General features: G+C 41.5%; 2 protein-coding genes across 8 annotated transcripts; both read left to right on the plus strand.

The window, feature by feature from the left end:
- Positions 1-2,778: 2,778 nt before the first annotated feature.
- On the plus strand, positions 2,779-36,264 carry ube2j2 (ubiquitin-conjugating enzyme E2, J2 (UBC6 homolog, yeast)). Of its 6 annotated transcripts, XM_052039495.1 has the most exons (9): positions 2,859-3,050; positions 4,436-4,503; positions 14,785-14,891; positions 17,709-17,839; positions 22,288-22,328; positions 23,218-23,320; positions 26,306-26,444; positions 33,196-33,276; positions 34,268-36,257. In XM_052039495.1, exons 4-9 carry the CDS (start codon positions 17,709-17,711, stop codon positions 34,544-34,546), a joined length of 774 nt encoding a protein of 257 aa, XP_051895455.1. In that variant the 5' UTR covers positions 2,859-3,050; positions 4,436-4,503; positions 14,785-14,891; the 3' UTR covers positions 34,547-36,257. The 6 variants fall into 6 exon arrangements, with proteins under 6 accessions (XP_051895458.1, XP_051895455.1, XP_051895453.1 ...); XM_052039493.1 differs by lacking the exon at positions 14,785-14,891; XM_052039496.1 differs by lacking the exon at positions 4,436-4,503.
- An 8,609-nt stretch (positions 36,265-44,873) lies between these two features.
- Positions 44,874-60,415, plus strand: LOC127583441 (putative beta-lactamase-like 1). Of its 2 annotated transcripts, XM_052039458.1 has the most exons (7): positions 44,874-44,883; positions 48,890-49,031; positions 49,349-49,458; positions 51,181-51,338; positions 54,542-54,789; positions 55,615-55,720; positions 56,584-60,415. In XM_052039458.1, exons 2-7 carry the CDS (start codon positions 48,953-48,955, stop codon positions 57,554-57,556), a joined length of 1,674 nt encoding a protein of 557 aa, XP_051895418.1. In that variant the 5' UTR covers positions 44,874-44,883; positions 48,890-48,952; the 3' UTR covers positions 57,557-60,415. The 2 variants fall into 2 exon arrangements, with proteins under 2 accessions (XP_051895418.1, XP_051895416.1); XM_052039456.1 differs by lacking the exon at positions 44,874-44,883 and having other exon boundaries at positions 48,707-49,031.
- Positions 60,416-66,044: the final 5,629 nt, after the last annotated feature.

The following is a 66,044-nucleotide window of genomic DNA, read 5'->3' on the forward strand; positions in this document are numbered from 1 at the left end:
GAGAATGAGCATTCAGGACAGCACTGAGAGTCTCAAGGGACCAGACAGAAAACCCAACCTAAGTGGTGAAAGGAGCACACCACCTCCCAAACCACCCACCCACTTGTTCAGTCAGCACCTCCTGCCTCTTCTGCGGAAGAATCTGTAGTTCCCATTTTGGACGTCAGACTCCTGGGAACCTATGGATTTGGAGTGTGAGCTAGTCATTCTCCTCATGAGGTGCTTGGTGGAGAAACAGAAGCAACTCAAAGTTTGGTGGTTTTAAACTGAATTAAGGTGTGTCCTTGAAATGTGTGGTAAAGTCTCTGATCCCACATTGTGGTGTTGTGGAGCATGAGAAATACACAAGTTCATACCCAGGTCAAATAAACATTTATTTGGTAATCCTTCACTTTAACATTCACCTTAGTGAGTTCTACACACACTGATTGTACAAAGCTCAAGATAAGGTACAGCACCTTCACCAATGTACATACATTCAATTATCCTTCTTCACCATCCTGACAAGAAGCCATGCGGTCAGTTGCTTCTGACATCACCTTCACTGTATGATCATCATGTGTCTTGCAGATTCCTGCCTTTGATCAGGGTCTGCAAGGTGCCTTGTGCCTAAAGCATCCCTTTGCTCAATTAAGACCTAGGATACTATGGTGCTGGTACAGGCCCAGTTTCTCCACTTACCACAGTCCTCCAGAGGTCTGTTGTATCTTGTATCTATGTTAATTGACTGTCCTCACCACCTGCATTTACTTGCCACATCATTGCCTGAAAATATATTGTTACAATACACTTTGTCTATCGGCCTCATGCCAATTTCTTGTTCTAATTGAGGCTCTTGGTCATCAGGAAGACAACCTTGGGGATCTCTCTGGAGTTATCACTGCTGTCATTAACACAGATTTGTAGCTTCCTGTGATGATGGGGGTTACCTCCAAGGAGATATTTTGGTGAGGTGATTGTTTTATTATCCCGCACTGCTGTACAAATCAGGTCTGACTTTTTGAAAGGGTAGAAATGCACTTTTGTCTTAGATTTTTATAGTGTAATATGCAAGTTAACCTTGCAGGTTGGGTCCCTAGCTCTCTGTTTATCACTTCAGTGGATTGAAGTTTGTATCATCCAGAGGCACAGACGAGATACAGAAAACAAGTGCACAGTTCACTGAGGGCCACGAAAGGGCAGGATAATCTCCAGGGACTATATGAGATACCAGGTTTAGTTGAAAACTGTTTCTTTGTCCTTGTGATCTTATGTTTTCAGCATTTAAAAGGCTTTTAGATAGACACATGAATATTCAGAGAATGGAGGGATACCGATCATGTGCAGGAGAAAGAGATTTAGCTTAATTTGGCACGATGTTCCGTGGAGACATCGTGGGCCAAGTGGCCTTTTCCTGTGCTGTACTTTTGTATGTTCTATGTTTTCCATCTGGTTCCAGGTCCTGCAGGCAGTGTGTGCAGTGTCAAGGCTGGTGCTGCTAGGAATGCTGTCCTGGTGTCCCATTGGAACCCTCCAAGCCTGAGCCACATGTTTACGCAGTAATTGTTGCCTTGCACAGTCATTTGTCTGCAAAATCATTCTGTACTTGCATCTGGTTTTCATTTACTTTATTCTCTTTGTCATTTCCTTTTCCCACCGCACTTGCCTCACTCAAAGCTTGAAAATAGGTGACAAGGGTTTGAAGCGTGATTATGCCAAAATAAATATCCATTAGGTGCATATGTTCTATGAGTTTGATGGGTAGAAATTCTTTTACCCCACTGGATTAGTTTACAGTGTATGGGCAAAGCTACATTGGTGGTTATGCCTAATTAGAGTCATACAGCACGGAAACAGGCCCTTCCTCCCACCAAGTCCATGCCAACCATCAACCGCCTATTTACACTAATGCCATTATTATTCTCCCCACAACAATCTGCTGGAGAAACTCAGCAAGTCAAGCAGAATCTCTGGAGGGGAAAGAAATTGTCGACAGTTCTAGTCAAAGCCCTGCATCAGGACAGAGAGTGAAGGGGAAGATTGCCAGATTATACGTTGCTCCAGTTCCCAGCATCTGCAGCCTCTTGTGTTTCTATTATTCACCCCATGTTCTCATCAACTGCTCCCAGATGCTACCACTCAACTACACACTGGGGACAATTTACATTGGCCTTTTAATCACCAACCAGCATGCCTTTTGGGGTGTGGGAGGAACCCCATGCAGTCACAGGGAGAACATTGCAAACTCCACACAGACAGCACTTGAGTTCAGGATTGAACCCGGGTCTCTTGAACTGTGAGGGAGGAACCCCACTAGCTGCGCCACTGTGCCCCCACTAATACCATTGAGTTAGGGCACAGATGTCAGGGCAGAAACAGGAGTGCTCAAACTTGAGTGCCAAAACAGGTGCTTCCAAGCAGTTGGGCATGAACAGGAATGAAAAAAAAGAATCCTGGAACGGGACTACCCAAAACAGAGTGCTGAAACGTGAGAGTCAAAGTGGAGTACTCAAATAGAAGGGCCTGCTTCTGTGCTTTCCGACCCAAAATTGCGAGCAAGGAATTTCATTGCAACCTAGTGTATACGACAATAAACTAATCTGAATCCGAATTGAGTTCCTATTGAGGTGAGGCTTGTATGTTGCATTCCTGTTTCTCATCTATGTGCTCTGCTTTTATGATGAGCTGAAAGGGTCAGGGTGTGCTCGCAGGAACTGGTTATACCCCCACATGATGTGTTCATGCATCAACATTTTCTGGACCTGTCATTTATTGATCAAAGATCACAGGGTGAGATTCAGCAAGGACACGGGGGGAGCTGCTGCTGACAATCTGGGAGCCACCGGCAGAGGGGGCCGGAGGGCGCGGAGCCGGAAGTATTTAAGCGGTGCACCAGCTCGCCCCGCGGCCGCCATATTAGCCGCTTGGTTTGGCTGCCGCTCTGCTCCTGTTCGGTTTATTCACCCGGGGGGGGACGGAGTGCCCGGCGAATCCCAGCGGGAGCGTCGTTCGCCTGCTCCACCAGGATCCGGAGTCCCGTTCGGAAGGCGCTGGACGGGTTTCATGTCGAGGTAAATGCCGCGGCCTGTGGGGAGGGCCCAGCCGGAGCGGGGCGCGGGGATCAGGCCTTTGGGCTGCAGCCGGCGCCGGCGCTGCTTCCCGCGGCTCTCGGGAGGGGAGCCGGGTCGGGCCTGGGCTGTGGGCCAGCGGGTTCTGGGGATGTGGACAGGCGGTGAAACCCCTTCGCCAGTGGACCGCGAGTCCGGCGGTGGCAACATGGGGCGACCCAAGTAACCGCCCACTGCCCTTAGATCGGTCCACTGGTGTCAAACTTGCACTGGTTGTACCACGGTGATCCTGTCAGTGGCTCCGGGTCCAGCATCCCAATCCACCTGTGTAAGTGAGGGGCTATCTGGGCTTTGGGAAACTCCTTGGTATACTCTACGTACACTTACATAAAGCTCCCCCCCCCCCCTTTCAGGATTACTACACAAATTTAAGGCACTGTGTTGTGATGTGATTAAGGTTTTGACCTGGCTGGGGGGGAAATAAGGAAGGAATAGGGTCGTTCTGAAATTCCTGCTGCTCTTTTTACCTTCCAAGGTGTTGTTTGCTCTCAGCGTCACAACACCAATGTTTAACAAGGATTTCCCTAAAACAAAAACCCAGCTCTCTTGCCCGCAGCATGTTCACATTATTTGACTAATGGGCCCCTGCTCGGAGTTCCATCACCTGTCATGAGTACCCTAGATATTTATAAGCTAGCCCAAAGTACCTTGGGTTTTTGAATCCATGTTACAAATGCTAAATGGATTGAAAAAGTTGTTCAAAGATCAAGCCTGTAATCCCAGCACAAAGCCCGTGGTCGACTGGGCAGCAGTGATTCTTGTTCTCCTGTCATCTTCTGAGATGAGGCCTGCCTGCATTAGGCATCTCAAAACATGGGAGAGATATCTCTAATGCTATCTTGTCAAATCCACTGGCAAGATAAACCAATACCAATGTCCTCTCTTGTGTCAACGTCCCCAGCATTCAGGCCCTAATTCCATTCATTTGACTCCATTGGATTGTTCAACATGTCCAACAGCATACTTCTGAAATGAACACTCCAACTGCTGTCACACAAGAGATCAGCGTGATACAGTGATGCAGCTAGTAGATCTGCTATATCACAGCTCCAGTGAGGTGGATTCAGTCCTGATCTCCAGTGCTGCCTTTATGGAGTTTGCACATTTTCCCTGTGACTGCAGGAGTTTCTTCTGGGTGCTCCAGTTTCCTCCCTCATCCCAAAGACTGGTAGGTTCCTAGGTAAAGTTGTCACTGTGAATTCCCTATAGAGTGTAGGATGTAGTGGAATGTGGGGAGAATAAAATAGGATTAGTAAAAATGGGTGCTTGATGTGACTTGGTGGGCTGAAGGGCCTGTTTCTGTGCTGTATGACTGATTTTATTTCCAGGTGGACAGAGGAAAAGTCTCCTTGAAAACGTCACATCAACTCCTGGGAACCCCTTGCCCATGACTTCTGTAAGTGGAGAAGGATCATTTTGGTTGGTGCTGAACTACCTGTGTGTGTGCATTGGGAGCACGCAATCTCAGTGTAAATAGCAAAGAATGCAGTACTTTTTATGCTGCCCACTTCCATATTCCCTCTATTGCCATCTGTGGGTCTTGCATTGGCTTCATCAGCCACCTCAGAATCCAAAGAACTGGAGTAACAATTGCCCTCAATACTGAGGGACCTATGATGGTGAAGAAGAGGAGACTCCGCAATTGGTGCTGAGGATCCTACTGTTTCAGGTGTGCTTGGTGTTGTGAATTCAGAAACGTGATGTACATCTGGCCGGGTTGTTGGTGCCAAGCTCTAGGGTATTTGGGACAAGTGACAGAATTCACAGCAGAGGTTAATTGCCAAACTGATTTGGGTAAGTGAGCTGGGATTTTCTGGGGAAATTCTTGTTGGACACTGGTGTAGTTCAGGGGAAACCATACTTTTGGGTTGTAAAGAAAACAGCATGTACACATAACTAATCTTCCTCAAGCATTGGATAAAATTTATGCTGTGGAGGGGGAAGTACAAAGAAAAATAACTAAGTCGTTTAATAGCAACTAAGGTATGAGCAAAGAAAGTGGTGTATTTATTGAAGAAGAGGCTTTGGATTGATCTTGAGCTATTTAATTTTTTTAAAGGAAATTTTGAAGATGTTACACAGAATAGTACAGCACTGGAACATGTCCTTTGGCCCACAATGTCCGTGCTGAACATGATGCCGAATTAAACTAAATCTCTTCTGCCTGCACGTGATCAGTATCCCTCCATTCCCTGCACATTCATGTATCAATCTAAAAGCCTCTTAAATGCCACTATTGTCTCTTCTTCCACCACTACCCCGGCATAGTTTAAGAATTAATTGCAAGAAGTGCCGGTTTCTTAAGCTTGGTAATTGTTCTGACACCACACCTCATCTGATTAAACAACTTTTTAGTGTGTCCAGATGAATGTCTCCAGCAATTTGTGTAAATCCCAGAATGAGATTTCTTCCTGATGGTATAACTAGTCCCATGGTTCCTCTACATTGGTGAGACTAAACGCAGACTAGGTGACTGTTTTGCAGAACACCTGCACAGTCCGTAACCACGACCTGCATCTCCCCGTTACCAGTCACTTCAACTCCCCCTCCCATACTATGACTGATCTGTCAGTCCTCGGCCTCCTCCACTGTCAGGAGAATTCCAAGCGCAAGCTGGAGGAACAGCACCTCATTTTCTGTCTTGGAACCTTGCAGTCTAATGGCAGGAATATTGAATTCTCCCACTTTAAGTAATTTCCACCCCCACCCCCCCCCCCGACCATGCTTCTTCTCTTCCCTTCCCTAGCCTTTTTCTTCCTCTCTCTCCTTACCTTTGACCCACCCCCCACCCCCAGTGGATCTGCTCTCCCCTCCTCCTGTGCACCTGCCTAACACTATCTCTTGCCTGCATCTACCTATCACCACCCTGTGCCCACCCCACCTCCTCTCTTTTGTCCACCTATCACTGCTCTGCTTTTCCCTCCTATATATTGGGCTTCCTCTTTTCCTATCTTCAATCCTGAAGGAGGGTCCTGACCTGAACTGTTGACCATCTGCTTTTCTCCACGGATGCTGCCTGGCCTGCTGAGTTCCTCCAGCATCATGTTTTTCATCTAGATTCCAGCATCTGCAGTCCTTTGTTTCTCTGGTCCATGGTTTTCTTGAATTTGTGGATGTGCATTTAATTCTATCAAGACAATTGTGCGCTATGAGTAAGATGAAAAATAACTAACCCTACTACATAAAATCACACAAAACCATTTTGTCCGATTGGATGTAACAAACATTTTACATTAGAACATAGAACAGTACAGCACAATACAGGCCCTTCAGCCCACAATGTTGTGCCGACCTTTAAACCTCGCCTAAGACTATCTAACCCCTTCCTCCCACATATCCCCCTATTTTAAATTCCTCCATATGCTTATCTAGTAATCCCTTGAATTTGACCAATGTATCTGCCTCCACCACCGCCCCAGGCAGCGCATTCCATGCCCCAACCACTCTCTGGGTAAAAAAAAACCTTCCTCTGATATCTCCCTTGAACTTCCCACCCATTACTTTAAAGCCATGCCCTCTTCTATTGAGCATTGGTGCCCTGGGAAAGAGGTGCTGGCTGTCCACTCTATCTATTCCTCTTAATATTTTGTACACCTCTATCATGTCTCCTCTTGTCCTCCTCCTCTCCAAAGAGTAAAGCCCTAGCTCCCTTAGTCCCTCCTCATAATGCATACTCTCTAAACCAGGCAGCATCCTGGTAAATCTCCTCTGCACCCTTTCCAACGCTTCCACATCTTTCCTATAATGAGGCGACCAGAACTGGACACTGTACTCTAAGTGTGGTCTAACCAGAGTTTTATAGAGCTGCATCATTATCTCGCGGCTCTGAAAAGCTATCACCCTATAAGCTTTCTTAATTACCCTATCCACCTGTGAGGCAACTTTCAGGGATCTGTGGATATGGACCCCCAGATCCTCCTCCTCCTCCTCCTCCACACTACCAAGAATCGTGCCATTAACTTTGTACTCTGCCTTGGAGGTTGTCCTTCCAAAGTGTACCATCTCACACTTCGGATTGAACTCCATCTGCCACTTCTCAGCCCAGCTCTGCATCCTATCAATGTCCCTCTGCAATCTTCGACAATACTCTACACTTTCCATCACACCACCAACCTTTGTGTTGTCTGCAAACTTGCCAACCTACCCTTCTACCCCCTCATCCAAGTCATTAATAAAAATCATGAAAAGCAGAGGTCCCGGAACTGATCCTTGTGGGGCACTGCTGGTCACAGCCCTCCAATCTGAATGCACTCCCTCCACCACAACCCTCTGCTTTCTACAGGCAAGCCAATTCTGAATCCACGTGGCCAAGCTTCCCTGGATCCCATGACCTCTGACCTTCTGAAGAAGCCTACCATGTGGAACCTTGTCAAATACCTTACTAAAATCCATGTAGACCACATCTACTGAACTACCCTCATCAATCTGTCTGGTCACCTCCTCAAAGAAAACTATCTGGCTTGTGAGACATGATCTGCCCTTCACAAAGCCATGCTGGCTGTCCCCAATCAGACCATGATTCTCTAAATGCCCATAGATCCTATCTCTAAGAATCCTTTCCAACAGCTTGCCCACCACAGATGTAAGGCTCACTGGTCATGTTATTCAAGGTATATTTCTCTTTTCTTGCATGGTAAAGACAGTTGTTGCTTTCCTGTTTAGGTAGACTGCCCAGAAAACCAGTAAAACTTCAGCATACCAATAAAGATATGGAAACTTTTCTGGTGAAACGTACTGAGCACTTCCTCTTGCCTATCCTACACACAGTGACAAGTTGTGTGGGGAAAATCTGCAGAACAGTGCAAAATCTGGAGGGAATAAAAGAATGGATGTAAAAGTGCAGTGTGAGGGAATAAGAGGGAAACAACAGTGTAAACTAACTCCATTCTTCACTTATTATCCCCAGGAGTTAATACCAAATGCCAGCCTTTGCAGGCACAGTAAAGGTTACTGCTAATGTTCAGCATTTTTTTTAAAAAAAAGATTTGTAACCAGCATCTTCCCTCTGATCACGATCCTGCTTACTCCTCACCTTAAATCTCTGCTCTCTGGTTTAAGTCATCTCTGTTATGGGGAAAAGTCATCCACCTTCTCTGCCCCTCGTATTTTGTATATCTCCATCATGTCGTTGTGTTTTCCACCCCCACCCCCCAGCCTCCTCTGCTCCAAGGCAAAGCAACCCAGTCTGTCCAATCTCTCCTTGTAACTGAAACGTTCCATACCAGTAACATCCTGGTAAGTCTCCTCTGCACCCTTTCCAGTGCAATCGTATCCTTCCTGTACTGTGTTGACTAGACACAATGCTCCAGCTGTGGCCTAACCAAAGTTTTGTAAAGTTGTACCATGACCTTCGTGCCCTTGCATTGTATGTTCAGGGTAACAAAAGCCAGCATCTTGTCTGCTGTCTTCACAATGTTATCTACCTGTGCTGCCACCTTTGGGGATCTATGGACTTGTACACCAAGATCCCTCTGTTCCGCAATGCTCACTAGGCCACTGTCATTCATGTGGCATATCCTACCCTTATTAGATCTCCCAAAAGCATCATCTTGCACTTATTGGGATTAAATTCCACCTGCCATTGCTCCTCCCAACTTGCGCACACAGCATAATCATTCTATAACCTAAGATTATCCTCTTCACTATCAACAAAACCACCAATTTTCATCTTGCCTGCAAACTTACTAATCATACCTCCTACATTCATATCCAAGTTGATGTATATGACAAATAATAAGGGTCCCAGCAATGATCCTTGTACAGCACTGGTCACAGGTTTCCAATCACAAAAGCAACCTTTCATCATTACCCTCTGTATCCTATAATCAAGCCAACTTTGGATCCAATTTACCAACTTGCCTTTGATTCCATATGCTTTGACTTTTTGGATCAGCCTTCCATGTAGGACCTTATCAAAGATTTCAGTAAAATCTATATTGACTGCACTGTCTCCGTCAATGTATTTTGTTACTTCAAAATAAACTCGATCAAATTTATCACAGGATCTCTTGCCAACAAAGCTGTGCTATCTAAGCCTTTCTGAATATAGATTAATCCTCTCCCTCGGAACTTTTTCCAATAATTTCCCTACCACTGATGTTAGACATGCTGGTGTGTAATTACCTGGCTTATCCCTGCTGCCCTTGAATAAAGATACCACAGTTGCTGTCCACTAGTCATCAGCAAAGATTTAAAAATCTCCTCCCTTGCCTCCTATGACAATCTAGGATTCATTTTATCAGGTCCTGAGGATCTACCTTTATGCCCGCTGAAACATCTAACACATCTTCCTTTTGTGTTGTGATGTGCTCTAGAATATTCCTGTTCTCCCCTCCCTGATGTCATTCTCCTTGATAATGCAGATGAGAGTATTCATTTAAGACCTCCCTACATTCTCTAGCTCCACACACACATTGCTCCCTAACAGGCTCTATTCTTTCCCTGGTCATTCCCTAGCTCTTAATAGTACAAAATGCCTTGGAATTCTCCTTAATCTTTTCTGCTAGTGATATTTTGTGGTTCCTCTTTGTACTCAATTTTTTTTTGTGTACTTCCCTACACATTCTACACTGAAATGCCTCACCTGCTTTCAGTACTCCATATCTGGAATATGTTTTTAATCAAGCGTATGATATCCCTTGACATTCAGGGTTCCCTGGATGTGCCTGGTTTATCTTTCACCTTGCAGGAACACTTTGGCTTTGAACTCTCACTATTTCACTTTTAAAAGACTTTAACTAGTCAGATGTAGATTTACCTACAGTTAGGTGCTCCCAGTCTACTTTTGCCAGGTCCTGTCTTGTGACCTTGAAGTTTGTCCCATCTCTTGCCCCCTGCCCCCCGCCCCACCCCACCCCACCCCACTTTGGGACCTTAATTTATAGACAATAGTTATCCTTTTCCATAACTAACTTGAAACCAAGAGTTAATGTCAATATCCCCAAATTTCTCACCCACAGACACTTCATTGATTTGCATTGCTTCATTCCCTAAGGTTAGTTACAATACTGCTGTCTCCAGTACAACTATCTACGTATCAACTCAAAGTTATGGACACATTTTAAAATTCCTGCCCCCTCTAAGCTTTTCACACGTTAATTTTGGGGAAGTTGAAATCCCCTGTTACTGTAAACCTATTGCCCTTGTTACTTCTGTGATGTGTCTACACTATTTCCTCTATTTCCAACTTACTGTGGTTAGGCCTATCATATAACCCCAGCAAAGTGCTAATCTTTTATTTCCAAGTTCTACCCGTATGACTTTGTACGACAAGCCTTCATGGATATCTTCCCTCTTATAGCAGTAGTGCTCTCCTTAATGTTACAATGCTCCCTCCTCCCTTTACCCCATTCTTCCCCCCCCCCCACCATCTTGTGAAGCTCCTATATGTCTCTTTTATAATATTATGTTATTATGTTCCCATGTGGTGATGAACATTCCACCTGAATCTTTTCATGTCTGCCTTACTGGACTAACTTTTTCTCCTATATTTGACTGTACCTACTCTTCTTCCACCACCCACCCCCACCCCCCCCCCCCCCCCCACAAAAAAATACATCTACTTTGTGCCTCATTTCCCTGCCACCAAATTCGTTTAAATCTTCCCCAAAGGAATGAGCAAACCTCCCTGCAAAGAGGTTGCACCAGTTCTGGTTCAGGTGCAACCTGTCCTTCTTGTAATGGTCCCACCTTCACAGAAACAGTCCAATGATCTAAAAATCCCTTCAGCCAAATATTCAGCTGACCTAACCTCAATCTCCTATTCCTACTCTCACTTGCATGTGGCACCAGAAGTAATCCAGAGATTACAACCTTAGAGGTCCTGTTCTTTAATCTATATCCCAATGCCCTAGATCTCTAAATTCATGGTGCAGGATCTTGTCCCTCTTTGCCCAAGTTGTTAGTGTGGACTATGACTTCTAGCTGTTTTGCCCTCCCCTTTTAGATTTTCTGCAGCCTCTCTCCCTGGGAGAATCAGGGAGACGACAACATTTGAGAATCTAATTTGAGGCTGCAGAAATGCCTGTCTGCTTCCTTTACAATTGAAACCAATTGAATCCCACATCACTTAGCGCTCCTTGTCTTTTCTCTCCCTACCCACCTTCCTTCCCACCCAGCAGGCAGCAGAGCCAGATATGGTGCCACAAACCTGGCTGTTGCTGCTTTCCACGGAGGCCATTTTCCCCTCCACTCCCTCCCCAAACAGAACTCTGTGAGGTTTATCTGTTTGAGAGGAAGATGGCTGCAGGAGTCGCCTGCACTTCTGAAGTGATCCTAATTTCCTATATAGCGCAGGAAGAGTATATCGTGGGGCCAAATTGTCCTGCCTTGGATTTCCCTTGAATTACCTTGCTGCTCTACCTTGGGTATACTATAGGCCTTCCGATAGCGAGCGGGAGATAGAACAAACGTAGGCAGATCATGGAAAGATGGGAAAACACAAGGTCGTTGTGGGGGATTTTAATTTCCCCAATATTGATTGAGACTTCTTAGTGCCAGAGGCTTAGATGGGGCAGAATTTGGTAGGTATTGAAACAATATGTAGATAATACAACCAGGGAAGGAACTGTACAAGGCCGCCTACTGAGGAATGAACCTGGCCTGGTGATTGAAGTTTCAGTGGGGGAGCATTTTGGGAACAGTGATCATAATTCTGTAAGTTTTAAGATTGGTCCTTTGAAGGTGCTAAATCAGGGGAAGGCTAATTTCAACAATATTAGGCAGGAACTGGGGATGTAGATTGGGAGTCGCTGTTGGGGTAAATCCACATCTGACATCAGAGGTCTTTTGAAGGCCAGCTGATTAGAGTTGAGCACCAGCATGTTCCGGGTGAGGATGAAAGATAAGGATGGCAAGGTATGTGAACCTTAGATGACGAGGGATTGTAAATTTATTCAAACAGGAAGTATATCTAAGGTTTAGGAAGCTGGAATCAGACAGGTCCTCGGAATATAAAGAAATAGGGAAAGAACTTGAACAGGAAATGGCAGCTCCTTGGGAGCATTGATGTACAAACGGATCTTGGGGCGCAAGTCCATAGCTCCCTGAAAGTAGCAACACAAGTGTTTTTAAAACAAAAGGCATTAGGCATGCTTGCTGTTATCGGTTAGGGCGTTGAGTGTAAAAGTTAGGAGATCATGTTGCAGCTATATAAAACTTTGATTAGGCCACGTATAGAATATTGTGTTCAGTTCTGGTTGCACCATTACAAGAAGGATGTGGTGGCTTCAGAAAGGATGCAGAAGAGGTATACCAGGGGCTGCTGCCTGGATTAGAGGGTATGAGCTATGAGAGATTGGACAAGCTTGGGTTGTTTTCTCCGGAGTGTGGAGGCTGAGGGGAGATCTCATAGGTGCCTGGAACGAGCTGCTGGGGGGAGTGATGGAAGCAGATACAATAGTGGTGTTTAAGAAGCAGTTAAGATGCATGAATATGTAGGGAATGGTGGGATATGGATCATATGCTGGCAGAAGAGAATTACTTTAATTCCAGCATCCTGTTTGGTGAAGACATTGTGGGCCAAAGAGCCTGTTCCTGTGCTGTACTATGTTTATGTTCTATGCTTAAAATCCATAAGGAAATTAAAACGGGGCTGAAGAAGGAATGTAGAAAAGGGTAGCAGTTAAGAGCAAGGCAATGAGAGCATTATAAGCATACTTGAAAGGTAGAAGAATAATGTGGCAAAACTTAAATTTGCAGAATGAAAATATACTTGGTGGCAGGTTTTTAAAAAGTGTGTATGTAGATATACCAGAAGATAACATGGGATGTGCCTTGAGATAACTGCAGAGAAGTTGTTAGCAGACCTTGAGATGGGAAAGTTATCTAAAAGCATATTCTCAAGGCTGCTGAAGGAAGTTAGAGAGGCAGTAGCCAAGGTTCTGACCACAATTTTTCAATCTTCCTTAAATAGTCAAATTATACCAGTAGGCTGAAGGGTAGCCATTGTAATGCCTCTGTACAAGAAGGGAGAGAAGGATAAACCAGGTAATTATCATCATTAGTCTGATGTCAGCTGTGGAAATTAGTGAGTCTTTAGAAATGTGAGTCAGTTGAGAACAAATAGATTTGTTGAAGCGCGCTATGTGAGACACATTTAATAGCATTAGGAAGATGTTGTAGTAGATGTGTCCATGGATTTTTAATGGGCATGTTTCTGTAAGTGTCACAGGATTCAGCAGGATGCCATAAGTACAGATGGCTGGTAAGGGGAAAAAAAAAGGATGGTATTAGTAGAGTTTGCTGAGATTGAAGAAGGATTGAAGCTGGTGTACCTGGGTGCTGGTTATTGGCACCATTTTTTTATTGTATGTAGGGAAAGTACTGAAATTTAGTGACCCAGGAATGACAGGTTTATAAACTGGAAGGAAAATTCAAATAAGTTTTGGGGAAACTCGATATTGGAATGTACAGGACTGAGAGTAAAACAAGGTTGAATAAATAATAAATTTGTACATCAGTGAATGGGGAACAGCAGTTCTGTGTGCAGACGTATGTACTTTTACATTAAAGCCTTGGGGCATGGGCTGTAATTCAGCAGGATAATGACAGGGATGCTAAACTATAATTAGGGAAGTGGGGTTCATCTGTTAGGAATTTCTGCATTTGCGTAGAGAAGGCTTGATCGATTTTGTGAAATTCTAGAATGATGTATTGCAGAGCAAGCCCATCTGCCTATCTCACTTGGGTCAAGTAAGTGACAGAACTGTCCAATTAGTGTCTCGTTTTAATTCATCCTTGTATTGAATGGTTTTGTTTCTTGTTCTATTTTGCACCACTTGAAGTTTACAGAATCAGGTTTATTGTCACTGACATATGTGCTTTCTGTCCTCTTTGTTTCCTTTATATTGCAACAACAGTTGAATCCTTCCCTGTAGTTTGTTTATTGAGAGAGGAGGTGGCCCGTCAAGTCCATTAAGTCCATGCTGGTTCCCAGTAGACCAATTGCTTCGGTCCCATTTCCCACCCACCACCTCCATAATTCTTAGTCCTGCAGTTTGTCCTCTTTCATTCTCATAATCTGCCTCTGATGCTTTTGTCACTTGCATATACCAAGGCCTAATTTACAGGAGCCAATTAACCCACCAACACTTCGGGATGTGGGATTACTGGTGACACTTACTCCCTTCACATTGGAAGCAATAAGGAACAAAAATGGAGTCCTGCAAAAGTGAATTTTGAGCATAAAGAACAGCAGCTTAAAAACAGGATTTAAGGATGGTAATTTTCAAATCACTTGCTGTATGCATCAGAAGGAAAGAACATGCATTACTGATCTACATTTATGTCCTGAAGATGTCTTCAGTGCTTCAAGTCTACTGAATTTGTGAACTGTAACCAATTGGCATAAGGAACTCGTTCTCCCCATTTCTGTTCTAATTTTGAACATGAGAAATAAGGCCAGGAGGAGGTCACATGGTCCCTTGAGCCTACTCCATCTTTCTGCAGGATCATAGTGTATCTAATTTTGGCACTAACTCCACTTCCCTGCCTGTTTCCCAATGCCTTTGACTCCCTTGTATTCCAAAAGTCTGTCCATCATGGCCTTGAATATATTCCACAACTGAGCCTTTGGGATAGAAAATTCCAAAGATTCATTGCTGTCTAAGAGAGATTCCTCCTTCTCTCCACATTAAATGGCTGAACCCTTTTCTGTAACTGTGCTCCCTTGTTCCAGATTTCTCCACAATGGGAAACATTCAACATCTGCCCTGAGACGCTTCACCCTCGGAATCTTCCACGTTTCCAATAAAGCCGCCTCTCGTTCTCCTAAATGCCAGTGATGTTTGTATAGACTATTTTAGATATTTATCACTGTTCTTTTTGTTGCACTGATATGAGCTGGTGAGAAACAGTATTTCGTTTTCTTTGTGTATGTAAATACTCAGAGAAATGACAATAAAGCAAATCTTGAATCTTGAAATATGTCAGGTTACTCAACTGCTCCTTTTAAAGCAGCCCCTTCATTCCAGCAGTGAACCTAGTGAAGCCATCTAAACTACCAACATGGCAAGTATATCGTTAAATAAACAAACCAAACCTATTTGTTGTATTCCTGGTGTATTGCTCTTTCAATAAAGCCAACATTCCATTTGCGTTCCTAATTACTTGCAGAATCTGCATGCTAACTTTACGTTTCATATACATGGACACCCAGATGTCTCTGTGTCAGCTTTCTGTGTCCTTTCTCCATTTTAATAAGATAATAATATAAACATAACTCTGCATTTCTATTCTTCCTCACAAAGTGGATAACCTCTCATTTCATTATATACCAATCTGCCAAGTCTTTGTCTGCTTTCTGAATCTGTCTTGGCCCTTTCCAAACTCCTCACACTTGCTTTCTGACCTGTCTTTACATCATTGGCAAATTTGGCTATGGTGCACTGTTCTGTACCTAATTGTTAATACGAGGAAACCTCTGCCCCAATCCCCAATTCACCCTATTTTTCCTGATTTTTGTTTTAGTTTTTGTTAGTTAGCCCATCCTTTATCCATGCTGATGTATTACTTTCAATAATATTTTGTGTGGTTATCTTTTGTGAAGCTCCTTTTGGAAATCCAAATGCACCACATCCATCTTACTAGTTAAGTTTGAAGAACTCTTAATAAATTTGCTAAAAATAACATTCATTTCATAAAACCAAATTGAGCCTGCTTAAGTCCACTACATGATGCATGTTGATTCCATGTTTCATTTTTCCATTTGACAGAGGGAGGCCATTTTAGCCCATCAAGCCTTATACCAGCTCACAGAGCAATCCCATTCCCCCACTAAATTTACCTTTAACCTATTCTGCCCACATTCTTGATATGGACTTGGGTGCACAGGATACAATTTCCAAATTTCTAGGCCACACCAAACTCGGAAGCATGGTAAACTGAGGTGCGTAGAAGGTGACTTCAAGAATGATGGTGGAATGGAGGGACACATTGTAGCTGAAATTAACTCAGAAAAAATATCAAGAGTTGCATCTCAGTAGGCATGACAAGGAGAGGCAATATAAATTATGGGGCACAACTCTAACAGGGGACAGGAACAGAGTGGTAGGTGTGTGTGTATTAAATCATTGAAAATTATTTTTTTAATTGAATAAGATCCTAGACTGTATAAATAGAAACATGAACATGATGAACTTTTCATAAAAGCACTGGTTTGTCCTCAATTCTGATCTGGGCACCACATTTTAGGGAATATATGAAGGCCTTTGAAAAGGTGCAGAAGAGATTTATCAGAATGATTCCAGAAAAGAGTGACTTTAGTTATGTAGTAAGAGAAGCTGGGTTTGCTGTCATTGAATTATAGGAAGCTGAGGGGGGATCTGAGGGTGGGTTATTAAAATTGAGAAGGACCTAGACTGTGGATAGAGGGAAACTTCCCACTGGTGATAGGGTCAAGAACCAGAGGGTAGAGAATGAAGGAGATTGGCAAAGGATTTGGATGTCGTGAGGAAATCCTTTCTTTACACAGCAGGCAGTTAGGATCTGGAATACACTACCAGGATGAACAGTGTAGGTAGATTTAATTATGACATTCTTATTTCCTTACAACATAAAGGGAGGTCATTTTGGGGATTGATCCATGGTTTTCACTACCAAGCCCATTTACATGTATTGATAACCTGCCAAAAGGGAACTTGCAGGACTGTAAAGAGGGCATAGGGCAAGGACCAGCTGGATTGCACTTGTATAGAGCCATCACAGACTTGATGAGCTGGGTGGTCTCCTTTTGTGCTTTAAGCTTTGTGATTATGTGCACAACATGTGCAGAATTTAAAGTGAAATTGCAGAGTATAATCAGCATTGAGATGATTCAGAAGGAGACATATTGGAATCATTACAGGGCAGAGTAATAGAAACATGCAGAATAGGGATATTCACAATGTTTGAATTTTATAAATGTAGATAATTTGATATCTTGTAAGTTTAAACATTGTATTAGTTCTATTGTTTATTTGCTGTCATTTATTCCTTAATTGATTGAGTGGCTTGCTGGGCTGTCTCAAAGGACAATTCAAAGTCAACCACACTGGTAGCTCCAGAGTCATGTATAGACCAGTCTGAGTAAGATGGCAGAACTCTATCCCTGAGATTTAGATGGGTTATTATGACAGTCTGGTAGTTTCGGATGTTATCATTTTATCCAAATTTATTTAATTATTATTTGCCCAATTGTCGTGGTGGAATTTGATCTTGCACTCCTGGGCCAATAATCTGGTTGCAGGTCCTCCCCAGCTTACAAGTGCCCAACTTGTGTACAGCCCATACATATGAGTGTTTGGGAGACTGGCAGGATGGATTTGCCAGCTGCTGCAGAGCTGTGGGCATCTTCTGCTGCCTGGGAACTCTGTTTGTGGTTGCATTTCCGTCTTGTGAACTGTTCAGGTTACGAAGAGTTGACAGGAATGGAACCCTGCCATAACCTGGGGATGACCTGTATTCAGTAAATTGATCACTATGCCACTATGGGTTAGTATTCAAACAGTTCTTTGTGAGAAATAGCCAGGTAGTTTTATCAGCTTTAACTTTGTTCTTGTAGTTCTCGCTAGTTCTCAAATGATTTGACTTTAAATTTTAGTTATTCTTCTTGTCATAAAATAGATGAGCAGCAACAGTAACAAGCGAGCTCCAACGACAGCAACACAGAGACTGAAACAGGACTATCTTCGAATAAAGAAAGACCCAGTGCCTTATATCTGTGCTGAACCTCTCCCATCTAATATTCTTGAGTGGTAAGTAAGTTTACAGCATTACAAAAAGAAAATTAACCAGTTGTATTTTGCATATCTCAAAATTGTATTGTAGTTACAGGTGGTTAACTATTCATGCAGAATGATCTTGAAATTGTGCTCAATTGCAGCATTCAGTGGTTCAATTGATTCATGGGTTTTCATTGCCGAGTCCATTACATATATTGATGACCTGCGAAGAACTGGCAACTTTGTCTTTTATTTACTTGAAAGTGTGGTTTATGTTTGCTTAATTTAAAATATTTTTCTTGAATTGCCTTTGTGTACATTTAACGTCTTGTGTATGTGCTAGGGTAAATTCCTTGCAAAACTGGAAAGCAAGTTTGTCAAATTTCTCTTAACTTAAACTTCTGGCATCAGGGAACATCCTAGGGGGTTGTTTGTGTGTTTTAGTAGTGGAACTAGCACTAGGTGCAAGCTATCTAAAGCTCTTTAGAGGTTTACTGTTAGGTTCCATTGTTCAGCAACCTATTAATTTTAGTGCTTGCAAATGTGTATTGGTCACACCGACTAAGCGCACAATCCATAAGTGCTCATCCATAGCTAATTTCAGTCCTCCTGCGGTTCTTTCAAATTTGCACACTTAATGTTTCAATTACTCCCATTTGATTTTGTGTTAATGATACAGCAGGCGTGCATTTTCTGTAGTGCTGATACCAATGTGCTGCATGTGAATGGATTACTGTGACACACTTCTACTTGCTCCAATGTGGCTAAGTAAAACAGAAGGAAAATGTACAGTGGCATGCAAAAGTTTGGGCACCCCTGGTCAAAATTTCTGTGACTGTGAATAGTTAAGTGAGTAGAAGATGCACTGATCTCCAAAAGTCATAAAGTTAAAGATGAAACATTCTTTTCAACATTTTAAGCAAGATTAGTGTATTATTTTTGTTTTGTACAATTTTAGAGTGAAAAAGGAAGAGCACCATGCAAAAGTTTGGGTGCCCCAAGAGATTTGAGCTCTCAGATAACCTTTACCAAGGTCTCAGACCTTCATTAGCTTGTTACGGCTATGGCTTGTTCACAGTCATCATTAGGAAAGGCCAGGTGATGCAAATTTCAAAGCTTTATAAATACCCTGACTCCTCAAACCTTGTCCCAGCAATCAGCAGCCATGGGCTCCTCTAAGCAGCTGCCTAGCACTCTGGGGAAAATTAAAATAAATGATGCCCACAAAGCTGGAGAAGGCTATAAGAAGATAGCAAAGCATTTTCAAGTAGCCGTTTCCTCAGTTCGTAATGTAATTAAGAAATGGCAGTTAACAGGAATGGTGGAGGTCAAGTTGAGGTCTGGAAGACCAAGAAAACTTGCCGACAGAACTACTCATAGGATTGCTAGAAAGGCAAATCAAAACCCCCGTTTGACTGCAAAAGACATTCAGGAAGATTTCGCAGACTCTGGAGTGGTGGTGCACTGTTCTACTGTGCAGCGACACCTGCACAAATATGACCTTCATGGAAGAGTCATCAGAAGAAAAGCTTTCCTGCATCCTCAGCACAAAATTCAGCATCAGAACTTTGCGAAGGAACGTCTAAACAAGCCTGATGCATTTTGGAAACAAGTCCTGTGGACTGATGAAGTTAAAATAGAACTTTTTCAGCATCAGAACTTTGCGAAGGAACGTCTAAACAAGCCTGATGCATTTTGGAAACAAGTCCTGTGGACTGATGAAGTTAAAATAGAACTTTTTGGCTGCAATGAGCAAAGGTATGTTTGGAGGAAAAAAAGGGTGCAGAATTTCATGAAAAGAACACCTCTCCAACTGTTAAGCATGGGGGTGGATCGATCATGCTTTGGGCTTGTGTTGCAGCCAGTGGCACAGGGAATATTTCACTGGTAGAGGGAAGAATGAATTCAATTAAATACCAGCAAATTCTGGAAGCAAACATCACACCATCTGTAACAAAAAAAAAGCTGAAGATGAAAAGAGGGTGGCTTCTACAACAGGATAACAATCCTAAACACACCTCAAAATCCACAATGGACTACCTCAAGAGGCACAAGCTGAAGGTTTTGCCATGGCCCTCACAGTCCCCTGACCTAAACATCATCGAAAATCTGTGGATAGATCTCAAAAGAGCAGTGCATGCAAGATGGCCCAAGAATCTCACAGAACTAGAAGCCTTTTGCAAGGAAGAATGAGCGAAAATCCCTCAAACAAGAATTGAAAGACCATTAGCTGGCTACAGAAAGCGTTTACAAGTTGTGATACTTGCCAAAGGATGTGTTACTAAGTACTGACCATGCAGGGTGCCCAAACTTTTGCTTCGGGCCCTTTTCCTCTTTTGTTATTTTGAAACTAAAAGATGGAAATAGTAATCTTAAAAATATTAAAGAAATGTGTCATCTTTAACTATATGCCTTTTGGAAATCAGGTCGTCTTTTACTTGCTTAGCTATTCACAGTAACACAAATTTTGACCAGGGTGCCCAAACTTTTGCATGCCACTGTACGGATATAATATAATTGCTTAAATTCTAAGTTCTTCTGGCAGTAATGGATCAAAACTCTGTTTAGAAATATTGAACTTTCATGAGCAAAACAGGAATGGAACCTGAACAAAATGCACATAATGCTTTTTCAAGAACTTTTAGATGTCATTTTCCTTTTATTTAAAGCTGTTGCTCTATTTTTCTCATGTAATGACTGACGCTATTGTTAGATGTTGGCAGCCATTTCTTGTTCATTAAAATGCATTTTAAAATATTCTCATCATATTTACATACTGTCCATCTAAACTGACCAAGTTACATTCAGGTCTGAGCTTAACAGGGCATTGAGGCATAGTGTGCCATAAGCAACAGTAGAATTATATTCCACTCCAATATATAATCCCATGTGCAATCAGTTTCAGTCAGAAGGGCCAAATGGGTAGTCTATCTCTGCTTCATATTGAAGTCCTTATTATTGCAGAAACTAACCTTTAACCAAGTTGATTGGTTCTGCATAAAGAACTGGCTAGGAGCATTGGATGCAGTAAAATTTTGGAAACAGACCAAGTCTGAGCTGTGGTACTGAAATCATGTACTTCACAATTAGCTGCACCTCTAGCCAAACCATTCCAGTTCAGTTACCACACTGGCATCTCCTAGACAATGTGGGAAAATTGCTCAAACATGTCCTATCAACGAAGGACAGGATGCATCCAATTTTGTTAATTGCTCCGAATCATCAGCAAATTAATGCAAGTTATTCTTTGCAGCATCACTTACCAGTTATCATCTTGCAATGCTCAGTTTGGGTTTTATTAGGAACGCTCTTCTCAAGTTTTTATTACAGCTGTAATTCAAAAATGGGCAAAGTGCTGAATTGCAAAGATGAGGTGAGCTCAACTGCCTTTGATGTCAAGACATCATTTAAGTGTGTGGCATCAAGGAACCCTAGTAAAACAGTTCATGGGCATCGAGGGGAGAATAATACTCCACACATTGGAGTTGTACCTTAAAAAGGAAGCTGGATGCTATTTTGAAAATCTTATCACCTCCACCTTGGGACGGCATTGCTGGAGTTACTCAGGGCAGCATTTCTGTGTATGTTCTGGCCGCCTCATGACAGGAAGGATGTGATGGTTGCAGAGCAGAATTAAGAATCTTGCAGGGCAGGAGAATCATGGAGGTGAGGGAAGGCTGACTATGATGTGGTTGCTGTCTTTGGATTAAAAGAGACTTGAATGGGGATTTAATTAAGGATCCAAAATTGAGACATCTAGAAAGGATTTTTTTTAGACTAGCATGGATGTGGCTATGTGCAATACTTTAGCTACATGCAATAATTCTAGTAAAATGCAGTAACATTTGAAGTACAGGTAAATATAGTTCATGTATACTTAACCAACAAGATTAAAGTGGATGTGTACATGCTGTGCAAATAAGACTTTGGATCACGTGACCCAATGTGTGTATTACTCACCTTTTGTTTTCTGATCAAAATTAGCCAGATGTGCCATGTGACTAATCGTGAACTATTGGAGACCCTGACCAATACTGCATCGTCTTGTTCTAATTTTATGTAAATCTTGCACTTTAGTTTGTGAAAGCCATTCTGTTTTGGGAAACTTATTAGAGTTTGCATGAAAGTTTGAAAAAAGTCTCAACCATGTAATTTGAAACCCTTGATTTTTGCAAATTAATTAACAATGTCCTCCTTTAACATCTCAAAATCCCACATTTGTTGTCAAATTTTTCAATATTACACAAGTGTAGGATATTATTTTGATGCAACTCCATGGTTTGTTTTCTGGATTTTTGTGTTTGAATATAAAAACACTGGTTAAAGTTTTAAAACATTTCCAATAACAAAGCTTCCGAAACGCAGTTGGATTATAGCATGAACAGCTTGTGTTGAGTTGGATGTGACGATGGCTGTACTAAATTGGAGATTTATTTAGAGTGAGAAAGTATGCTTTATTAACAGTTATCTTGTCTTGATAGGCATTATGTGGTACGAGGTCCTGAGAAGACACCATATGAGGGTATGTATTAGCACTGTATATACTGATCAGTAGTTAATAGCTAGCACATTAAGATAATTACACCTCTATCTAATCTCTTCTCGCCCTCCCTTTACCTCATGGAGGAAAATCCCAGCTTCTCCAGTTTAGTTTTATAACTCAAATCCTCCCTCTCTGGAGCTGTTCTGGTAAATAATTAGACGCTATGGTTATATAACCAGGGTGTTGACAAAACTGAGTTGGGCTTGATTGTGATGTAAACTCTGGGGTTTAAGCTCTCAATGGAAAAAATGAATTTTATTTTGAGGCTTTGAGTTGTTTTCTTTTAATAGCAAAGTGTTTATTTGTTGAAATGTTTCAAGTGAATATGGATGCTTGGTTGCAGATGGAGACCAATGAAACAAAATGTACATACATTTAAAGATCTATCAAGTGTTAGTTAATCCACTACGTAGATTGAGGATATTAATTTTAATGAGTGTTTGATGTTGAAGAATATTTAGAATGTAGGGTACTATCTCGGTGGAATGGAGTTCTTGAGAGAGGGAAGATGTCAAGTGTATTACTACATGAGGGAAAAAGTGTGACATTCACTTGTAATAAATGAGTTGTTTTGAAATATAGTTCAGACAATGTCTGATTTTTTTTATATATTATTGTAACCATCAAGTTTCCAAACCAATTAATTCTACAACAAGTAATAAATAACTTCCAAATGTGGCAGAAAAATTGCACTTCTCACTCGACCAGCCACTGTTTTAGCCAAGCGCATTTTTCTTATGAAATTGTTCATTTCTGCTCTTTTTCCTCATCAAAAGTGGTGCTTTAAAGTTTTCATTGCATAAATTTCACTTTTAGAATGCATGGATTCAACAATCTAGTGATGCTCTTGTTTCCTTTTCAAATCTAGGTGGTCTTTATCATGGGAAGTTAGTTTTCCCTAGAGAATTTCCATTCAAACCACCTAGTATTTATATGATTACGCCTAATGGAAGATTCAAATGTAATACCCGGTAAGGAACTTTGTATAAGACTTAAGGTTTTCATGAGTTGTATATAACTTTAAAGAAACGCAAGTTCTTTTTACCATAAAATAAAGTAGTTCATTAGTTTCTGTTGGTTCTATCTTTCCTCTCCCATCTTTTACTCTTTTAAAAATATTTAAACCTGTTTTTTTTTAAAATGAAAGTATTTCTAGTTTCTGGCACTATGAATTTCTTTGCCAATCTCAAGGAGGTACTAAAAGAAACATTTCATTAATGTTTTCCAAATTGGTCCAAGTTGAAGTCTGAACTTTAACAATATTTTATCCAGTAATGCTGGATGTGCTTGTATTTTTAAAAAAAAATTTATTACATGTCCGGAAGGCTACATAGTTTAAAGGCTTGAAAGAGCCTTGTTAAACATTTTTTTTCATGCATCATTGGCTATTGAGGATGTCTTTGTTAATTTGGGTTTTCTCCAAGAATTCTTTCTCAATACTCAATGCATAAAACCATTTGGCAAGCCCTGACTTTCAGTGAACCAAAATTATGCCATGTAAAAAGAACCTTGTAACATATCTGTGGGTGATAAACTTGTATTCCAGCTGGTATACTAACTGGAAATGCAACCAAGCCTTGTGTTCTCCTGATCTATCTGACCCATTATATTTTCCAAGCTATAAATTATATTTGTAAGTAAATCAAGGGAAAGGGGAAATGTTTTTACCAGTTTACACTAAAATTTCTTTCATGTGTCACAAATCTGCTTTTGGATGATAAGCATTATTAATGTATTGAAATATTTATAATTTAGAAAACTTATCGAGGAAATGTTCTTATCAGCATAAATATTTGGTGTTCGACTAGCACCAGCTTGGCAATGCAGAAATTAATTTTAAAACATTGTTTTGGGAACTGAAATCTGCCATCTCTTCACTTGGACCTAAATGAATAATTGGGAAATCAAATATTTTTCATACTTGGGGTGTCAAATTTCAAGTAGATCAATAGTCTGCCCGATAGATTTTCTAAATTAAAATATTTACCTCATGGAACAAAACAAGTCTCCAATATGGAATAATGTACCCTAAAACAGCCCTGATCTAAAATTATTAGCTGCTTCCTGCTTACAGTCTGTAAAATTTAATATCCTTGTCTGCCTAGCTGAAATAACTCTACTGAATTTTTACTTATGGCTGGTTTACCATTACGCTTGCAGTTACCAATTTGAAGTCGTCATCAGCTGCCCAGCTATCAAGACACCAATGAATATTAAAAAGATTCCTTCATTATTTAATCAGAAATTTTTTTGTCATTCATTTGAATTTCAATTTATTCATAACATGAGCCATTCCAAACATTAGTTAAGCCTTTGAGAGATGCAGAATGTAGGTAAATCTCTTTCCCAATGGAAAGAAAGGACACCGGAGATGAAGGCGTTCCTAGTCTAGTAATGACCGAGCCGTGGGCGTGGGTTCATTGTTTCATCCTTGGTTAGTGATTGATGGAAAAGTAGCTGAAGGTGAGGAGAGAAAATAAGTTGGAATCTGGAAGAAATAGTAAAATGAAATGAGGTTTAAAATTTTGGGGGTTGCTTTTTGCATAAATGGTGAACTGAGGCCTGTGGAACCCACTGTGTATTAAAGTTTTCATGAGGCTGCTTTTGCAGATGTGTGTGTCAGCTTGAGCGTAATAAATTTTATAGAACATTTTACAAGTTGAAATTGAAGATATTTTTGCAAATAGTAGTGTGGATCAGTTTAACATTTTCAACTTGGTTTACTCAGTATGAGATTTTGCCAAAAGCAGAAATCTTTGCACATTTTGTAATTGCTTTGATCAACAATATGACTTTTTCATTTCTAATATAAACAGAAATTACTATTCTTATCCAGATTTTTTTTTAAAAGTCTTTTGGGTTTTACACTTTTTTAACTTATGGAGCAAATAATAGTTGCAGGTTTCCATCTATAAGTTTGCAAGTAAATACTCGTATTACAAAGTTAAAATCCTAGGTATAATGCCATTTTTCCAAATAATGGGTCATTAGGGATATCCTGTAGATCTATTGTTCTACATTTGGATGTCTAGTAATGCTTTTTATTTCCCATGTTTGTTTGCCAGTTACTTGGATTTTAATCTGTTGAGATACCACTGTTTCCTATTATTCTATATTACGCATATTCATTCAGGCACACTTCTTGCTAGTTCTTGTAAATCTATTGAAATGGGTTGTTACGGAAGTGATAATTCTCTGATGTCATAATGTCTTCAATCAACAATTTGTTAATTTGAGTCATTTGATTTTTTTTCTAAAAATATTGTGAAACAGTAGCTAATGAGACCATAAGAAACCTTTCTTCCAGTGGTCACCCCTAAATTATATTTCAGTAAGTTGTATTTTACAAACATAAAATTATTATCTTGAAATCCAAGTACTGTGCAAAGGATGAATGGACTTTTCACCCGAGCTCTCGAGCGACACATATAAAGTTTATAAAAACTGTTGCTTTGACTGTTAAAATTCTTTTGAGCTGCCTTTTGCAATGTGTGAATGTCTAAGAGTAAGAATTTCTATACAAGAACAAAAAATATTTTTATATCCGTTAAAGTCCCACATTGTTTATTTTCCTACATCTTGCATCCTATTCCTTTCTCCAAAACCAGTGCACTCTTTTTATTTGAGAAAGACAGCTTTTGTATCTAATCTTCCAGAACTTTGCAAAATGCTCTGGTCCTGGGAAGTTGCTGATGTGCCACTCTTTTCACCCTGTCCATTGTTACTTCAAGTGCAAATTTTCATAGAAGTATCATTGACTGATATCTAGTTTGCATTTTTTTAAAAAGCTTTAAATTATCCAGATTAAGAATACCAGAGGAATTTTTATTGGATAAGTTGAGGTACAAAGAGTGAGTTTGCTGTTTACCAGTTCATTATGGGATAAGTGAATTGAGAAGTTGCACTAGTCCAAGTTGGAAAAAGAATAAACTTTAGCAAACAACTTTTCCTTGCAGGTTATGTCTTTCAATCACTGATTTCCATCCAGATACCTGGAACCCAGCCTGGTCTGTTTCCACAATCCTGACCGGTCTCCTTAGCTTCATGGTGGAGAAAGGCCCTACACTGGGCAGTATTGAAACTTCAGAATATACAGTGAGTTCTTATTATTCTCATTTATCATTTAGTTGATTTTATAAAGTTTGAACTGAGTGTAGTGGACCTTCTACATTGCATTTTTATCCTCTTCCACATGACATTCCAAATCAGGAAGCTAAGGTATCTTGCCTGTTTATTTTTCTTGTTAATATAGATAAAATTTCTCCCCAGCTAGAAGGTGCAGTTAAATTTGATTCTTTCTTCTCATGACTGACAACTCACTGACTAAAAGCAATCTGGAACCATAGTCTATTTAATGTTATGAATTCAAGCATTCAACTACTAAAGTAAAATGTGAAGTAAAGCTTTTGAACAGACTGTAGATGGGTAAATGAGTCTTTTGTTTCTTTCGTGGGTCTCCCTAATGTCCATTTTTATTAATGGTTAAGGTTTTTTATTAATAAGTGATGGTTTTAAATCACAACTTTTGATTTTTGATCAACAAACAATCTGCCAGAAGAACTGTGGGTCAAGCAGCATCTATGGGAGGAAAGGAATCGTCGACATTTCAGGTCGAAACCCTGCATCAGGACTGAGAGTGGAGAGGCGAGATGGCTGGTATAAAGAGAAGGGTTGTGGCAAGAAAGGGGGGGGGGGGGGTGGTGGGTGGTGGAGAAACCTGTGTGTGAAGTGGATGGATGGAACCAGGAAGGGGAGGAGGACAAAGATGGGTGAAAGGGGAGCTGGAGGGTGTGTAGGAAAAAGGACAAAAATAGAAAGACTGGAGGAGGATCAGGAGAGATGGGGTGGGGAAAGCGGGTGGTTACCTAAAATTGGAAAACTCTATATCCAATCCATTGGGTTGTAGATTACCTAGGTGGAATATAATATGTTGTTCCTCCAGTTTGCAGTAGAAAAGGCCAAGGATGGACAGGTCAGTGTGGGAATGGGATTTTCTTGTCTCTCCACTCTGTCCCGATGCAGGCTTTCAACCCAAAACATCAACAATTCCTTTACTCCCACAGATGCTGCTTGATCTGCTGAGTTATTCCAGCGGATTGTTTGTTACTCCAGATTCCATCATCTGCAGTCTCTTGTGTCTCATTTTTGATTCTTCCTTTTGATCACTTACTGTTTGGAAATGTTGATATTGGCTGATATTGTACTACTTGAGATTGGTATCAAACTGATGGTATGTTGACCACATTGCTATTTTTCACTTCTATACTTAAGACTGCCACCTTAAAATATTAGTGCTTTGACACAAAGCAATTTATTCAGCTGTTAAGACATGGGGAAAATCAAGCTAATGGCTACCTAAATCATCTAGATATCTTTGTAGCCAGTACCTTGTACTAATTTCTAGATTTTAAATTTAAAGTTTTCTGGTGTAGCGGTTGCTACCGCGGAATAAAACAAGACTCTACTCGGAGGATTGCCAAACAGAACTGGTTTATTTTCCTGCCTTGCGCGGGCCCTTTAAGGGAGAAAGTTCCCGCCCAAAACAACCGGCAATGACTTAAGTCCTACGTCATCAGGACTTTCCCGCGCGTGGGTTCTCCCCGTCGCTCGGAAAGACGAGGCCCGCCGCCATCTTGGGCCTCGTCGCTCCGACGCTGCGCGACCCGACTGCCGAGCCGGTTCGCCCGACTAGACGGTGAGTCGCCACACAACCCCCCCCCAGAACCGGTGAGACAGTCCCCAAGGTCCGTGGGCTGTGCCAGCTGCCGCTTAGGGGGGCAGCCTCTGCGTCGCAGCGTGGCAACCTCGACAGGCTGTTGCAGATCCAAATGGGTCGGTTTGAGGCGGTCCGCCGTGAAAACCTGTTCCCTGCCTCCAATGTCCAAAATAAAAGTGGATCCGTTATTCCGTATGACTCAGAACGGTCCCTCATATGGTCGTTGCAATGGCGCCCGAGGTGTGCCCCTGCGAACGAAAACAAACTTACAGTCCCATAGTTCCTTGGGCTGGCAGGATGGGGCTTGACCGTGCCATGAGGTGGGAATCGGGGCCAAGGCGCCAAGCTTCTCGTGCAGTCTTTGTAGGACTGCTGGGGGTTGTTCCCCTTGGTCCCGAAGGGCAGGTATGAAATCCCCGGGGACAACTAGTGGCACCCTGTATACAAGCTCAGCTGACGAAGTGCGGAGGTCTTCTTTGGGGGCAGTGCGTATGCTGAGCAGGACCCAAGGCAGCTCGTCAACCCAGTTAGGACCCTTCAGGCGGGCCATCAAGGCCGATTTCAGATGGCAGTGAAAACGTTCCACCAACCCGTTTGATTGAGGATGGTAGGCCGTGGTGGTGTGCAGCTGCGTCCCTAGCAGGTTCGCTAATGCAGCCCAGAGACTGGAAGTGAATTGGGTGCCTCTGTCTGAAGTGATGTGGGCCGGAACGCCAAAACGTGACACCCAAGTTGTGAGCAGCGCCCGGGCGCAGGAATCAGTTGTGATGTCAGTCAGGGGGGTTGCCTCAGGCCACCTCGTGAACCGGTCCACGATGGTAAGGAGGTACCGGGCTCCTCTTGAAACCGGCAGAGGGCCCACGAGGTCGACGTGTATGTGGTCGAACCTCCTACGGGTAGGCTCAAACTGCTGTGGTGGGACCTTGGTGTGTCACTGGATTTTTGACGTCTGGCAGTGCGGACAAGTCCTGGCCCACTCACTGACCTGTTTGCGCAGGCCATGCCAGACAAACTTGCTGGCGACCAGTCGGACAGTAGATCTGATGGACGGGTGTGCCAACCCATGTACCGAGTCAAAAACGCGTCTCCGCCAGGCTGCAGGGACTATAGGGCGGGGCTGATCAGTCGCAACGTCGCAAAGTAGGGTCCGCTGACCTGGACCAACCAAGAAATCTCGGAGCTGCAGACCTGAAACTGCGGTTCTGTAGCTGGGCAGTTCGTCGTCGGCTTGCTGTGCGTCAGCTAGGGCCGTGTAGTCGACACCCAAGGATAGGTTGTGGATGGTTGGTCTGGAAAGTGCATCAGCAACGACATTATCCTTTACGGAGACATGTTGGATGTCAGTTGTGAACTCGGAAATGTAGGATAAATGTCTCTGCTGACGAGCTGACCAGGGATCGGAGACTTTGGAGAAGGCAAAGGACAGAGGCTTATGATCGGTGAAAGCGGTGAAAGGCCTGCCTTCTAGAAAGTATCGGAAATGCCGGACCGCCAGATACAGCGCTAGAAGTTCCCGATCAAAAGCGCTGTACTTCAGTTCGGGCGGTCTAAGGTGCTTGCTGAAAAATGCCAAGGGTTGCCAGCTGCCTTCGAGTAGCTGTTCCAGTACCCCACCCACCGCGGTGTTGGACGCGTCTACCGTGAGGGCAGTTGGGACGTCAGTCTTGGGGTGTACCAGCATCGTGGCGTCTGCCAGGGCGTCTTTGGCCTTAACGAAAGCAGCCGCAGCCTCGTCAGTCCAGGTGATGTCCTTGCCCTTACCAGCCAGCAGCGAGAACAGAGGGCGCATGATACGGGCTGCTGCAGGGAATTCCTTGGGATGGTCAACTTTTACCATCGTTTCATCCCTGCAGCAGCCCGTATCATGCGCCCTCTAAGGAATTCCTGTAGGCCTTTGACTGTGTCGGGGTGGGCAAAATGGCGGATAGCATCCACCTTGGCGGGTAGGGGTGTTGCCCCGTTGCTGGTGATTTTGTGGCCGAGGAAATCGATAGAGTCAAGTCCGAATTGGCACTTGGACGGGTTAATCGTGAGGCCAAAATCGCGGAGGCGGGAATATAGCTGGCGGAGGTGGGAAAGGTGTTCCTGGCGGTTACGGCTGGCGATCAGTATGTCGTCCAAGTAAATGAACACGAAGTCCAGGTCTCGGCCTACCGCGTCCATCAGCCACTGGAAGGTCTGCGCGGTGTTCTTAAGGCCGAACGGCATTCGAAGGAATTCGAACAGGCCGAATGGGGTGATAATCGCAGTTTTGGGGACGTCATCCGGATGGACCGGGATTTGGTGGTATCCCCTAATGAGGTCCACTTTGGAAAAGATGCGGGCCCCGTGTAAGTTCGCTGCGAAGTCCTGGATGTGAGGGATGGGATAGCGGTCCGGGGTGGTGGCGTCATTCAGCCTGCGGTAGTCGCTGCAGGGCCTCCACCCTCCGGTGGCTTTGGGGACCATGTGCAGGGGGGAGGCCCAGGGGCTGTCTGACCTGCGAACAATCCCCAGCTCCTCCATGTGACGGAACTCTTCCTTTGCCAGGCGGAGCTTGTCTGGAGGTAATCGTCGTGCTCGGGCATGAAGGGGTGGCCCTGTGGTAATGATGTGGTGTCGTACCCCGTGTGTGGGCCTAGAATTTGTAAACGAAGGTGCCAAAATCGATGGGAATTCGGCTAGGAGCTTGGCGAAATCGTCGCCAGAAAGGGAAATGGAGTCCAGGCGCGGGGCTGGTGGGCTGATTTCTCCCAGGGGATAGGTCCGGAGAGTGCTAGAGTGGACTAACCGCTTCCTTCACAGGTCGACTAACAGGTTGTGGGCCCGAAGGAAATCGGCTCCTAGGAGTGGTCGGGTGATGGTGGCAAGGGTAAAGGTCCAGGTAAAACGGCTGCCGCCAAAGTGTAATTGAAGCGTACGGGTGCCAAAAGACCGTATCGTTGTACCGTTAGCGGCATTGAGTAGAGGACCTGGTGGCCTGTCACGAGTGTCGGGGGCAAAATACTGACCTCCGCTCCAGTATCAACGAGGAAACGCCGTCCAGATTTCTTGTCCTGAACGAAGAGGAGGCTCTGTCGGCGGCCAGCCGCCGTAGCCATCAGCGGCAGCTGGCCCTGGCGTTTCCCTGAAACTTGCAGGGTGGGCGGCATCGACGGGCCTCCGCACCCCACCTCTGATGGTAGAAGCACAGCTGGTCACCCGTGTCGTCGTCTGCGTTCCTGGGGAGTGGCTGCTCGGTTGCTGGGGCCGGGCGAGGCGGGCGTTGGGCTCGCGGCCTGGTGACTTGACTGACGGACGAACTGCTCTCGCGCTTGGCCCTCCACAGGACATCTGCCCGGGCGGCCACCTCACGGGGGTTGCTGAAGTCAGCGTTGGCTAACAACAAGTGGATGTCATCGGGGAGCTGTTCGAGGAAGGCCTGTTCGAACATCAGGCATGGCTTGTGTCCCTTGGCCAATGCCAGCATCTCATTCATTAGGGCGGATGGGGATCTGTCCCCCAGGCCATCCAGATGAAGCAGGCGGGCGGCGCGCTCACGACGGGAGAAGCTGAAGGTCCGGATCAAAAGGTCTTTGAAAGCCGGGTACTTATCTTCCTCCGGAGGCGACTGGATGAAGTCTCCAACCTGGGCGGCTGTCTCCTGGTCCAGAGAGCTAACCACCTGGTAGTACTTCGTGGAGTCGGAGGTGATCTGCCGAAGGTGGAATTGTGCTTCGGCCTGGTCAAACCAGACGCTGGGCCGAAGTGTCCAAAAGGTGGGCAGCTTGAGGGCCACTGCGTTGGCTGCTGCGCTGTCGTCCATTTCGCGGGTCCAAAGGCCGTTTGGACCGTCGGGGTCACCAATGTAGCGGTTGCTACCGCGGAATAAAACAAGACTCTACTTGGAGGATTGCCAAACAGAACTGGTTTATTTTCCCGCCTTGCGCGGGCCCTTTAAGGGAGAAAGTTCCCGCCCAAAACAACCGGTAATGACGTAAGTCCTACGTCATCAGGACTTTCCCGCGCGCGGGTTCTCCCCGTCGCTCGGAAAGACGAGGCCCGCCGCCATCTTGGGCCTCGTTGCTCCGACGCCGCGCGACCCGACTGCCAAGCCGGTTCGCCCGACTAGACGGTGAGTCGCCACACTGGTTTGAAATGTGTATTTGTGGATATTTAAGTTGGTTGTGATTTGTTTTGCTGCAATTAATATAATGTTTAAAATCTATTAAATAAAAATGTTTCAGTTAACAGGATCTTCCAATGCATTCAGTAAGCACTATGAAGCTTGAGACATGCCATACGCCGTGAGACATTGCCTGTCAGGATCCATTCTGTTGCAATTTTAAATAAAACTTGGTGCTTTAAAAAGCCACTTATTTAGGTATTTTGAAATGTGAATATTATATAATGCTAGGTGCACATACATAGATCAAACCAGTTAAAACTTTTTGGGTCAAGTACTCTTATGAATTGAGGGGGAAGAAGAGAAGGCTGCACATGGGGTGGGGTAAAGACAGTATATCCCAGAATTTTGCTCTGTGGAGGGAAATAGAATTTGAAGACCAAAGTGTAGCCCTCCAATGGAGAGTGTAGTAGTAATGCATGCTGAAAAGTTTTTGACATTCTCTGGGGAAGGAGAGTTGGAGGCTGAAATCTGGGTCAGTGGTAGGATGCAGGTAAGCATCAAAATTTTGCTTATTTGGGTGCAAGGATGAAGAGGGAGATAATTGGATGGGATTATGGGATAAAACATACACAGCTGAAGCAGAGCAAATTTGTTTTGGATTGAATTTTAGCTCTGAAGATTATCAATTTTTATCCAATTAACTGTTTGTTCTGACTGCCCATTTGTGTGAGATTCCATCACACAATGTGATGGTAATCTCTGTTGCATGCATATGGTCATGGTTTGATTTTATTTGTACTGCTGCCTAAATCAGTAGTGTCATTTTAAAATCATTAAAAATCCATTATTTATTTTGTAGATAGTAACATGGTAGTGCATTCCAGAGGAGAGGTGAGATGCTTCCAACATTTTGCTCCTCTTTTGAAAGTCATTTATGACAGATCTCTAATGCTGATGTGTTTTAATTTGAAAGATAATTCTTCAAAATGCCTTCCAGCAGTTCATAACTAATCCTTGAACTAATTTTGATTTCTTCTTGGCAGAAAAGACAACTTGCTGCCCAAAGCAGTGCCTTTAATCTAAAGGATAAAGTGTTTTGTGAGCTCTTTCCAGATCTAGTGGAGGTAGGTATTCATAAACATTTAGGGTTAAAGCAATAAATGCATCCGTAATCTTGGGAGTTTTCTAGCATATATTAAACGTATAAAAATGAGCTAGCCAATCATGATATAGGCAACATATGGCCTGTAAAAATCATATTTAGGAATGGTAATATTGAGGAAAAAATGATACTAGGTTCTGAAGTATTTAAATATTTTCATTACAGAAGCATTTTGTGTCAATCAGTAAAGATTTTTTAGCAGGGGAAGTAAAAATCAAAAGGTGTTGGAATGGAGCTGGAGCATGGGAAAGTTATGGAAATCATTAGTAATCTATGAAACAATTTTTGGAGCTAAGCACTGTAGTAAATTAAGGTGGATAAATTATAGGATGACAGGGACAAGGAGTATGTCATAAGTGGTTATAAAATGTTAGTAAACTCTGCATTTGGGGTGTTCTGGTGACATCATCTAGGAAGATTATCATTTGGAGGGTAGCCAGTTTTCCACTTATCCTTGCTTTGGGCAGGAGGATAATCTAGACAAGATGGTTGTCATTCTGTGATCCTAGGGCCAGGCGTTTACTTTAGTGATTTCTCATTGTCAGCTGGCAGAACATGAATGCTGATCTTTTGAAATCAAGCCCACCAAGGTGTTATAAAGTGGGTAAAGCTGATTCCAAGTATGCAGGGCTTATGGATGGGACTACAACATTGAAGATTTGAAATATTCTTTGAGGGGACTTGGTTAAAAGTAGGATGGAGTTTGAGCATAACTTGCAATCAACAGCTTGTGTTTGTTTTTTCTTGCCCCATGGTATACTATAGTTTGTCACACTTGAGTTTCTATTGGGACTTTTCAGTCAGCCTAAGCAAGGTTGTAAGTTTTTGGTCAACCCTTTTCTAGGGTGAAAATACATGAAGTGAGATTAAGATTGAAAGGACAAAATGCAATGAAAAGAACCCAGGAGTTTCCAAATAAGTTTAATAATATGGTTTTATCTTCATGCCTCCAGGAAATCAAAGAAAAGCAGCGGGCACAGGAAGAACTAAGTAACAGGGCCCAGGCTCTGCCTTTACCCGATGTTATCCCTGATGGTGAAATGCACCAGAATGGTATGCCACTTCTTAATGGGCATGCAGTACTACCAGCTGCCAACCACCAAGGCCTTCAACAGGCCAACCGAAACCATGGACTCCTAGGGGGAGCTTTAGCAAACTTGTTCGTCATTGTTGGTTTTGCAGCGTTTGCCTACACAGTAAAATACGTGTTACGAAGCATAGCACAAGAATAAAGCTGGCGATGCGACCAAATAATTGCAAACTTACAAGCAAATCTGACTCCTTTTGGGGAAACTTTGCAGAAGGGGAAAGAATAAGACTGCGCTGGAGCGATGTAATTAAAATTACATTTGTATATGTACAAAATATGACCAACCAGAGCCTATGGTTTTCTTTCACGTGAATGGATCAATGGAGCTAAACAAATAGTTCAAGAATATGCAGAAGGTTCAGATTTACTGTGCTGGTCATGTGTACTTTACAGTGGGTGACCAATAGTATGCCTCCTAATTATGATGATTCTGAAACTAGCATTATTTCTAAAAGGGGCATGTTTTGCAGTGACATTTTCAGATTTTAATTGTTTACTTCAATGATTAAAAATCTACCCCAGCATAAATGACCTTTTTAATGTATTTATATTACTGTTTGTATTTAGGCTATACTGGAAGCATTTCTGGAATAATAAAATACAAAAAGTAAATGCTGAGTAAAATAAAACTGGCTGTGAGCTTAAAGGAGCAGTTTTAAAATAGTCACTTTTTGTTTTAATAAAATGGGGAAAGGCGAGTGTGGTCGTCCAGTGTAAAATAAGTGACCGCCTGAGAGATCGAGACCTTGTGCACATTCCTACAAACTAATTAGAAGCTTTTCCTCATTATGTTTTATGGATAATCCTCGGCAAAACAGTCACAGAAACCATAATTTTTGTAATTGATTTCCTTAAAAGAACACTCAAAATGCACCACTTGTGTTGCTGGAAACAGTGCTGTAATAGACAATGATCAGTTATTTAATCAGTTATTTCTGGAAGATGGTTATGTTTGTCCTCATTACATCATCTTTGGAATTTAGCAATACAATTTTCCAAAACAAACATCCTGCACAAAATTTTAATGGGCTTAATATTTAACAACTTAATTGCAATCTGTTAGTTTAATGGGACAATCCTATGCAATGTCTTGTCCTATTTTCATCAGTGGCATTAGGTGTTAAAGTAGGATATTTGGAATTTTAAATGTCATCTCTAGCAAGCAATAGATATCAGATTAGATTTTTCACTTGGTTGAAGAATGCAGTGTAATTCCCTGGATATAGTTGTACCTATATCGAGCAGGTTTTGCATAATTGCAGTAACTACATTATAAATGACTAATAAAATTTACAGGATATATTAGTGGTATCATCAGTCTTTAACGACATTGAAGAGAGAGCCTAAAAATCTTCCAGAAGTTGTAGTTAATTTCCTGACAAGACTGGTGTTATTGTAAATGTAAAGTCCACAATTTTATTCTGAAAATATCGAGTAGGGAAATGTTTGTCATAAAGTTTCTACAGTTCTACCTTATAATGTATAAAATATTTGTCAAGTCTTTGGAAAGTGTTTCTTGAAAGCTGCACTGGAATTGAGAAAGTGTTGGTGACTTTGTATTTTGGAATTATTGAAACAGAACAATGGAAAAACAATGCAAATTCATTAAACTGACAAGCATACTTTGCAAGGCAGCTCTGCCTTATCCATAAGATTATTTATATGAATTTGTGGATTTTTTTTCCTTTTTAAAGCTACAAATCTCAACGTAAATAATATAATCTAGAAACCATTAATGAGCCTTGCCAGGAAAGATCTATTTAGAACTTCAAAAAAAAGTTGACTTCAGTATATGGTAGGTTTATGTTCTGATCTGTGTTTCAGTTTGTAAAATCAATAAATTCTTCATCACACAACTAGAAATGCAGCTGATCCCTTTTTGTCAGATTTTTCTCCAATCTATCTTTGTTACTATTATCTCATGACTTAAAGCAATAAGCAGAGATCGTTGAACAACTTTCAGATTGTCTGAATGAAGGTCATTATGTTTTCCAAGATCTTGTGTTCAGAGCTCTTATTTACACATGCAAGGTAATGAACGTGGACTGAGGAAATTAACCTGGTATGCTGAAGAAGCCAAACGGTGGCATGGCAAATTGAGAGGTTAAAACTGGGAAGAATATAGGACATGGACAAAGAAATGTGTAGCAGCAGATTTTGACGGGAAAGACCATAAGTGTTGTATACACTATATGTTAAGTATATACATGCTGTATATACGGTGTTAAATGTGGCAGTATTGAAGTTCTTTATGAGTAGAACAGACTGCAACAAACTAATAGGATTTAGAATTTCATATTAAATTTGTAAATATGTTAGTTAAGCCAGAGTATTCTGGATACATTGTGCAAGGATTTTAACCATGCAGCTGCTGCATTTTGCAGAATCAGTGCTGCAAAACAATTTCAGAAAAAATGCTACCTTCTTTGTACCACAAGTTACTAGGGAATTGACTAGCTAGTCAAGGTAGGGAATGTCTGTTTTCTGAGTTAATTTGTTTTCGGTTATCACCAAGCTTCTCAGTCTGTCCTTCAGAAAGATTTGCTCTACAATCACTGTTTCAGTCTCTTCTGGGGGGGGTGGGAGTGTACCTATAAACCAGGTTAGTAATTCACAAGTTCAGCTATTTTTATATTGTCCTAGGTCAAGCATCAAGCTTTTCTGCCACAACTAAGTGAAGATGCACTCTGTGAGTTGAGTGAAAAATCTATACTGATGCTAACACACCAAAGTAGTACAGAGACCATGCTCCACAATTGATGGTGCTTTCTTTTAGGTGTGTTAAGCCATGGCCCTGTTTATCATATTGAGTAAATGTAATACAACCAGTGACACCATTCCTGAAGCAGGAGGAGTTATCACTAGTGTCCTGGCCAACATTTATTTCTCATTTGACATTCTATGGAAATTGGCTGCTATGATGACATTATAGCAGTAAGTCCAATTTAAAAAATAATTCATATGCAGTTAAATGCTTTGGGACACCTGAGGGTATTTTTTTAAGTCCTTTCTTTGTTTTGCATATTTAATGATTCATGGCAAACAAAATTCTCAAGGTATTGTAAATGGAATCAGATCCATAGATAAAAGAATCTAATTCCATATCTACCTGGCTTTCTCTCTCTTGTATTTTTTCAGTGGGATTGATGGGCTGCTTTGGACTTTCAGGCTGATTTGTTTTAGTCCTTCTCCCTTGAGTATCTGATTTGTAGGATATCTGCCATCACTTTGGCTGAGGTAAACTGACAATGCAAAGTGAATTATAACCAAATCTCCCTGTGGTTCAAAGCACATTGGCAGTGTGGTTAGCCTAAGGGCCTTGGTGTGACCATGGGAGAGCAGACTCATAAAGGGACTGCTGTGTGGATGTCATTCATTCAGATTGTTCTTGCATAATAATGCAGCTTTCATTATTTACCTTTTCATAAGTACTTTCTCCATTACATACACCTCTTAATAAAGTGGTGTATGTAATTCATCAGTTGCTGTTTTTGGAATTCATTGTAACTTGTGCCTGAAAGGTAGCATTTTAAGAAATTCACAATTTCTTTTAGTCTGACGTGCTACTTCATGGAGATGATTTGGCAAAACTGCTCTTATATTGGGCTGGATTGTGCTTGATTCAAGCTGCTGTCCTCGCCATTCCTGCAGCTGCACGTTTATTGTCCTGAGGGACTTATTGTGCCAAACCTCACTGTATGGATGTCCCACAAAACGCAGTGGTCTGTTTTTCTTTTATAAAGCAGGTAGCAGATCCTAAAGGCAGTCTGCCAGGACTGCCCTGTTGACTAGATGCTAACTACCTTTGGAGCAGTTTGGTTAGAGACATTTTGAAGGCAGCTCAAAAGGATTAAATTACCAAAAGTAAAAATTACTAAAAAATTTAACAAGTAAGCACCTTTTAAGTACGAGGAATTGACTTAAATGACTAAGATCAAATAAAATTTTAAAAGCTTTCCATCAAGGTCAGTGATCCCCTCTGCCTTGTACAAATGCAATTTGAATGACACACTTGCTTAGGTGAATATAGAAGACCTCATTGCATTATTTGAAGGCGTTCTTCCAGTGTGCATTCCTAATTTTGGAACCACCACCAACAATACCTTGCAACTTACTGTAAGTGTGGTATTAAAGTAGCCTGAAATAGAAGATTCAGCATTAGTGTCACACACATCCTGAGCTCAGGGCCAAGTCCAGCGCTGCAGTGGCAACTCCAGTGTGTTGGCATCATCACCAGCTTATTCCTGTCTCAACAGGTCAGCAGAAAACCAGTATGTTGTAACCTTATTTGCTGAGAGGTTCTAAACCTCCTTGTACCAGTGAGTGGCACTGGCTACTTTAATACCATACTTGTGTTAAGCACTTTCCAATCATAAAGTATTTTCTTATTCTAGGTTGTGTCCTAGGAGTGGAATCTGCAACTTCTGACCTTGAAGTAAGCATGCTATCATTAAGCATTGTACCATTACCATTAAAAGCAGTGATCTTGAATTGACTGCCCAGCACACTGATGAGTAATGCCATTTATTTTGCTTGCACAATTAAGTGCTTTATTCTTTTCCTTCCTTGATCTTAATCATTCTAATTAATCTCTAGCATGTAAAAGTGTTAAATTTTTAAACTTTGAGTAATTTAAATCCTCTTTGAATTGTTTTTGGAGACAATTAAAAACTGCTGAAAGGCCTTTGTCTAGTTTCGAAAAACTTACAGAGCAATTGGGATCTGCTGCCCGAGGTTTGGTTGCCACTCCCAGGTTGTTCTGCATCGTGGCATAGCCACAGCAGCAAAGCACAGAGCTAGTTTGTATCATTTTGATCCAAGGTTAACTATTATCACATCAATGGCCAAAGTTCATCATTATTGCCTTTTGACAATAACGTGATGTGCCTCAAATTTCTTTTTATTGTTCTTAACAGTTTATTTTCAATGATGAGCCTTGTTATTTCAAATGTTGTCTCAACATCTACAGCCAATGAGTTGATCATCTTCTATGCCTAACTAATTAGGCCACACAAATTGATAGGGTGGTAAAGAAAGTGTATTGACATGCTTGCCTTTATTAGTCAAGGCACTGAGTTTAAGAGTCAGGAAGTTATGTTGCAGCTTTATGAAACTCTGGTTAGGCTGCATCTGGAGTATTGCATTCAATTCTGGTCACCCCATTACAGAGAGGATAGGGAGGCTTTGGAGAGGGTGCAGAAAAGGCTTACCAGGATGCTGCCTGGATTGGAGGGCATGGAATTGCAATTGGTTAGTTATTGTCACATGTACCAAGGTACAGTGAAAAACTTGTCTTGCATACTGTTCATACAGATCGATTTATTAAACAGTGCAACGAGATTGTACAAGGTAAAACAATAACAGAAGGCAGAATAAAGTGTAACAGCTACAGAGATAGTAGACAATAAAGTGCAAGGTCACAACTAGGTAAATTGTGAGGTCAAGAGTCCATCTTATCGTACTAGGGAACCATTCAATAGTCTTATGACAGCGGGATAGAAGCTGTCCTTGAACCTGGTGGTATGTGCTTTCAGGCTTTTGTATCTTCTGCCCGATAGGAGAGGGGAGAAGAGAGAATGTCTGGGGTGGCTGTGGTCTTTGATTATGCTGGCTGCTTGACCGAGGCAGCAAAGTATAGACAAGAGCCCATGGAGGGGACGCTGATTTCTGTGATGTGATATGCTGAGCTGTGTCCACAACTCTCTGCAGTTTCTTGCAGTCATGGGCAGAGCAGTTGCCATACCAAGCTGTGCTATAAGGAGAGGTTGGACAATCAAGGGTTGTTTTCTCTGGTGTGGCAGAGGCTGAGAGGAAACCTGATGGAAGATTACAAAATTTGAGGGGTATGGAATAGACGGCCGGTATCTTTTTCCTAGGGTCGAAATGTCTAATACTAGGGTGAGAGGGGGAAAGTTCAAAGGAGATGTGCGAGGCAAGTTTTTATTACACAGAGTGGTGGGTGCCTGGAACATACTGCCAGGGATGATGGTGGAGGCAGATACGATAAAGGTGTTTAAGTGGCTCTTAGATAGGCACATGAATATTCAAAGAATGGAGGGAGATGGACCATGTGCCGGCAGAAGGGATTAGATGTCATTAGCTTAATTAGTTCGGCAAATCATCATGGGTCAAAGGGCCTGTTCCTGTGCTGTACTGTTCTATGTTCTGTGTCATTCATGCTGCTGGACTCTTGCGACATATTAGGCTAATAGCCCATCGACATCCAGGCTCAAATATTGCTAATTGACCCCAATAACACAATACAATTTCTTTAAGCAGACGCCACTCATTCTGAAGTAACTTTTTCCAAATGTTTTGTTTTTTTCCCCAGTCTCTGAAGCCCGTTCTCTTGTGAACTGCAAATTCATTGGCTCCAATCCTGTCACTGAAAATGCAAGTTCCCAAAAGAGAGAACACTTGACTCTCAAATGAGTAGCTGTTGCATAAACTGAACTGAAATTTTTTTACCATGTTATTTGCACTTTTCTTGCATCTAATTGTGCCTTTGTACAATTCTTAAGTACCTTCTTAAATACCTTAATTTTCCTTCTGAAGTTATGGTGTTTTACTCCACAATAAAAACTTTTGCTGGGATCATTGCAATTGAAAAGTTTTATGCAACATTTTTATTGAATGTTATGTGCATTTGCTCTCAATGCTCTTGAAGTACCTATGGCATGGCTACTGGTGTCATTTCAGATGCTAAAGCCTGCTATCTGATGACAGTACTCCCAGTAAGTTGTCAACACCTAGCTCTAGTGGGCATTTAAATAACATCACCACACCCAGAAAGCACCAGTGGCAGCTGTGTAGCTGGAGAAGGATAGTAGGGAGTTGAAGGAGAAAATCTCTTCATAAGATGGATGAAGGAATCAATCCTCAACCTGCAATTGTAATACCAGAGTCACTGAGGCAGAAATCTTGGACAGATTGAAACACTTGATTTTATATAGGGGAGCTAGTTAAAATATTTTCTAGAACAAAGAGCATTAAAGAAAGAGATGGGCTGTTCTAAAGGTCATGGATGCACTTAACACAAATAGTAGTGAAAATCTGAAATACTGTCCCCCAATAAGAATAGGTGATGGGTAGCAGAGGGCATCACTTACGCTGATCAGAGGTGCCGTCACCTTGTCAAAAATTAATCCAAAAACAACATTTTTACCCTCCCCCAATTATGTTTATTGCCTATCCATAAAAGTCCAAGATTCTATTTACTCCACTGTGAATCTTGTTAACCATGTGGTAAAGGTCATTGATTCTGGCAACGTTGTCACCACTTAACAGTGTACTTTGTATTTTCTCTCAAACTCTTACAGTTAATTCCCCAGGGATGGTGTCAGAAGCAACAGCCTGCAATTAGTTAGGTAGACCCAGGCATACTGTTCCCAGAGCTCATGATTCCCCACACAAAGAGGCTGAGTTTTGTTTTGTCTCTCTGCAAATTTGCCCATTATATAAACATAACACTTGTGAAAATAATGGAAATTGGTCTGATCGAGAGTTTCCCCCAGTCTAGTGCTACAGATTTACTACATCTGTCTAAAAAGATTGATAATGATTTCCCTAATTTCCACCGCAGAATACTAAGTATAAGTAACACTAGAAATATGTGCCAGGTCTGTCGTGAAAAGAAGAATTAATTTTCAAGTCAATGACCTTTCATCAGATCTAGAAATAGAGGTAAACAAGTGGTGTTATCTTCTCTGCAGGGAAAATGGACAGGGAGAAAGGAACAAAAGGGAAAGTCAGTTTAGAGTGGAAAGCAGGAGAGAAAACGACAAGGGGCCTATTTCAAGGGGAAAGGTTGGTGATAAAGGCACAAATAAAGAAGTAGAAGATTGGCCTGCATGAGACGCAACTGTTGAACAGTTACTAGAGAAATGATGCTGACTGTTGGAAATCTGAAATAAAAATGAAAAATGTTGAATACATCAAATGGTTGAACTTATTGAGTCTGGATAGCTGTAATGCATCAGGTCATTAGATATGGTTCTGTAATTGATCATACGTTGTGCTTCGTTGGACTGAGAACAAAGAGGTCAGGGCTGCATGGAGAATTAGTGATAGGTCATTGGAAGCTCAGGGTTATGCTTGCAGACTGAAGGGATGTGTTCTACAAAGAGTCAGTCAAGCTCTGCTAGATTTCCCCATTATCGAGGAGAGCACTTCTGATTACAGTATACTGAATAGAAAGATTAAGCAAATAACTGATGTTGAAAGAGTGCTGGGGACTTGGAGATATTGCATTTCTGTGGCTGCACAGGAAAATGCCGTGAGAAGAGAAGTTGATATTGGTGAAGATAGAAGAGGAACCAGCAGCTCTTGGAAGAAATGGTCCCTTGGCGGAATGCTGAAAGGAGAGGATGAATCTGGTAGTGGCATTGTTTGAAGGTGTTGAAAGTTGTGGAGGATGGTTCTTTGAATGTGGCAGGTGGTGGGATAGAAAGAGAGGACAAGGGAAACTCTTTGATGGCTTTGGGTTTGAGGAGAAGGGTAAGAGCTGAAGGGAACGGATTTGTTTTTGTCAGTTCTTGAAAGCTAGTATTGTCATTTTAGATGACATTTTATTTTGCTACTGTATGCAGATGAAATGTAATTTTTCCATGATTTTTGGCTTTATTAGCCTGTTTATCAAATTTTATTTTTCTTTGAAAAACAGGACTGCTTTAGTTTTATATTCTTGATGTCACCAGTTGCCAACTTGGGTGCAATTCTGATGCTCAACAGAGACATCTAGTTAGGCCAGATCACATATTTGCCTTGGCAACTTTGCACAGCCCAGCCTTGCAAAATGCTGTCCTTTGATGCAGTACTCCATCAGCTGAGTGAAAGATACTGTCTGCCACCATAAAACACAAACTAAGATTTTAAGGGCTAGCTTGATTCCCCACCCTGTTATTTACATAGAACCTAAGGTGCAAACTGAGTCCAAATTATCTGTGGTAGTGTAACTAGGTTTGATATTTATTTCACCCATGCACAACTTCTTGCCATGAAAGTTGATTAAATAAAAAGTACTTGCTCATTATTTGTTACAAAAACTAACAATGTATATTCTAACCTGCTTGCACTGATTCTACATTTATTCCTTCAATATTGCTCTAAATAACCCGCTCTCCCCTCCTATTAAGACATTTTTTTCAATTTAATGAAACAATGTCATGACAATTTCCATATTTATTTCCTTACAACATAGGAGTTCATTCAGTCCATCAAGTCAATGCCAGCTCTCAGAACAATCTCATTTCCCCTCTAAGTTTCTCTACACTATTCTAACCACCTAGACTCGGGGAAATTTGCAGTGGTCAATTACCTTTCAACCTGCACATCTTCCGGCATGTGGGAGAAAACCAGTGCACCTGAGGGAACCCATGTTATCACAGGAAGAATGTGCAAGCTCTATACAGATAACACTGAAGGTCAGAATTGAACCTGGGTCACTGAAGCTGTGAAGCAGCAGCTCTATTAGCTGTACACTGTGTTAGTTACTTCATGTAGTCCCCATTGCACATAAATCAGCAGTAGGACAGAGTGTTCATCTGACTGCATGCTATTTGATGTGGCTTGAATTGAGGTTGACTTTTCCTCTAGGTACAAGACTGCTGTTTGATAACTTCCCAATATTCAATGTGATTGGGTGGGCGGATGGAAGGTGGAAGAGATGCATAACTTTGTCTGAGATTTTCTATCAGCACTTTCTTTCCACTACACACATCCCCTCACCTCCCAACTCCCCACCTCCCTCCCAAACCACCACCACCAAATATCATTCCACTATTGTCAACTTTGGCCTTTGCCCTACTGCATGTAAATGATGGTTAAGGACCAGGAGCGACACTGCCTCCATCCTATTGATGTAGTTGTCCAGGATGGGAAAGGTTCTATACAAGCAGAGGTCTGGCTGGAAGACTGTTAACTCCCAGTCTCAAAAATTTGTGCTGCATGGTTGCTGGACCTATTCAGATATCATTCAAATTTTAAAGGATTCATCCTTTGAAATGAGCCTGGCCATTCCCAATATTAGCGGGAGCCCTGCAGATCTTCTACCCCCAAACAGTGACAGACTCTGTCTGAAGAGTGGAGATTGACTCTCCGAATTCTAACTATTTTGGCCAACTCGCTTCCAGTTGTGATATAGCCCACAAAGGAAATATCTGTTTATAAAGAGAGGCTTTCATTATCTAAATTTGATGTAACTATTCGATCTGTGATCTGTTTTCACAACAGCTAATATCATTTTGCTAAAATAGTATGATTATCCTTACAGCATCTTTTTCTAATTGTGGTTCCAGTGATGTCCTGTTTTTACATAATGATTACAGAACCAAACAGACTTCATTTATTTTATCTAGGGACAGCTTACAAAGACAAGAAAGGAATATTGAACTTGTATCCAAGACGTTATTTTCCTGATTTGGCACTTCCTGTCAAATATAATTATCATTGAGACCTTTGAATGCTGCTGGATTACACAAGGTATGACTGTTTTTATCGATTTGGTGGGGCAGAATGGAATTGGGAATGGAGCGTCTCTTGATGGGCTGGGCTGTTGCATTTCTTGGAATGGGGACCAACTTGGAGTGAAAGCTAAATATTACCATGTAGTTAGCCAGAGGGCTTCTGACAAGTCCCCCACTCCCTGAGTTGTCAGTTTCACAGAGAAGGTCGTAGATTTCACAGGCAGTGGTTTCCCTGAAGATGATAGTATTTTTATGAGTCAGATAAAATATCCTTCCTAAAATTTAAGCTAATGCACGGTATGTGTGGCTGGATGTGACCAATCAACGGAAGCTGATATGCTACACAACGGTCAGAAAGACTCATTTCCTCTTTGGGTGTCTCCCAAGACAACATGACTCAAAAGAAGAGAAGCATGAAGATGAACCATCAATATCTGGTCTGGCGTTTCCTTTTTAAAAGATGGTTAAGTTGGAATTTGCTGTTTTTTAAATTGCACATCTGTTTTTAAATCTCACTGTGGTGTTTGTTTGTAGCCCTTTGGGTTTTTATCTATCCTTTTGGTAACTTTTTAACCTTCTCCCATAATATGCACTCTGTGTACGTCTGTGTTTTTTAGATCCTATTCTGACTCTTGTTCCACACGCACCTTGCTCTTTTCAGAAGACCACTGCCATTGGTCCCTTAGTTTTAAAATTTGCATGATCTATTTCAGGAAAAACCCTTGAAAGTAATTATGCAATATTTCAATTTTTGAAACATAATGTTATTGTAGTATGCCAACAGATTTGTATTGCATATTTGGTTAGGGAGTACTCTATGATTAGCCATTTGAATCCAGTATTAGGGAGTCACAGCCAAAATGCATGATTTCAGCAGAGTTCATAACAAAGCATTGGCATAATTACAGTAAACTGGTATTTTGGCGTTAGTTTACCTCCTGAGAGAAATCTACTCAGTCAAAAGTGAATTAAATGGGAGGATTAAAGACTTTGCTTCCCACTTGTAGATTTAAGACATAAACCCAGGGATTATGACGTCAGGAAAGGAGAAAATGAGTTGTCAGACCAGAGCACATTGGTAATTCGCCATGATCTGAAACTGTCAGAACCAATGCACTTACAACCTTTCATCACAAATATCCCAGGATTTAAACACTGAGGTGGGCATTTTATCGAAGGTATCTTTGCGTCATGCCACCATTGAGTAAAGCACGCCGTTGGGTGAGTTTCCTGTTGACAATAACGTGAAAAAAATGTGAAAAACAGTTATGGTACTTATACTCTGAGAAAAGGCACTGGTTGCCATTTTCTTTAAACATTTAATTTTGAGCAGTAAAGTTGTAGTTGCATTTTGATGAAGGCACTAAGTTGTAGAATTTCAAAGTAGTTGTAGGCGATAGGTTGAATGAAGAACTGATTGATGTTAAGGCTTATGAGCAATCATTTTTAAGTGCTTTCTGCCTAACGTTCATGAGTCATGTGCACATATTGTCCTGCTTTCCAGTACCAGCTCGTGTGCAGTTGGGTGTGGAGGGAAATTGAGTCTACGTGTTTTACAATGTGTGTTAAAGCCACCAACCTGTATAAGAGCCAAATGGTGGCAGATCTGACTGGATGCTTAGTTGCTTTTTTTAATCCAGTGTATACACTAGGTTTATTTATTGTGGCAATATTTGAAATACATTTTTAAGCACTTCTTGATTTACTTCATCTTGCCTTTGCTCAACAAGCTGCATTATGGACTTTCATCCTTCATTTTGACTTAATAATAAAAATAATTCTATGTGACAAAAATAACATTGCTACTAATTTTTAGCAGCAATTTTTGGCAAACATAAGCTGTTCATAAAACTTGGTCTCATGTATTGTGCACGTTGCTATTTTTGGAAATAGGTTTGGTGTAATCTGTTCTTCAAATCCATTCAGCGGAAGGTAACTGAATGGAGGATGGTTGTGATATTGAAGCTTTACAAAAAGTGCAGAGGAGGACAGGATTAATTGTCAGTTTAAAACATCTTTAGTTATCCAGATAGGTAAAAAGAACTGGGACCTTTCAATTTAGAGAACCATAAACATAGATATGATCTGATCAAAGTTTATAAAATGAGTTAAAAAGAAAATTCTTTCCTGGGTTGGTTTTGGGCCAGCATTTAATGTCCATCCCTAATTGCCACTAAATTTGATTAATTTCCTGGTCTGTTTTGGAAGACAGTGGAGAGATGTGTGTGGGCAGGACCAGGCAAAGGAAGCATATTTCCTTCCTTAAAGGACATAACTGAGTGACAAAAGGAATAGATTATATTCTAGTAACCAGTTGGTTTGAACTAAATAGATTGGGATGGATCAATGTTAAGTCTCAAGTCATGGAAGATCAGTACTGGGTGAGATGTCAAGAGGTGGTTCTCTATGAGAGACAGGGGGCCTCTGGTACCAGTTGGATCTCATGGTGGACACTGGGAGCTTGGCATGTTCCTTACTGGGACAGGTGGGTGCTGCATAATACAAATCAAGGAGAGGGTAATCTCCTGGTCTATGGGGGTTGAAGAGGAAATTTTCGTTTTGTTCCCTAATTCTTTGATTTTTTGACTCCCAGGAGGTCATGAAGCTTGGGTGGGATGGGGAAGGATATTATTGTGATGCACAAAATGTCACAATGCATGGGGCTGCTGGATGCAGGTGAATGAATGATAAACTGATACAGTGAAATAATATTTTCTACCTTCCTGAATAATGCCTAGATCCACAATGAAAATTACTAATTCTTATTTAAGTGATGAGAATTTCTGACTTTGTAATTGATGGCCCAAAATCTCAAAACACTGGGTGCAGACTGAAATTATCCTGTGATGGTGAGTGTACGACCACAGTGCAGCTCTTCAAAGGGAAGTCTGGTCAATCATTGCTTCTACCTCCTTCTGAAAGACCTCCAGCTAGAACTCGTACTGGAACTGTTCTTCTGATCAAGATCACTTGGTGCCATCTTCTGAGTTGCCCTGATAATAAAGTACGGTTCCTCATTACATTTGTTCACATGGGCATTCAGTACTAGATGTGACAATGGTAAAAATGTTTATAATTCAATGCAAAGAGTCTGGGTTTACAGTGCACTTCCAAAGTTGTGAAAAGCATTTAAAAAGTGTCAAAATTTAACATTTCTTGGGAGTATGATATAATCTCAGTACCCTTAAGTAACCTTTGGGGGTACCTTTGGACATCACCTTCACCCTTTTAGGTCAATTCCTGCAAGAATTGTGCCTTTATCTGCTTGGAGAGTTAGATATAACTGCAGCTCAAATCGAGACTGTTCCAATACACTCCCACTGAAACTGCTTTTTGTACGTCATATGTGAGGTCATTGGGTTCCAGTTTCCACAGACTGAATTGTGTGTGAAAACAGTAACACAAATCTTGACAATTAATTTAATGAAAACTTTTATTGACTTTTTCACTCACATTAAACCAGTGGCCTTGCTCAAAAGTTTTACTCATGGTTATTCTAAATGTTTATTTTTAATTGTCAACTTTTTGCAGTGTCCAATCTGTTTTGATGTTCTTTACCAGCTTTTCCAAGTCTGTAAGTTTGCCTGTGTGAAATCTTATTATCACTAGGCACACTAGAACTGCAGTCTCTCTTCACTGAATCTATGAGAAACATTCATTTCATGTACTAAAGAATTGATTGAAGCTGGTCAAATATGTGTATGTTTGTGCAGGATGAAGATTTGGCCTTTGTTATTGGTTCAGTGGCATGCCAGTGACGTGTAACAAATTGACCCATGCTACACTACAGGTTCTTTATTTCCATTACACTGCAATCTCTAGCCATCTTCGCTGGTTGCCCTGTTTTTGTAGGCAGGCTAAAGATAGCTTTGAATCTTTGAACCCATCAAGAGCATGAAATTCTCCAAAGCAAGTACTCTTCCAGATATGAAAATAGTGGGGACCTTTATCCTCTTTACATAGCAGTGGTTGGAGGAGGAAGCAATGGGATGTACATATATCTGTGTTATCCTTTTCAACAGTGTGCTGATGGGGAAGGTGTCAAGAAAGGCTTTGTATCGGATCTGAAGTGGCCTCATCTTGGAATGGCTTTCTTTGTAATTGTGTCCATCACCATGACGTGTTGCTTTGTATGGCAGTACAGACTTCCAAAGCAAGCCACAAGTAAGTGAAAGGAGGTTTGTCAACTACTGTACTTGGAAATAAAGCTTAGTATCATTAGTGCCATTCCATGCTGCTTATTTCCTGTGGACAATTGACACAAGTACTAACCAGCTATTTTCCCCGCTCGCCACTTCCAATTGCTCCTCTCACTACTTATAGTGCAACCTTCACTCTTAACCCGCAACTTGTACTGAGTTGAATGAAGTACTATCTTTGCTGTTCAGTAACAATGATGTTGTCTAGGTATGAGAGTCAGCCTCATGAATATTGTCTAAAAGTTAAATTTCTTTGTTGTGTTATTTTTCTGTCTCTTTCAGGTGAAGATATCTCATCTCATGAGGTTAAACCAGTCCAAATGTGCCCGAGGCATCCCAAACCTGTACCATTGGTACATCCCATACCCATTCTAAAAGAAGCTCTGGAAAAGGTTTGTAAGTAAATTAGCCAGGATTTAGTGCCTGTAAAGGTGTCAAAGCTGCTTGTGTTTATTGTTCTTATTCTTTGAAGTTGATGGCAATTTAGTGATTTTTTTACACACCTGCTGAGTTTAACATAGAACTCCTGAAGTTGCTGTCAATGATTCAATGTACTTTAACAGTGGGCACTAATGTTTTCAGCCTTCTCCCCCGAGTCCAGGGAAATCACACGAATCAACATGGATTTCAGGTGTTTACAAAATAACCCTGTGGAAAATCCTCTGAAAATCATCCGCTTTGTCATAAGAGATCTGAAAGAGCACTTTGTCACTACTCAGCCACAATTACTGCAGAGAAAACCATTTTGCCCTAAAATAGCACCTGATTCCATGTTTCTGTAGTGTAACTGAATATTTTAAAATATGTTGTGAAAGTTAAATGCTCTATTCCAATATTTCTGTTACTGCAATCAAGTACATTCAATCTGATTACTGTTTTGCAATCTGTATAATATTTAAAAAGTTAATTTAAAAAGTTAATTTAAAAAGTGAACTTCTAGCATTTTAATATTTCACGGAGGTATGACATTGTCACAAGCCCCTAAGAAATCAATATTGCACTTTCAGATTTTGCCTTCCCATCTCATTACCAGCTCCTACAAAAGTTGCACATTTATCTGCTTGCGTAATTGGATACAACTCAGTTTAAAAATCATAAGAAATTGCCATTTTAATGCACTATCACTGAAACTGCTTTTTGTATCTCATGTATGACTCTTTGGGTTCCATTTTCCAAAAACTGAATTGAGATATCTTAAAACAAATTTTAAAAAAACCTTTACATCCAACGTAACAGGAGTTTTGGCATTTAGACAACGGTGGTTCCATTCTCAACCGTTAGCAACAGCTAGTGAGATTTGGACCATTGTTTTTTTTGTGACTGGGTGAGATGTGGGAGACAAACTTTAATCTGGATTATGCAGATAAAAGCAAATACGAAAGGATTCAGTTTTTTGTTAGGTTAATGGAACTTTGTAGCAGATATAACATGAAAAGTCTGGAAAAGGCTGATAAATTAAAGGATTAGAGATTATTCATAAATTATTGTTTGAAACCATGTAGTTGGTGGAAAGCACACAAATATATTAGAAAGGATTTGCAGAAAAGCAACTCAGAAGAAAGAAGACTGCAGAATACACAAGTCTTTAAAATAATGAAATGTAAATACTTAGCAAGAATTTTGGCTAAATTCGTCTTTTGGAACTTGCATTAATATAGTGCCTTTCACTGCTTCAAGGCAGCCAATAAATGGACTGCAGGAAACATGAGCCAATTTGTGCACAGTAAACTCACACACACATCTCCCAGGAAAACCACACTGTGTGTATTTGGATAGTGCCGTGGGACCTTTTACAGTTTGATGTCTCGTCCAAAAGACTGCCAGTCCAACTGTGCCAATTCCCTCAATACTGCAATAGATTTTAAACTTTCATGCCAGAGTTGGGAGTGGGATTTGAACTCATGACCTTATGGCTTGGAGGCAAGAGTGCTGTCACCTTACCATGCTGACGTGGGACATGATATAAAACACAGAACCGCTATTATTTGTATATATTCAGTATTCCAAGTGCACAAAGTGCACCCATTCACTCAGGAGTTTTTGAGCCAAAATTATATTTCTCTGTCTTTAAATATTCATGAATAAGTTAGGTGTGTATTTCTGTCTTTATACAGATTGACTTCCTTTTGCGTCATCAAATACATCCAATGAGTCTGCCGTCCATTTCAGCTATTGTAGTATTTAATGACACTGTACTGTGGACTGGAAATTTTGGGAAAAAAAATATTTCAGATGAGTTTTCACCTCCGCCAAATGAATATACTGCTTACAGGTAACTTTACACTGCCTTCTTTCTGGCACATTGCACCAGTCTTTCTTTCTACGAGAGATGATTCAATTATTAATTCCACATTGCCTAATTAAACCACCCCATCTCATTAGTGTAACATGTAAAATATTTACAAGAGATTTTGTTACTTCATAAATCACAAGAGTGGTTTAGGTGAAGGTGGTCCATTCCTTGCTTTAGTCATCTTTAGAATGCTGACACTACCATCCTCCTTTTGAACACTGGCTGTTTTTAGACATAACCAGTGGGATAGTCAAAGCCATCCTTCACGACTACCTATTGCGGCTCTTAATTATTCCCTATGTAAAGGTGTATTGTGGTGTTTATGCTGAACTTGCCCTTCAGCACCTTGTGCCTGTCAAATCTATTACATGGCCTCCTGTATCTTAAATTATTACCTTGTGTTTATTTTCCCTGAAAGGCCATCCATTCAACTGTGATTCTCTCTCCACAGATGCTGCCTGATCAGCCAAGCATTTTCCAGCATTTTTTGTTCTTATTTGCATTCTCTGCATTGTTAATTATCTGATTTACAGCATTCTGGCTCGGACACGGTGCAGCTTCACATCTCTACAATGATCCTTTTATGCTATTTCATTTAAGCTTAAAGAGCCACCATCTCATTGTCATTGTGTTCTGCTCCGATTTGATTGTATCTATTTAAATTGCTTGGATTCAGCTGCTCCCCGTCTGCAACATCCCCTCCTCCCCACCCTCTACCCCCACTGGCTTCTTTTCCAAGTAGTCTACATATATTTTTTTAAAAATCTAATTATATTAAAATTCATTTGCATTTGGTGAAATTAAATCTTGTGAAGTTCCTGAGTGTGTTCTAGCTTGGCATTATCTAGTTTGGAGTGAAGCACCACATCCAGGTCATTCTGGTATACCTGAGATAGTCACAATGTAAATGCCTGAGGAACCTCACTACCTCCTCCCATTTCCATTCACCCACCCTCTGTTTCTACCTCTAGTACATGGTTATCTACAGTCACGTATTACTCTTAATTTATTTTCATCCTATGCAATTTGTGAGACCATGTCAGATGTGAAAGTCCTTTATCTTATTTCTATTCCTCTTCTACTTTTTGTGCTCCCACTGTGGCCGGGACCTCTTTTCCCCACTACAGTAGCTGCCTTCTCAGACTTGTGGGCTATGACACATGCAACGGAGCACATTTTATTCTTGTACATGATGCCATTTGCAGTGTTATCAATTAATGCCTATTATGCTAAGTGGTATATCATTATGTATCCTGCACGATAATTTATTGCTGATAAATGAAGATTCAAAGAATGAAATATTATAGTCATTATGAAAAATTATTATGTGGTGATACTTGGATGCTACACAGTCACAGACTGGTTACAATGCAGAGGAGGTTATTTAAGAGCAATCCAGTTAGTCCCACCCTTTTCCCAAAGACCTACAAATTCTTTCCTTTCAGTAATTTGTCCAACTCCTTTTTGAACACTGCAATTGAATCTGCCTTCACTACCAACTTCACATCAGAATCAGAGTTATTATCACTGACTTGTATGACGTGAAATTTGTCGTTTTATGACAGCAGTACAGAGCAAAGACATAAAAATTATTATAAATTACAAAAATAAGTAAATAGCGCAAAATGAATAATGAGGTCGTGTTCATGGGTTCGCGGATCGTTCAGAAATCTGATGGCGGAGGGGAAGAAGCTGTTTCTGAATCATTGAGTGTGGGTCTTCAGGCTCCTGTACCTCCTCCCCAATGGTCATAATGAGAAGAGGCATGTCCCAGATGTTGACGGTCCTTAGTGATGGATGCCACCTTCTTGATGCACTGCCTCTTGAAGATGACCTCGAGGAGGGGGAGGGTTGTGCCTGTGACGGCACTCTTTTCCCAATCACCTTTAATCTATGTCCCTGGTTCTTGACACACTCCCCCAATGGGAGCAGTTTCTCTCCATGTCTTTACCCTTCATGATTTTAAATTCCTCTGTAAGGTCTCCTATTAACCATCTCTGGTCCAAGGAGAACAACCACAGCTTCTCCAGCTTATGCATTCAAATAGTGTCCCTCATCCCTTGATTCATGGTTATAAATCTCTTTTGCACCCTTTCCAAAATCTTCACACCTTTCCCAAAGTATGGCACTCAGAACAGTATCCAGTTCTCCAGTTGTGGGTGAACCAGTGTTTTATAAAGTTTTGTCATGACTTCCTCGTTCTGTCCCTCTCTTTATAAAACCTAGGATCTTTTTTGTGTTTTTTTTGAACTACCTTCTCTAATTGCCCTGCCACTTTCAACAAACCATGTACTTATACCTCCAGATCTCTATGTTCTTTTGCCCTTTTAGATTTCTGGCCTCTGTGTATTGCCTCTTCTCATTATTCCTACCGAGATGTGTCACTTCCCATTTCTCAGTATTAAACTTCATCTGTCACCTACTGGCCTGTTTTAATAGCCTGTCTATATCTCCTTGAAGTCTACTACTATCTTCACCCACGATCCTCAAGTTTTGTGTCATCTGCTAATTTTTAAATTGTGCCATGTACACCCAGTTCCATAACATTAATATACATTAAAAAAAACAGTGGTCCTGTTACCAACCCCTGAGAATTATCTGTGCATGTATATCAACTCCATAAAGGAGCCTTTCATTACTACGTTATACTCCCACCTGAGAGTGCACATGGCGCCAGAGGTTTGAACGCAGTATCCGAGCTAAATGAAAGCTGGAGCATTTCCATCTGGATCCTTTCTGCTGGAAAATTATTTGGAATGATGGAGATGTAGAGAGTAATGATCAGCAGTCAGACAAAAAGCTGCCCTTTTAGTACATTGTATAAAAGTCATTTGGATATTGTGAGTTCCTTCAACCGTCAGAAATCACTTTGTCAATGATGCATTTGAACCATGATAAAAGACATACCCAAGTGCAGTAGATCATGTGCACAAGGGTGCAGATATCAACATTATTTCGTTGCTGGAAATCATCAGTTCCCTTCTGACCAAACTCAAAGCAGATTTTTTTCCTCCTTATTAGAAAAAAAAGTGGAGGGGGGGGAAAAGTCAAAGGTTGTTTTGACTACTTTTGTACATTTTCATTCTTAAAACAAGTAAATAGGATAATCGTTTTGTATTGGTAAATGTGAAATACTTCGCAGTACTGAATTTTGTGGTAATCCTAATCAATTTCCTTTTCAGGATTGCAAGCATTTCCAAGATATTCCCCACTATAATGCTGTATAAACTATGGGAGGAAGGAAAAATTGCATCTTTGGATGACCCACTAACAAAATATGTCAAAAACTTTACTGTTAAGAACCCATTGGGGAGCTCAAAACACTCAGAACAAAAATACGAAGCAGATGGCCTGGTATTTCTTGAGAGAGGGAGAGTTGCTACCAAAGTATCATCTGTGACATTGAAGAGAATGGCCAGTCAGCTATCAGGTGAGACAGAAACCAGTTCAAACTAAATATGCATTGAACTGAGACTGATATTGTCCAGTTAATAATTTTAGAAAGTTAGTCTGTCAGTGTCCAGAACAAGAGTTAAGATTACATAAGACAAAGTTGAGCAAAATGTATGCCTAAGGTGACTATCAGCTGATTTTCCACCCCTGCACATGCAGATTTGTACAAGCCAGTCATATACATTGGAAAATTTGGGCTTGGGGGGCCTGTAAGTCGCAGAATTCATTCCTGTGAATGGAGAGAAACTATATCACAAAACATAACACTTTGTAACCACCATCTGCTTATGCCAACCCACAAACCTCATAGCTAATCTCCATATTTCCTTATGACATGGAAGGATTCTATTCAGCCCACTGAGTCCATGCTGGATCTCAGAGCACTCTAATTTCCCCGTGATCTATTCTCTACACATTCCCATCCTACCTACATAGGGTCAAGTTACATTGGCCTATTAACCTACCAGTTAGCATGCCTTTGGGATGTAGGAGCAAACCGGAGCACCTAGGGGAAGCCCACACAGTCACAAGGAGAACATGCATACTTCATAGATGGCATCGAAGGTCAGGATCGAACCTGGGTCTCTGGAGCTGCGAGGTAGCAGCTCTACTAGCTGTGTCACTTCACTGCCCAACCCAATGAGTTGCTTTACCTGCTGGCTTTTCACATTCTCCCTAGACTCTGTCATACTTTAGTATACACTGGGGCTTTAATGGTTTTTGGTTTGTGATTGCAGCAAGCCTCTGTAAGTGCGGTCTTTTGTTGCAGAACTCTTGAAATGTTGTCTGAAATGATTTGCAGGGTTACCCAGGCGACTCAGGTCAACAAGTCTGCTGTGGGAAGGGAATACTGAGATGGCACTGAATCTCCTGCGAGATGATTTACTCATTGCGGATCCTGGTACAAGGTGTGAGTTCAGCTTTTATGTCTTCTGCCAATGCTGACAGACTGTAACATGAAACTTCTGTCTTAAAGAATTGTTGATCTAGTTCTCCCGCGATTTGTAGTTTAAATTTACATGCAATGAACCATCAATTCCCAGTGAAATGTTTCAATATTTAATTGATATAAATAATCAGATGAAATCTTACCTAAGGCCTTAACCCACCTTAAACAAAATGATGGTAAGTCATCTCATTCCGATAGTTCATGAGGACAATTTAATGGGGCTTTTATGGCAAGCAGGAGAAAAAATGACTGAAAATATATTTGCTTGGTATTGTACTGCCATTGTAACTAATCCACAGGGTTCCAGCATGAGTACACTGATGGTTAAATATTTAATGAGATGAAGCAGGTCTTATATTTCTATAGCATCTTAAATAGGAGTTAATGCTAACTTAATGGATTTATGTTGCAACTAACTCACAATTAAGAAAAATTAGGTAAAAGTAGTTCTTTCCAGTTATCAGTGAAACTAATCCTTTTTATCTTAATCATTTGGCACTTATCAGCTATCATTCCCCATAATGTGCAAGAACACATTTTGAAGTAACTGTGAAATGCTGTGAGGTCACACCTGCTGTCAGAGCCTCAGGGTCAGTGGGAGCAGAACGATGCACAATTGTTTATTCACCAGGTCCAATTTTCCAACCTGACATTGAAAGCTAGGCTCTGCTGTCAACATGTGCAGGCTTCAATGCTACTATCCCCATTTAAACTGGGTGTGTGACATTGTTCCATTTAATGCATTTATGGAAGGAAGGGTATGCACACAGTCAGTATAAGAGGTGGTAAAATGACTGATCATTATTATTCTGTCTTCCTTAGATGCCATTACAGCAATTTAGCATTCTCCCTCCTGGCTCATGTTCTAGCCAATAAGGTTGTTGGATCAGACTACCAGCGCTGGATTACTGAGAATATCTTGGCTAAAATAGGAATGGAGCACACTGGATTTGAATTCACCCCATCAGTCCGTGCTCAGTTATCCGTTGGTGTTTACAGCAATGGTAAACCAGCTCAGCTCTATGATCTGGGTTGGTACCGGCCCTCTGGCCAAATGTATTCAACTGCTGCTGACCTGGCCAAACTGTGCATGGTGTTACTGGGAGCTGTTCACAAGCACATTCTGGAGGCTGAAACATTAAAAGTGATGCTTACACCAGTGTTCAGGTGTTCGGAGGATTACTTTGCCAGCAAAACAGGAACACCTTGGGAAATCAATGAACAACTTGGTTATGATGTAATCAAAAAAGACGGCGACCTGGATGGTTACTCGGCTACATTCTCCCTGGTTCCTCACCTCAAAATAGGATTTATTATTTTAATGGCGGGTTCCCGACCCCAAGAGGAGGACTTGACTGCAGGAGTGTATAATTATCTAATCCCAGCGATGGAGTCTGCATTTCGGCAAAGCAACAGGATTCTGCTTCCACCTCCCGAATCCAAGCCGTATGTTGGCTATTATACATTTTCAAATTTGACCTTTTATGAGATAAAGAAAGACAAGAGAGGAGTTTTAGTGATGCAACAGTTTGGCCCTCACATTGAAACGTTGATACCCGAGAAATATAGGACTATCAAGCTGTGTTATCTAGAAGAAAGGGTATTTCAAATTGTATTTGAGAAAGAATACCCATGTGTCCTGAAATTCAACACGGCTTCTGTGTCACTTGAAGCTCAAGATGGACAGCTGTTTAATTTTTTTCCATTCAATAATAAAGGCCTATCTACTGGTTTTGATGCTCCAGGTCTGAACACGTATAATATCGTCAGAATAAGTCGCAAACCAAGATTTTGAGAACTTTCAGCAGATTATAGAATCTATTTTAGGTGCTTTTGAAAAGTCATCTTATTTATAGAATTAGCAGCATGAACTCTGAATAAGAAAAGGCATATCAAACCTTCTCTATTATCACTCTACCATGGCTGCCACATCTGTTGTTCCCTGACTTTAACTGCTAGGAACTTCCTGGGAGCTGCTTCCTGACGTGACCTCCGGTGACTTTTAGTGGTGAAACAGAGGGAATTGGCGGAAACTTTTTCTTTGCTCTTCCCTCAAAAGTAATCAGACAGAGCTTTGTAATACTCAACAATCTTTCTCAACAGTCAAATCAGTCTGATTGCTTATAAATGTCAGTATTAACTGGTCCTGAAGACTCATCGCTCTTCCAATGAGCATAATTTTTCTTTCTATGCGTGTCTTTTAATGTTATTTTGTTTTGAAGGGTAAGTAAGACTTTATTTGCTGCTGCTTGTGGTGTATATTTGGTTAAGTAACAATCAAATCCATTCCCCTTTTAATGATGAGCACATCTGATTGTATATATCAGATTAGAAGTAATTTTCTTCAGTACTGTATGGACAGTTGGCTGTTGGTTCCTTGAGACTGAGTGGTGACAGTGGGTGGACGGGCTCCCTCTGGGAGAGAGTAAGTGGTTGGCAGCTGGGGAGTGGAGGAAGACCAGGGGTGGGGGGTAGAATGTAGAAGGAAAGGAAGGAGGTTAGAGTGAAGGGACAGGCCAGGGAACTGAGAGGGAGGGGAGATTGGGGAAAACATTTTGAGAAGGAGAAGGGGGGGAGGTGAGGGCAGGTAGGGAAATTAAGCAAAGGGGCAGTGGACCACAGAGGGGCATTTCCGTGGGTGGGGGCCTGAGGAAGAGAATAGGTGTGTGAGTTTGTGTGTGTGTTTCCACATATATGGGATATGTCAATAGCAGAGCCTTTCCTCTGATTGTCTTGGACCAAGACCTTGCCCTCTTGCACAATGGCCACCCCACATTGAAAGAACGCATGCACAGCCATTGCTCGCTCCTTAGAAGTGGAGTGGAAGCAAGTCACCCTCAGCCTCGGGGCACTGCCGAAGACAAAGCTGCACAGTAATATTTTGGGCCAGAGAAGTTTATTGTCCACTGATTTAGCCTATCCTTAAACCTCCCAACAGATTGCTGTGATCCTGTGATGGATTGCCCTGATTCTTCGTTTCTAATTGGAATTTCCTCATTGTTTTTAAAACCTTCCACAGATTTCTGTTCAGTCTATGGGTAACTTCCTATGCTGCTTCTCTCTTCACACTGCAAGATGACTTCTTTCCACCGCAGTTAAATTACTGGACTAGAAGCCATACTTCTGGATTATTAATCACAGAATCAAAGATCCAAAAACATGAGTTCAAATCCCACCATAGCAGCTGGGGAATTTAAATAAGAGAAATTAAATAAGCCTAGAATAGGGAAAAGAAACTAGTTTCTGTAACAGTACCACTGGATTGCTAAAAAATCCATCTAGTACATAATATCCCTCAGGGAAGGAAATCTGTCACCCTCAACTAGTCTGGTCTTTATGCGACTCCAGGCCAACCAATGTAAAGGAGTGTTAACTGCCTCCTTAGTTCAGGGGCAAATAAGGAGCATTGTAAATGTTGGCACATTCATGAATTTGAGAAAAAAACAAATTGATGTCAACTTAAATTGATGTTTTCTTAAATTATTTTGGTATGTTTAACTTTGTGTTCTCTAATCCTTACATTTTCTATCTCAAAGATGTTGTCTATGGATCCTAATACTTCACATCTCTAAAAAGACTAAGTCCTTATCAAGTCTTGCTTCTCCTCTGTGTAGACAATCTTTTCTCATAAACCAATGATGGTCTCACAGATTTTTTTTCAAATAATTATGTGTTTTCCGTGGTATGGAGATAAAAGCTTTTGATTTTAACCTATTCCTGGTACATGAACATCAATGGCAAGGCCAATAATTTCTTATTATTCATGCCTTTATTATGAAATCCCAGCCTGATAAAATTATACCCGTCTAGCCGAACATTTTATTTACTTTCTAAACTGCTTGTGAATACTGAACTGGCAATTTTAATGAGTTGAATGAAAGAATTCATTTATTTATAAAATATCTCTTGCATCCCTGGGACCTTCGAAAGTACAGCTCAACACAGCACCGCGGCATCAAACTCCAGAATCCCAGGTTCAAGCCTAACCTTTCGTGTGGGGTTTGCGTGATCTCCCCGTGACCACATGGATTTTCTCCGGCTGCTCAGATTTCCTCCCACATTCCAAGGTGTGTGGGTTGGTAGGTTAATTGGCCACTGTAAGTGGTCCCTCAAGTAAGTGGATGGTAGAATCTGGGGGAAGCTGATGGGAATGTGGGTAAAATTAGTGGGGGAATGGGATAGTACTGTGAGCTGGCATAGACTCGATGGGCCGAATGATTTCCTTCCATGTTATAAGGAAATATGGAAAACCATGTTGAGCAATGTTATCTTTTCAAAGTCACTTACATAGAAGTTATAAACAACAGCAGGTCCGACACCAATCCAATTACATAACTCAATGCATGCCACCACTCTGCCCTCCACCTTTCAGCTATGTACTAATCTTGCCTGACAATTTACCGGTGAACCCATGGGCTTGTAACTTGTTGGTTTTGTGGAGTGCTGCCTAATAGTTGCGGGTAAAGAATGTAACACCTGGCAAAGAGTGAATTACAACTCCATTCACCTCTCATAGCAGTTCCAAATTGTTGAGTGTCATTCTTTTGCTAAGTGCCATATCTTGCACAGTATTCTCTGCTGATTTAAAATTCCTGCTGGATATCTTTATGTATTCCTTGCAAACTGAGGGATTATGCTGAAAAATAAGTGTGTTAAAAACTAGTCAGGGGGATCTGGTGAAACATTGTTTTGAATTTCACAGTTGACGTTGTTCAGGATGAGCTATAATTATGGATGAGTAGCCAGAATGGGAATGCCCTTGGTGAAGACCCAGATGTTGATTTCATGCCATTTTGATGGGGACAGAAATCATTTGAGACACTGACGTTTAACATTAATGCATTAGTTAATGTTTGTAGTGCCGTGCAGATTTATCAGTGAAAAAAATTGATTAAAACTTGTGATCAAATGGATGCAACTGTCAAAGTGAGTGTCACTGCAACTGTGTAAATGGATTAGTGGGAGTCGGTGATAATGGCCCAGAGAACATATGGCCCTGTGATCTCAGCAATTACTTGAAATTGTGCCTGGTAATGACCTAACCAGGGTAGGTGCAGTTAGGAGGTGTTCACCTAATTGTAATGTTCTTGGCAAGTACTCTACCGTGTTATTACGGGCCTCTTCCTTCCCTGGAGGCATATACTCAGTTGAAAGGGGACTAATAGATAAATACATGGTTGGAATTTGTTTCCTGAAGCTCCAGATGACAGGCCTCTGTGGATCTGCTAAATCTGCCCTGTTTCCATCGAGGCTCAGGGCAGTAAAAGTCCAAACACCAGAATATCCTGACATGAGCCAAACCCCTCTTGACAATCTTGGCTGTGCATAGGGTGGTCATAAAGATCTTGCTGCGTTAATTCAGAGATTATATTGGGAGCTGGCTTACTTAGTCCTACCCCAATTGTTGGCCCTTCTGGGGGCTACACCCCAAAATATTGAGGGAAACCAGTAACAAAACTTTCTCTGCACCTTCCCAAACCATGATCTCCAGCATTTAGAACGATAAGGGAGCAGCCATGTACTAACACCACCTTCTGCACATTTCCCTCCCAGTCACTCAACCTTGTCTTTAATATGCAGGAAAACTCCAATAATCCACTCGCTATGGCTTTAAGGTTATGGGTGGGAGGTTCAGGGGAGATGTCAGGGGGAGGTTTTTCACCCAGAGAGTGGTTGGTGCACGGAATGCACTGCCTGGGGTGGTGGTGGAGGCAGATACATTGGATAGGTTCAAGAGCTTGTTGGATAGGCATATGGAGAAGTGTGGGATGGGGGGATATGCGGGAGGAAGGGGTTAGGTAGTGTGAGGGTGGTTTGATGGACGGCACGACATGGTGGGCCGAAGGGCCTGTTTTGTGCTGTGTGGTTCTATGGTTCTATGGTTATGGTTCTATTTGGAAATCCTTTTAGTTCAGCATCTGGCTCACCAAATGCTCATTTTCCACTCACCACTCCCTGGTTCCTGCTCCCCCCCCCCCACCCCTCTCCATCCACTCACCAGCCCCTGGTTCCTGTACTCGCTACTCACTGGGACCCTGCATCCTGCCCTCCTCCTCCCCTCACTGGGGCCCTTGCTCCTGGGCTCCCTCTAAACTTACCTGGTTCACTAGAAAATTTATTATTATACTGTGTAATATCTTTAAAAAAGGTGAATTAAACATGTGTTGTGAAAATACTAGAAATAACATCCAGTAATCCAGAAAGTCTGCCAGTTCAGCAGGACTGTATGTTGCTGTTCCCTCATCATTGTTGGGTCCAAATGCCAGAACTCACTACCCAAGCAGATTGCACCAGTTCAAGATGGTGGGAAAGATGGTTCAAGATGGCAGCATGGTAGTGTAGCGGTTAGCGTAATGTTATTACAGCGCCAGTGGCCCGGGTTCAATTCCCACCACTGTCTGTAAAGAGTTTGTACGTTCTCCCTGTGACTGCATGGGTTTCCTTCAGGTGATCCTGTTTCCTCCCGCATTCCAAAGACGTACAGGTTAGGAGCTGTGGGCATGCATTGTTGGCGCCGGAAGAGTGGCGACACTTGCGGGCTTCCCAGAACATTCTCAGTAACGCAAAAGGACACATTTCACTGTGTGTTTCGATGTACATGTGACTAATAAATAAATATCTTAAAAATATCTTAAATATTTTAAATTAGGGCAAAAAATTCTGGCCTTGTTAACAATGCCATAAAGCAATTTTTTTTTTAAATTGCCGATTATTTCTTTAGAAATGAGAATATGACGAAAAACAAATATATACTGAAGGTGAAACAGCTATTCATGAAAAGAAATAGGATGAACTTGTTAAGCCACTTAGTCTTAGTTTGGTAGTGAAGTTTTGGAGCCTATTTAAACAAAATATTAGTAAACACTTAGACAAATGCTAATCAAGGTCAATTAACACTGAATTCTGAGGAGCTGGTTATGCATACTGAAGAAATCACAAGATGTACAGGCAAAGGGAATATAGTGCAAGTGGTACATTTGATTTTTCAAAATATTGGATAAGATAGCACAGAGAAAATTGCCAAAAATTAAGGGCCATGAAATTCATGGCAGAATAAACTTAATCTTCTTGCAAGCAAGAATTGTACACAGATGTGTGGGTTACAAGAGCAGAACAGCATCAGTACCTTCCTGCTCCAGTAAAACCAAATGGCCCATCACATCTGTAACTGATTAATGATCTTGTAACCAAATGTGGTTACCAGGAAGGTACAGATACTGTTGGACTACTGGTATCCAGGGGCTGGAGAACACAGACACCTGAACCATGGGGAAAAAGAAGCAAATGAGCACTGATGTCTGACCACTGGAACCAGGGGAGGGGGAGCACTGATGCTGCTTTCAGAGTTGTGCTCAGTTTCTGCTAATGCACCAACAATGACTGGAACTGCAACACAATCAGGTACCTGGGTGCTGGGCTGTCATGGACAGATTTTTCTACATCAGTAGGTTAATGGAATGATTGAAGAAGGATTCTGAACAGTCTGATCTGCTGCATTCATAATTCCATACTGCAGGAGACTGTGCAGGTTTTTCAAGCCCTTGAATAAAAGCAAATGCCTTTTTAAAAATGAAAATTAAATCCACTTCCACTGCCTGGCTAAGCAATGTGCATCAGATCATAGTTGCTCAGTAAAAGGGATTTTTCTCCTGTCCCCTCCCCCCGGTTCATTTGCAATTGAACTATGTCTGTCCTCTGGTTACTAAATCTCTGACCACTAGAATGGTTTCTCCCCTATTTTCTTGAATTTCAAGATCTGATAAACAATTTATGTTAGTGCATCCTCCCTTAACTATGTTGTAACATAATAATTTAAAGAGCTACATGATTAATTGGATGTGCCCCATGCACTCTTATACTCTTCAGCCAGTAGATGGTACTATTTGTTTAAAAAATATCCCTTTTCCACCTTGTGGCTGCCTATGGAAACTCTAAATTTCATCATCTCCTTACAACAACCATGAACACCACGGCTCAATCATTGATTTACCCTGTGCCAACAATGCTTGTGTATGTGCACATTAGCAGGGCAGCCTGCAAGTCAGTGCAAACCAAAATAGCAAAGATGAGGGAAATCTGAAACGAAAATGCTGGAAACACACAGCAGGCCAAGTGACAACTGTGGAAAAAGGAAAACAGTCAATATTTAAGCTTAATGACCTTTCAAAATGAAACATTGACCCTGTTTCTCTCTCCACGGATGTTATCTGAGCTGCTGAATAGTTCCAGCATTTTCAGTTTTTATTCTAAGTCATTAACAACTCCTTCATTGAAGCCTAATGAGCACGGGCTTTTCCCTAAACATCCTGAAGTCAAAGGTCCTCTATCAACCTGCAGCTACCCCTGACAGTGTGATCCACAAGAAGAACTTGGAAGAAGTGCATCATTTCCCCTGTCACTTAAAGTACAGGCACCCATGGCAAAATTCACCACCATTTCCACTACACCCGCACAGCCTTTGGTTGTTTGAGGAAAGCAATGTTCATCAGGGTCATGGTTCAGTGATTCCCACCTTCCTGCATGGAGGACCTACAACAGTCACCTCAAAACACTGGCGTACTACAGCCAACCCTTCATCCACAAAATCCTCTGAATCCCATTGGCAGGAATAGGCTAACAATGCCAGTGTCACCTCCCAGATCAACATACCCAACCACCTCAGCACCCTCAGCCAGCTCACACTACCTGTTTACCTGACCCCAGACTCCCAAAACAAGTTCTGTGCTTTATTGTGGCAACAGATTTCCTGGAGGAGAAATACTTCAAGGACATTTTCGAAGTCTTCATGGGAAAAATGTACGGAACCCACAGACTCCTTGGCCATGTCTTCAAAATAAAGAAGCATTGGATTTCTTCACGGGAGGCATGCAGAGGTTCGGAGCAAGCAGTGGAATGGGGCAACCAAATAACCCATCCAAGATATTGCGGATACCACCTCAAAACCCAAAGAGTGGAAGCAAATCGGCCCTGACCTCGAGAGACTGCTTGGGAAGAGGAGGCTGCCCGTGGGGTGTTGTTTGTTTCTGGAGCAATGTGTGAGCTTTCCTACGTGCACCGAGTACTGCTACTTTTTTTCGCCATGACAAAGCTCAGGTTTAAGTCCATAAACTTACAGAACCACCTTCAACAGCCGAGTAATGAAAAAGGCAGAAACTTTCCAAAGCCAGTAATGATTAAACGCTGAAGATATTTAAATTGTCCGTGTTTAGAATGCCCCTGATTAGAATGTACCTTTTCCCGCTATCCGGGCAAAAAAAAAAACATGTGTAATAATTCCACATTGCAGAAAAGCTTTTACGGTCTATTTTATAAATACCGGGAGGCAATCTCTCAACAATCGTCATCTATTTCAAATGTACACAAATCAACACTGTGAATTTCAATTCCTCCGTCTTTTCACTGCCTATAAAACCGAGCGCTGGATTCTAGTGGGATTCGTAAAATGTCTTGTAAAAATTCTTCGAGGATTTTGGAGGGGTGGGGTGGGGGGGGGGAGCGGAGAGAAGAAATATATTCCAAAGTTCTCTCTCCTGGAACAATGCGACAGGTTTCTATTATGGTGGTGAGTGTGTCCATTCTAGGGAGAAATTGAGGGGAACCTTGCGGAGTCCCTGACACACCTTGAATGTTAATCTATTTTGAGCTTTGTATCGTACGCACTGCAAATATCCTCGCAAATATAGGCATTTTGATATTCCCATCATCCACTTCAATGTGCATACCTGTGGAAATTCTGTCCTGTTGACGCCTATTTAACAGTATGTTGTTTTTATATAAAGGCGCGGATGTAGAAAATATCCCACAGGGAGCTATTGTTTGATTAACGAGGACTTATTATGACAACTTTTGTTTCTTCCTACCCAAGATGATGAAGTGGGGAAACAACAAACGCACTCCCCTCGCTACCCAGGTTTGAAAGCTTCAACTGCAGGAAAGGAGTCAAACCTAACGCAATCACTTCTGACTGGATTTTTGCCTAAAATGTATTTATGACGGGAATGGTGGCGACTGGCTATTTTTAAATCGAGGATTTAAAGACGATATGAGCATGAATCCAGCACAGATTGCTAATTCTATTCTCTGATTGCTGGGTATAATGACAAGCTGGAGAGCGTCTGTAGTTGTATATAATCTAAACATTTGGTTTCAATGCAGAGCATACTAACTTCCGTATCCCTACACATTCAGATTTTCTGTAACTTTAACACTTGACTTAATTTACCATATACACTTGCTGCGTGCACTAATTGGCTTGCATTCCCAATGGACTTGATTTCGTACAG

The sequence above is a fragment of the Pristis pectinata genome, chromosome 26, assembly GCF_009764475.1.
Source record: "Pristis pectinata isolate sPriPec2 chromosome 26, sPriPec2.1.pri, whole genome shotgun sequence".
Classification (NCBI taxonomy): domain Eukaryota; kingdom Metazoa; phylum Chordata; class Chondrichthyes; order Rhinopristiformes; family Pristidae; genus Pristis; species Pristis pectinata.

Excerpts from the sequence above, each read along its gene's own strand:
- ube2j2 (XM_052039493.1), top strand. Across the intron at positions 17,840-22,287 it reads CCATCTAATATTCTTGAGTG|GCATTATGTGGTACGAGGTC; the intron begins GTAAGTAAGTTT and ends TTGTCTTGATAG. Across the intron at positions 26,445-33,195 it reads TTGAAACTTCAGAATATACA|AAAAGACAACTTGCTGCCCA; the intron begins GTGAGTTCTTAT and ends TCTTCTTGGCAG.
- LOC127583441 (XM_052039456.1), top strand. The coding sequence starts at position 48,857 with ATGTACATATATCTGTGTTATCCTTTTCAACAGTGTGCTGATGGGGAA. Across the intron at positions 49,032-49,348 it reads ACTTCCAAAGCAAGCCACAA|GTGAAGATATCTCATCTCAT; the intron begins GTAAGTGAAAGG and ends TGTCTCTTTCAG. Across the intron at positions 49,459-51,180 it reads TAAAAGAAGCTCTGGAAAAG|ATTGACTTCCTTTTGCGTCA; the intron begins GTTTGTAAGTAA and ends GTCTTTATACAG.